This window comes from Eutrema salsugineum, unplaced genomic scaffold (assembly GCF_000478725.1).
Source record: "Eutrema salsugineum unplaced genomic scaffold, Eutsalg1_0 scaffold_2, whole genome shotgun sequence".
In the NCBI taxonomy this organism is placed as follows: domain Eukaryota; kingdom Viridiplantae; phylum Streptophyta; class Magnoliopsida; order Brassicales; family Brassicaceae; genus Eutrema; species Eutrema salsugineum.
In genome coordinates, this window is record NW_006256829.1 from 10,953,117 (window position 1) to 11,024,304 (window position 71,188).

The 71,188-nt window shown below is 36.9% G+C and overlaps 7 protein-coding genes, 2 non-coding genes and 1 pseudogene across 9 annotated transcripts in view; 5 read left to right on the forward strand and 5 right to left on the reverse strand.

Moving 5' to 3' along the window:
- Positions 1 to 21,488: 21,488 nt before the first annotated feature.
- LOC18016815 lies at positions 21,489 to 26,106 on the reverse strand. Its single transcript, XM_006401512.2, is given in 3 exon segments — positions 21,489 to 21,883; positions 21,885 to 22,033; positions 22,435 to 26,106. Coding segments are annotated over 3 exon segments (879 nt in total). The 5' UTR covers positions 22,928 to 26,106; the 3' UTR covers positions 21,489 to 21,646.
- Positions 26,107 to 26,265: 159 nt separating this feature from the next.
- On the reverse strand, positions 26,266 to 28,806 carry LOC18016816 (PAP-specific phosphatase HAL2-like). Its single transcript, XM_024155698.1, has 4 exons — positions 28,509 to 28,806; positions 27,187 to 27,850; positions 26,740 to 27,107; positions 26,266 to 26,550 (listed from the first exon to the last, which is right to left on the reverse strand). Exons 1-3 carry the CDS (start codon positions 28,669 to 28,671, stop codon positions 26,804 to 26,806), a joined length of 1,131 nt encoding a protein of 376 aa, XP_024011466.1. The 5' UTR covers positions 28,672 to 28,806; the 3' UTR covers positions 26,266 to 26,550; positions 26,740 to 26,803.
- A 1,979-nt stretch (positions 28,807 to 30,785) lies between these two features.
- On the forward strand, positions 30,786 to 33,086 carry LOC18016817 (protein arginine N-methyltransferase PRMT10). Its single transcript, XM_006401516.2, has 7 exons — positions 30,786 to 31,079; positions 31,203 to 31,395; positions 31,600 to 31,705; positions 31,907 to 32,096; positions 32,239 to 32,424; positions 32,512 to 32,595; positions 32,833 to 33,086. Exons 1-7 carry the CDS (start codon positions 30,861 to 30,863, stop codon positions 33,007 to 33,009), a joined length of 1,155 nt encoding a protein of 384 aa, XP_006401579.1. The 5' UTR covers positions 30,786 to 30,860; the 3' UTR covers positions 33,010 to 33,086.
- Positions 33,087 to 36,683: 3,597 nt separating this feature from the next.
- On the forward strand, positions 36,684 to 39,906 carry LOC18016818 (receptor-like protein kinase THESEUS 1). Its single transcript, XM_006401517.2, has one exon. The coding sequence runs from the start codon at positions 37,127 to 37,129 to the stop codon at positions 39,692 to 39,694; it is 2,568 nt and encodes an 855-aa protein (XP_006401580.1). The 5' UTR covers positions 36,684 to 37,126; the 3' UTR covers positions 39,695 to 39,906.
- Positions 39,907 to 40,249: 343 nt separating this feature from the next.
- On the reverse strand, positions 40,250 to 40,322 carry TRNAF-GAA. Its single transcript has one exon. It is a non-coding gene; the product is annotated as a tRNA-Phe (tRNA).
- A 495-nt stretch (positions 40,323 to 40,817) lies between these two features.
- Positions 40,818 to 42,031, reverse strand: LOC18016819. The gene is made up of 3 exons (XM_006401518.2): positions 41,809 to 42,031; positions 41,367 to 41,703; positions 40,818 to 41,283 (listed from the first exon to the last, which is right to left on the reverse strand). Exons 1-3 carry the CDS (start codon positions 42,029 to 42,031, stop codon positions 40,830 to 40,832), a joined length of 1,014 nt encoding a protein of 337 aa, XP_006401581.1. The 3' UTR covers positions 40,818 to 40,829.
- Positions 42,032 to 44,569: 2,538 nt separating this feature from the next.
- TRNAF-GAA lies at positions 44,570 to 44,642 on the reverse strand. The gene has a single exon. It is a non-coding gene; the product is annotated as a tRNA-Phe (tRNA).
- A 7,396-nt stretch (positions 44,643 to 52,038) lies between these two features.
- Positions 52,039 to 53,052, forward strand: LOC18016820 (annotated as a pseudogene).
- A 5,948-nt stretch (positions 53,053 to 59,000) lies between these two features.
- Positions 59,001 to 68,848, forward strand: LOC112086480. The gene is made up of 7 exons (XM_024155432.1): positions 59,001 to 59,982; positions 60,061 to 60,374; positions 60,429 to 60,997; positions 61,136 to 63,771; positions 63,993 to 65,389; positions 65,444 to 66,012; positions 66,151 to 68,848. The coding sequence occupies exons 1-7, from the start codon at positions 59,001 to 59,003 to the stop codon at positions 68,846 to 68,848; spliced, it is 9,165 nt and encodes a 3,054-aa protein (XP_024011200.1).
- A 1,807-nt stretch (positions 68,849 to 70,655) lies between these two features.
- LOC18016822 (probable ADP-ribosylation factor GTPase-activating protein AGD5) overlaps positions 70,656 to 71,188 on the forward strand; it is a 4,460-nt gene continuing 3,927 nt past the window's right edge. Inside the window, exon 1 of the mRNA XM_006401522.2 lies at positions 70,656 to 70,899. Coding sequence (XP_006401585.1) covers positions 70,849 to 70,899 — 51 coding nt within the window. The 5' untranslated portion in view covers positions 70,656 to 70,848. The remainder of the gene's footprint in view (positions 70,900 to 71,188) is intronic.

Genomic DNA, 71,188 nt, shown 5'->3' on the forward strand with positions numbered 1-71,188 from the left:
ATTTTAATATTCTATTGTTCTAACAATACTAACAATGAATCATTTATTTAAGGTTTTTTATAATGGTGAAAAGCTTCGAATAGTTGGATAATGGTATTGTGATCTGTATTGTTAATAAATCCATAAATTTCGATAGTTGGATAATGATACTTTTAAAAAAACTCATCACTTTATCAAAATGACCATTATCGTTATGTGCATTAATATTTGCTGATGTATTACATTTCCATTACTGCATATCTTTAAGTTGCAGTTTGTTTCAGTGTGTATTTTTTAAACACCATTATAGTTTTATAATCGATTTCTTTTATGTTTAATAAACGTATCGGTTCTCGACAATCAATAAAACCATTAATAGAAAAAGTGAAAGAGTATCGATTCTGAAGTATAAGTAAACCAAATTGTCATTAAAATAAACCATTTATTTAGTAAATGTCTAAACCAAAACAAATAAAATAAACTATCGTTTCCTTACATTCGGAAAGACGGCTTTGTATACAACGTTCAAAGTTTTGGTTTGTGGCTTACCTATAGGAGCCGTTATTAGAATTTTCAAACCAGCTTTCAAAGTAACATGTGATATAGCCACATAAAGTTGTCCATAGAAAAATACGGATTTTGGTAAATACAGTCCAACCTTTTGCAAAGTCTGTCTTTGGCTTTGATGGATAGTCATTACAAAGGCGATGACTACAGGGAATTGTTTATGCCTCATTCTAAAAGGGAACCTTGTCTCAGTGAAGGGAAACAAACACATGGGATCAAGACCTTTTGACCAATATACTCACCAGTTATGTTGCTAGCTTGAATAACATATTTGGCCAATTGTGTTACCAAGAATCTTGTTCCATTGCATAAACCACCTTTAGGGTCAATATTCTGAAGCAACATAATAGGTGTTCTTATTTTTAATTTCAGTTCATGGTTCAGCAATCCTAAGATCTTAATACTATTAAGATATTTCTGGGTATAGACTTTTTCATCAATATTGCACTAAGCCCTAAACCCCTTGCACGGGCATAGGGGTTTCACAAACGTACAACAGAACTTGATGTTATAAACTGACGATTGAAGATAATTAAAACAAAAATTTAAAACATAGATGATAAAATAAAACAAACTCAAAAATAAACACCATTCAAAATTAAAAACCATAATGCTACTAAATAAGGGTATGAAACTCACTAACCAATTGAACTAAGACAAAAACGAATTCTTCGTCTCTACATAATCGTTTTTCATCTTCTTATTTTTCCCTCTTATTTATATGTTGGTTTTTGTTCTGTATCGTCTTTTTCTTATCTTTCTTTATCGTATTCCACCTTTATCTCTCCTTATTCTGTCACGTCTACTTCTTAGTTTTCTTTTATTTTCTTTTATTTCTTCTTCCTCCTCCTTTTCATTCTATATGTCTTTTTTTACTTCTTATTCTTTAGAATTTTTTTTGTCACGTCTTCTTCTTCTTCGTGTTTTCCACATCTTTTCCTTCTCTTCTTCCTCTTCTACTTCTTTTTCTTCGTCATCGCCTTCATCTTCTTCGTTTTCTCCGACTTCATATTCTTCTTGTTTTCCTTCGTTTTTTAAATTAATCAAATACATGTACCTCAAAACTTTAACTTTCTTTCTCTCTATGCCCCTCCAGGCGTCCCTCCCTATCATTCTTTCTCTCTTCATCTCCCTCTTTCAATATTTCTCTCTCACTATCTCTCTTCCTCTCTTGTCCTAGTTTGTATATATCACATGATTTAGACAACTACATTTAAAGTAAAAACTGTTTCGTATATAAAAAAATAGGAACACAAAAAGATAAAGTAACATATATTTAATAATACGTACCTGGAAGGTTTAACTCTCTCTACTATTTCTCTTTCTCTCTATTTCTCTCACACACACTCTCTCTCTCTCTCTCTCTCCATCTATATGCCCCTGAAAGCATCTACATGTCCCTGAAAGCATCTACATGTCCCTGAAAGCATTAACTCAATTACTCTTTATCCTTCTTTCTCCAAATTCACCAGCCTCTTCCCCTTCTTATTCTTTAACATTTTTGTCTTGTCATAATTTTTCTTATTATGATTTTTTTTTCTTTTTCCGGTCTTCTTCTTCGTCTTTTCCATCTTCTTTATCATTGACTTCAATTGTTATTATTTCTTATCTTTTCTTTTCTCTTCTTCATCGTCTTCCACTTCTATTTCATTTCCCTCTTCGGATTTGTCTTCTTTTTCTTCTTCCTCTTCTGTTTTGTTCTACTTTTCTTCTTACTCTTGATCTTATGGTTTAGTTCTTCCTTGTATTTTTCTTATTCTATAGCTTTTCCCGGTTTTTATTCGTCTTCTTGTCCTTTCTCCAGTTTTATGTCCTTTGTCTTCTTTTTCTGCCCCAAATTCTTCATCTTCTTCTTCCTCATATTTTCTTTCTTATTCTTCATTGTCTTTGACTTGTACTTTTTTTTCTTCTTCCTCTTATATATCTTTCGATTTTATTATTCCTCACCATTTTCTTTCATCTTCATCATCGTCTTTGATTTCTTTTTCATCATCTTTGTATTCTCTCAATTCTTCTTCTTTTTCTCTTTTAATTTGTATTAGCCTTCTTTATTTTCTACTTCTCGCCAAAGTTCATTATCATTTATATGTTGTAGGTTATTTTCTCTCTCATAAGCGTGGGCACGATGGTATCAGTGCATTGGTAAACAACCTCTTTGGTAGCTTTTATCTCTTCTTCTAGCCAGTTCTTACATGTACCTGAAGACTTCAAATTTTGTCAACCATATTAATCAGATATCAAAAACACAGAAGGGACAAATCGCTATATATGTGAGTCTTTATCTAGTATGTATATAGCCGGATGGATACATTAGATTTTTAATTAACACCGCTTTGAGAAGGTTTTCGAAATCGCTGGCTCATAGCAGATCATTCGGACTTATGAGGCCCATTTAAAGCGAATAAATTCATGTCATAAATTTTAACATGTAAGATTAATGATTGACCAATAAAAATTAATTAAAACGACACATATTAATGACACGTAAGACGATCGTTCAGGAGACGACACCTAAGATTTTTGACTTCGAAAATAATAGTATAGATTTGCTTATGTTATAAATATGTACACTCATGTAAAGAAACCAAGTGAAGAAGTCCTAAACAGAAACATTTCTCTTCTCTTATTCTCGTCTCTCTCTCACCGCTCTCACAAAAAAAAAGCAAAGATTTTACTATTATATATATGAATGTATAGTTTATAGGTGCACGTTGTATTGCTTTTGTAACTGAAATTTAACTCAAATTATATAACCCACGATCAAAACGTATTATAAAAGCAAATTCGTATTGTCATTTTTTTAGGAGAAGTATTTCTAAAACATATCTATATTGGATGTTTGACAACAACAACAACAACAACAAAACTATAGTAAAATCAATACAATAAAAAAAAATTAAGTCTTTCCATATGATTGATACATAGGCTTTTTGTACTCTAGCTTAAAAGATGACATTTCATCAAAAATATTAAATTTAAAGCTCTTGTAATAAAATTTTTGGAGAGTTATCAGTTGTCACTAGTCTTGACCACGTTTTGATCATACATTGTAAGACGTGGAACGGACTTCTCTGACATGGTCCGAACCACACCCTTCTTCTTTTTTTGCTAGAAACCACACCCTTCTTTGTCATTTAACGTACATAGTTGTGATAATTAAGCTAGCCCAGGCTGAGTTTAAGCGGTTTGACTTATGAAATTTTTAGGCAATATAATTAAGCTTTTGATTAGGGTTGTCCAATGAGCGACCCGAAGCTTTCTGTTTTACTCGACGAAAAAGAAAACACTATGTAAGCGTTAATATAGCATGCTTTTTTAAAAAATATATATATATATATATCTATATCAAATACGAAATAAAATTTAACTGATGAACTTTTTCTTGCGGTTTTTGGGTGGTTTAACATATTATTGACACATTATATGAAATAGAGCAACATAATTAAGCTTTTGATTAGGGTTGTCCGATGGGCGACCCGAAGCTTTCTGACAAGAATAACATAGAAATATGAATTTTGAATGAAATTTTACCTGGAGCCATGTAACCGTAAGAACCAGCTAATGGAGGCCGGTTACGCGGTTTAGATGGATCTCCATTGGTATTTCCATCACCGGAGACGGTTTTGGCTAAACCGAAATCGGGTAAGTAAGGTTCAACCGGGTAGAGTCGGAGGAAGGCAATCGTGGTGAAGGTAAGCGAGGGCGTGTGCAACGCCTAAGACGACGTCGTATCAAGCTTCCCAATCATCTCCTCCTCTTCCTTTGCCGGCGCCGTGAAGCAGAGAGCGTAAACTTCTGTTGGGGAGATAATCGTAGAACAAGAGTTTCAGATTCTTATTCGAACACCAACCCAAAGAGACGGATTATGTTCCGGTGTTGGAACGATCCGGGAGTGTTGATCTCCGAGTTAAACGCTCTGTTCTCTTCCTTTGACCACATCTTCTTCACAGCTAGAGTTTCTCCGGAGGAGATCGTTACTCTGTAAACTAGTTAACTGGTGTTGAAACATCTGGTGAGCCATTGCGGATTTGGATCGATGTAGGATTCTTTGATGAGTGATTGTCAGGTCATTTTGGTGCTGCATGCAGCACGGTGAACAGATATTGAACGTGAGGCTTATGACGAAAGAGATGGAGGTGGCGGTGGAGGTAAAGAGGGAAGAGAATAGTTGGTTCTCGAGGTGGAGCTTGGGAGATTGCTGTGAAGAGTGTGATATGGAGGAAGGTAGCGAGGTTGGTGAGAAAGTATCATGAGAAGTGGAGATGTGTTTCGAGTGATCTGGATTTGCTGATGGTTATAGAGACAAGTTTCCTCGCTTTGGTTATGGATTGAACCTCGGATGGGTATCGGTGGCTTTGTGTTTCCACTTGAGTACTAAATGCTGAGCAGAAACTACAGAAGCGATACTTTCCTTTCTTGTTGCCGATTTCACAACACGAGAGACTATAAAATAATTTTATGATTGAAACTATACCAGGAGTCGAAAAGGTTTTGTGACACGTCAGGGGGCGACTCAAAGGGCGATCTTAGGGTTTCTAGCTTCTTGCCCACGCTAGGGCACCGGCGGCATGGTGGCGCAGGAGCGGACGGCTCCGCTGCCATCGGCGACAAAAGGAACGGATGTAGGAGAGGCGGCGCAAACTGTTTTGGCGGAGCAGGCAAAGGAGATCGAAGAAGGGGAAATTCAGTTGGATGGAGCGAGCACTGATTTGGTGTATCCTCCTTTGGTGGAGACGGTGACGCATAAGACGATGAGTGGCGATGGTTCTATGGGTAACGTTCAGGAAAAACCGGGAGAAGTGGGTGGTTTAGCCAAGCCGTGGACAGAAGCTGTTCGGAAAACGGAGGTTTTGCAGAGATTTGATCTGGAGGAAGAAGAGATTGACGGGGTTAGAGCTTTTCGGATTCCAGATTCCCTTTTGAACGAGGCTCCGATGTGGAATGACTGCATTGTGGGAAAGTTTCTTAAGACTGCACCACATGTTGGTTCCATCCACATGATTGTTAACAAAATTTGATCATTGGGAGATAAGCAGAGTAAGATTGATGTGTATGTAGTTAACGCTATAACTGTTAAGTTTCGGATCAAGGACCAGAATATGAGGGAAAGAGTTTTGAGACGACGGATGTGGAATATAAAGGACATACCGATGATTGTGTCCCCCTGGAGCCCAGTTGCAGAGGAGACACAACCAGTGATGAAGTCGATACCACTGTGGGTAATTCTGAAGAATGTGCCGCGGAAAATGTATCACTGGAAGGGTCTGAGTTTTCTGGCTAGTCCAATTGGAACTCCAAAACAGCTGCATCCTGACACTGTTTGGGTGAAGAGCTTCGACGTAGCTCGCGTGTTGGTGGAAGTTGACTTAACAAAACCATTACCGAGAGCTAATTGTTTCAACATGGAGGGCACACAGGTGGAGGTTGAGTATGAATTTCCTTGGTTGCCACCGTTCTGTACCTTGTGTGGAGGGTGGGGTCACGTGGGAGAGGAATGCAAATCAAAACATATGCCCAAAAGGATTCTGCAAAGACCAGAAATTTCCACGCATAGAGAAGATGCGAATACTATTTCTGGTACAGCAGCTACCCGATCAGATGCAGTGGACGTAGCAAAGGAGGTTGAGAGTATTAGCGTCGAAATGGCTCTAAATTCTCTTATGTCGTCAGTAACAAAGAAGAAGGAGCATTCTCGAAAGGATATCATTGCTCCTACGGAAACCCTGAGCAACTTACCACTAATAACCAACTCAGAGATTTCTGAGCCAATGGTCCCTGCGAAGGAAAAAGAGTGGAAATCACCTCAGAAGCCTTACCGAAGGCCGAGAGAAAAACCACTCATGATAGAGAGTGTTTCTTCAGGTTCTCGATTTTCAGCTCTTAGGGAAACAAATGGTGATGACTGTGAAGTGGACCTAGGGATTGAAGAAAAAGATAAGAGGGAGATTCCCCCTCCAAAGGATACTGAAATAGACGTTGAAGACCAAAACCCAAATGGAAAGGAACTGGTTGACCAAACCGAGAATCTTGCTGAAGCACATCGAGCGCCTCTCTCGCGAGCGGCTAAATCTGCTCACCGGTTTGTCTCTGCTCCAACTGATCCACGACAAGGTCGCAACTCAGAGGGGAAGAGAGGAAAGAAGGTCAACAAATCAAAATCTCAATAATGAGTGGTTTTTTTTTTGAACGTTCGAGGATTTAATAAACGTTCTAAGCATGAGGTTGTAAGAGATTGGGTTAAAGGGAATGGTTTTTGTTTTGGCTGTATTTTGGAGACTCGTGTGGTGGAAGACAAGAGTCACAAGATAATTAACTCTGTTTTTCCGGGCTGGTCATATGTTTCCAACTACGAACATAGCGACTTAGGCCGGATTTGGTTTGTGTGGAATAAGGATGTGAGGGTGACAGTGATACATAAGAGTATGCAAATGATTAAGGCTCTGGTTACGTTAGTGGATCAGGATGAAGACATGATCTGTAGTGCTGTCTATGCGTCGAATTTTGCTTCGGAGAGAACGACTTTGTGGGCTGAAATGCAGATTTTGCACCATACTGTCTGCAAAGACAAGAGATGGCTGATATGTGGAGATTTCAATGAGGTTTTGAGCAATGAGGATCATTCGCTTGGTGATCTTTCACCGGTTGATACAGTGGGGTCAAGGGAGTTTCAGGATGCGGTGAGGCAATGCAGTCTAACGGATATGGGGTATCATGGTCCTTGGCTTACATGGTGTAACAAGAGAAAAGAAGGGCTAATTCACAAAAAACTGGATCGAGTATTAGTGAATGAGGAATGGCTTCTAAATCATCCTCTGTCGTACTCTGTTTTTGAGGCGGGTGGGGTTTCCGATCATCTTCGAGTGAGGTTTTATCTGTCGCATAAGGAGCAGCGTATCAAAAAACCGTTTAAATTTATTAATGCTCTTGCAAAAATGCCGGAGTTTAGGCCAGTAGTGCAGGAGCACTGGGCGAAATCGACGGCGCTTTTCCATTTGACGTCAGCTATGTTCCGGCTAACGAAGAAACTAAAAGATTTGAAACCAGCTCTTCGGGTTTTATCTAAAAACAGATTTGGTGATCTGTCGAAGCGAACGAAAGAGGCGTTTGAGGACTTGTGCTCAAAACAGGAGGCGAATGCTCTTAATTCCACTCTGGAGGAGTTAGAAGCGGAATCAGTGGCACAATCAAAGTGGGAACAGCTGTATGAGCTTGAGGAAGCTTATCTCAAACAAAAATCCAAGTTACATTGGATGAATGTTGGAGATAAGAGCAACAAAAAAATTTTCAGGGCTGTGTGTATCCGTGAGTCTCAAAACTCGATAAAAGAGATTGTGGACAAAGATGGGAATACCCTAAAGGATCCAACAGATATCAAAGCTGAAGCAGAGAAGCATTTCAGAGATTTTCTCACCCATATTCCAGGGGAGTTTCGGGGTGCGGAAGTTGGGGCTATGGAGGATATTTTGGGTTCTAGATGCAGTGTTACGCAGTGTGAACGACTGATTCGTGAGGTTACGGAGGAAGAGATTAGACATGTGCTTTTCAAAATGCCGAATAATAAGTCTCCGGGTCCTGATGGATTTACCACAGAATTCTTCAAGAACACCTGGGAAATCATTGGGGCTGATGTTGTAGTTGCTGTCCAATCTTTTTTTCGCTTGGGTTTTCTGCCAAAGGGGGTCAATTCTACGATCTTGGCACTAATCCCAAAGAAAAATGATGCAAGAACTATGAAGGATTACCGACCCATTTCGTGCTGCAATGTTTTGTACAAGATTATTTCTAAAATTCTTGCGAATCGGCTTAAGGATATTCTCACGAGTGCTATAGTTCCGAATCAGACTGCTTTTGTAAAGGATCGTCTGCTTGTAGAGAATGTTTTACTTGCTTCTAAGATTGTGCAAGACTATCACAAAAATCTGGGGCCTCCTCGTTGCTCAATGATGATCGATCTCGCCAAGGCGTTTGACTCGGTTCAATGGAGTTTTCTATTGAACACACTTCGCGCAATGGGAATCCCCGAAACTTTTATCAATTGGATAAAGCTCTGCATCTCGACAGCTTCATTCTCGGTAAAAATCAATGGCGAATTGGTTGGGTATTTTCAGAGTAGCAGAGGGTTACGGCAGGGCTGTGCTTTATCCCCTTATTTGTTTGTGATATGTATGAATATACTATCTAAGATGTTAGACCAAGCTGCTGTGGAGCGACATTTTGGGTATCATCGGAATTGCTCTAATTTGAAACTCACGCACCTATGCTTCGCAGATGACATAATGGTATTCTCAGATGGAAAGGAGCGATCAGTAGAAGGGATTGTAGAGGTTTTTGAGAAATTCGCAGCTCTCTCGGGATTGCAGATAAGTCTGGAAAAGTCTACCATTTTTATGTCGGGTGTGTCTGACGCTACCCGTATTTCAATCGTTGATCGTTTTCCGTTCGCATTGGGAGCATTTGCCAGTTAGATATCTTGGTCTTCCTTTGATGACAAAGAAAATGACCAAGGCAGATTACGCGCCTTTGGTTGAGCGAATTCGCAGAACCATTGGAAACCTGGACAGTTCGACATATATTGTTCGCGAGACGTCTTCAATTGTTGGTATCAGTCATTTCGGGTCTCATAAATTTCTGGACAAGTGCTTTCCATCTTCCGAGGACCTGCATCAAAGAAATAGACTCGATATGCAGTGCTTTTCTTTGGTCGGGTCCTGGCTCAATTATCGCAAAGCGAAAGTCTCCTGGCTTGATGTGTGCACGCCTAAGATTGAGGGTGGGCTAGGCATTCGATCAATTCGTGATGTTAATACAGTGTGTTGTCTCAAACTTGTCTGGAGACTACTATCTAATACGTCTTCATTGTGGAAATCTTGGATTAATCAACAGTTGCTCTGTGGTAAATCATTCTGGTCTTCGCGTCTTTCTGCTCAAGGTTCATGGATTTGGAAGCGTCTGCTCAAGACGCGAGATTTAGCTAAGGGTTTTCATCAGATGAAAGTAAATAATGGAGAAAATACTTCTTTTTGGTATGACAATTGGTGCTCTCTGGGTCGGTTAATTGATTTGGTTGGTGCGCAAGGCTTTATTCAATTGGGGGTTCCAGCTCAGTCTTCACTCGCTTATGTTTGGAAGAAACACAGGTTGAAACGGCACAGAACTGATACTCTGAATCATATAGAAGCGGCTATATCCGAAGCAAAAAGGGGCTGTAACACTCAGGAGGACCAGCCTCTATGGCACGGGAAGGGAGGAATTTTCAGGCCGATTTTTGTGTCCAAACATACATGGAACAATATCAGAGCTGTAGGTATTAAAAAGGCATGGAGCTATACGGTTTGGTTTCAGAATGCCACCCCGAAATTCGCTTTTATCACATGGCTCGCCATGTTGAATCGGTTATTTACGGGGGAGTGTATGGCCCAATGGGGGCAGAGCGTCTCTACCTCGTGTGTCTTCTGCTCGGCCCCAATGGAGACAATACCACACCTTTTTTTCGAGTGTCCTTTCTCAAGCCAAGTATGGAGGAAGCTCGTACAGGGTTTGCTTCCGAGATCACTACACTTTCGTATGGGCAGACATTGTGGCTCTACTTGTCTCCAAGACGTTAGACAACACGGAGCTGTTCATTGTGAGATATACCTTCCAAGCAATATTGACCTACATCTGGAAAGAGCGAAATGCAAGGCGTCACGGGGATATACCGACACCCGCTGAAGTATTGATCGTACAATTGGATAAAATGGTCCGAAATAAACTGTGTTCATTGCACGCTGCTGGAGATTTCCGATACAGCGACGGTCTGGAGCTATGGTTCGGCTCAAGAAGATAGGGAAATATCACCGAATCAAGACACCTTTGCTCATACTTTGTTTTCGACCTGTAGACTTATTTCTTTTCAATTTCTCCTTCTTGGTCTGATTTTGTAAAGAAAACAGCATTTTTTTTAAATAAATTTAACATTTTTTCAAAAAAAAATAAAATAATTTTATGATTACTAGTAATAAAATTCATTATCGTATTCCTTTTTGGCATCTTCTTGTTGTTGTTGTTCTACATGCAACTAACTATTTGCAGATCCCAAGTCATCAGTTTATATGTGAAAACAATTTCCGCATGTGACAAAACTGACTAATAATTGTTGCCGTAAAGTCTAAATCTTTTGTCTTGTGGACTTGATGTATAGTGTTAATCACCACAGAAAGCCTTCCAATATTCAATCACAAAGCTAGCAATACAACAATACTCATTTTCAACAAATACGATTTAATTGGTTCATTATTAGGATCTTAATCTGATCGACGTAAGGCTTGTTTTGATTTGTTGCATACAAGTTTTACGATGGGAAAGACATTTGGATGGCTATCATTAAGAAGTTAAAGATGCGGGAAACAAACAAAAAATATATAATAACATAAATTTTTTATTTTGGTAATTATGTGATCCCAACGAATCCGACTAGTCTCCATTTGAGATCAAACAAAAAGTGGATCTAAAACTGTAAATCTTAATGAGTTATATACAAAAAAGGTCTAGTTCAATAAAAAATTTGTCAAGATTGAGAAGTTCGTAAGCTGGAATTCTCTCTTGTATTCACAAGACCAAAAAAGGTCGAACTTATATACACGTACAAAGTGATAAATGCAAATCTAAGAGAATATACAATATACAAACTAAATGGAAATACTTCTATATTGTTAAGATATTGTCTTGATTGCCAAGTATTCCCTAATACCCCTCCTCAAGTTGGAGCATGTAAGTCTCGAATGCCCAACTTGGAAAGGAAATCTGTGAACTCTTTTTGTCCTAAAGCCTTGGTAAGAATGTCCGCAAGTTGCTCTTTGGACGAAACATATGAAGTACGAACAATGTCATCACGAATGAAGTGGCAGTCTGACTCAATGTGTTTCGTGCGTTCATGAAACACAGGATTTGTACTTAGATGAACCGCAGACTCATTGTCACAACGAATAGTCATAGGACCGTCATGCTTAATGTCGAACGCCGTGAGTAAAGATTTGAGCCACTTGAGCTCCCGTAGAACTTCAGTTAATGCCCGATACTCAGCTTCAGTAGAGGATAAAGAGACCACATCTTGTTTCTTCGTCTTCCAAGAAATCGGAGAGGACCCAAGTTGAACAATCCAACCCGTCACAGACCTCCTCGTCAAAGGACAATCTGCTCAATCAGAGTCGCACCAACTCGTTAAATGAAGCGACGACTCAGCTCGCAACAAGATACCTTGTCCAAGAGTACCCTTAAGATATCGCACCACATGTAATGCCGCATCCCAATGATCAGTACGTGGTGCATGCGTGAACTGAGATAGCAAGTGAATGGAAAATGCCAAGTCAGGTCGAGTTGCCGAGAGATAAACCAAACGACCAACTAGATGTCGATACGAGTGAGGATTATCCAGAAGAGGACCCGATGCTAAACCGAGACGTTGTTTCTGTTCGATTGGAAAACCCGCTGGCTTGCACCCCAAGTAACCAACTTCCGTCAAAATATCTAAAGCATACTTTCGTTGACACAAGTAAAACCCCTCCTTGCTCCGAGCCACCTCTATTCCCAAAAAATACTTAAGAAAGCCAAGATCTTTCATATGAAATCGCGTCGATAAATACGTCTTGAATTTGGCAATAAAGGATGGTGAATTTCCCGAGATTATCAGATCGTCGACGTACACAAGGACACGAAGCACTAAACCATTCTGAGAGTAGACAAATAGAGAATAATCCGTGTGCGTGCCAATAAAACCAAAATCACGAAGTGCTGAAGTAAGCTTGTTAAACCAACACTGAGGAGCCTGTTTCAAACCATAGATCGACTTGCGTAGCCGACACACACGAGAACCAGAATCAGATCAAAACCCAGGTGGAAGTTTCATATAGACCTCCTCATCCAGGTCACCATGAAGAAATGCATTATGGACGTCCATCTGATGCACTTCGTAATCCTTTTTCGCTGCAATGTCAAGGAAAATACGAACCGTAGTCATTTTTGCAACGGGTGCAAAAGTCTCATCATAGTCAATACCTTCAACTTGTTTGTTTCCAAGAGCAACCAGCCTTGCCTTGTATCGTTCAATAGTCCCATCATCGCGGTGTTTAATCTTAAACACCCACATACTTCCAATCGCCGTTTTACCAGGCGGCAAATCAACGACATCCCAAGTATAATAAAGTTCCAATGCATTGACCTCACCACGAACAGCTTGTCTCCATCGTTCGTCGGACATAGCTTCATTAAACGAACGAGGTTCCACCGCGACCGACAAGGCCATTAAATATCTGCGATGATTAGTAGAAAAACGATCACAATTGAGGTAAGCAGAGAGAGGGTGAACCGTACCTGAGGACAATGATGGTGAGGGGATCGTGAGAGTCGAGTGAGGGAGAGAGACTGTATTAACCACGAAATCTTTCAGTCGTGTGGATTGTGTCCTAAGTCGAAGTCCTCGTCCCAACAATTCAGTAGAACTAGTCGCAGACTCATGTAAAGTCGTATCAGTCACATCATTCTCAGAATGTTCTTGTCCAGCATCACCTTCAGCAGGTTGAGATACCGGAGGAACAGTGACAGTAACAGCCTCATCGGAATCTTCAGAGAGAACTGTCGGAGGGTCCAGAGGCGTGCTTGGTGCTTCACCACTGGTCGATGAAGATGTCAAAAACGGAAACACATCTTCCTGAAAAACCACATCGCGAGAAGTAAATGTAACCTCTCGTTCAAGATCATAAAGTCGCCACCTTTCTTCCCTGGTGGATAGCCAAGAAAGACACAACGTCGAGTACGAGAAGCAAATTTATCACCCTTAGTATCCAAGTTATGCGCATAACATAAGCAGCCAAAAACACGAAGTTGTTCAAATAACGGAGGACGACCATGCAACATTTCATACGGAGTTTTGTCATGAAGGAGCTTAGAAGGAGTTCTGTTTATCAAATGGCACGCCGTCAAAGCACACTCAGCCCAATATTCGATGGGTAACCCAGCCTGAAAACGTAGTGCTCGCGCCACATTAAGAATGTGACGATGCTTCCGTTCGACACGCCGATTTTGTTGAGGCGTTCCAACGCAAGATGTTTCATGAATGATTCCTTGTTCGTTAAAGAACTTTGATAGACAAGTAAACTCTGTGCCATTGTCACTCCGCAAAACTTTAATGTCTTTGTCGAACTGTCTTTTCACGAGAGAAACAAAATCACGTAAGTGTGTTGAGACATCAAGTTTATTCGGAAGTAAATAGATCCACACTGCTCGAGAATAATCATCAACAATCGTCAAAAAATAACGAGAACCACAAAACGCAGAAACACGGTAAGGGCCCCAAAGGTCGCAATGAATCAGATCAAATGGTTTTATTGCTTTATTAATGCTGTCGGGAAAAGACTGTCTTGTTTGCTTGGAACGTAAACAAACATCACAAAGAGAAGAACATAGTTCAGAATTATTAGAAAAACGAACACCAGGAAGTAAACCCACAACACGAGATGACGGATGACCCAAATGACGATGCCACAACACACTCTCATCGCCAATACTAGTCTGATAAGAAGTCAACGTCTCAAGTCCTCGGAAGTGGTACAGTCCCTCACTCTCACGATCACCCACTCCAATCAGCGTCCTCGTGATGCGGTCCTGCAAAACCACAAGTCGATCAGTTATTTGCCCTACACAATAATTATCGGTAAGCAACTGTCCAAACGAGATTAAATTCGTATGAAAGCCGTCGACAAAGTAAACATTTCGCAGCTCAAGGTGAGATGTCAATCGAATATCGCCTTGTTGACTAGACAAAGCGTTCTCTCCAGCAGGCAAGCGAACGGGAACTGGGGCAACCGGACGTATATTCGAAAGAAGATCCAAGCGTCCCGTCATATGGTGAGTTGCTCCTGTATCCAAAATCCACAGAGGTTCATCAAGCTTACCGCTGAGACGTGAGGTAGACGGAGTCGAGTTAGGCTGGAAAAGCTTCATCAGAGTCTGCCAATGAGCATCGGAGAACCCTGTCAGACCTTGTCGGTCAGCATCTGTGAGCGCAAGGTTCGCTGCGACCTCAGTTTGTCCGGTCATCACCTGAGTTGAATTCGCACGAACAGTGGATCCCTGTCCGCGAGTCGACGAGGTCGTGCTTCCTCCTTGCAAGTTGTTGCGATTTCTGGGACGATCTCCCCACCATTCCGGAAACCCAATAACCCGAAAACAAGTCGAAGCCAGATGCCCTGTTCTCCCACAGCTTGTACAGACGACACCTGTACCTCCATTCAAACCTCCATTCGAGCCTTTCCCCGAGTTCTGGTTGCGCGTCACTCCATTCTCAGCACCAGTGTTGCGTCGTTGATTGGAGAACGAAGCTTGAGCCGCAAATCCCATTACCGGAGTAACATCCTTTCTCGCATTCAACTGCACCGTCTCGTTTTGCACGATGGTTTGGTAGACCGTGTCAAGATCTGGTAGAGGAATTTGTGCGCAAGTTTGAGAACGCACAGCTCCATGAGTCGCATCATCAAGCCCGTAAAGAAAATCATGAACCCGGATTGCATCTCTTTCTTTCTCGTGCACTGTAGCCAAATCACATGTGCACTTATTACAAGTACAAGTTTTTGTCGTTAAACAATCGGTCATGGAATCCCAGATTTTCGTCAACTGTCCAAAGTATTCTTCAACCGAAGAACCCATCTGTCGACAATTTGCCAAAGCTCCTCGAAGTTGCTGATATCGTGCTCCACTCTTAAGCGCAAACCTCTTCTTGATATGATCCCAAAGATCCTTAGCCACTTCGCAATGAGAGATGTTGCTTCGTATTTTCGGTTCGATCGTCAACTTCATCCACGTCACAATCAGATGGTTATTCGCCATCCAATCTTCGAGATCCGGTGAGTCGTCACTCGGTTTCGGAATGCTTCCATCCACAAAAGCAAACTTCTTTCGAGCACTCAGAGCCAAACGAAGGTTCTGAGCCCATTCGTCGTAATTTTGCCTGTTGAGCAAAGGCTGAGAGATGATCGCTCCGGGATTATCTCCGGAGGTCAAGTCATAGGAAGAAATCGTCTTCCTTGTCTTCGTCGTCGATGCCACCGTGAGAGAGTCATCGTCTTTCCCCATCGTAAAACAGAGAACAAAACTCGAACAAGTTTTTGATCGATAAGAAAGTTTCAACTATGAGAGAATCGATTTTTATCTGTTTCGCAGCTCTGATACCATGAGAAGTTCGTAAGCTGGAATTCTCTCTTGTATTCACAAGACCAAAAAAGGTCGAACTTATATACACGTACAAAGTGATAAATGCAAATCTAAGAGAATATACAATATACAAACTAAATGGAAATACTTCTATATTGTTAAGATATTGTCTTGATTGCCAAGTATTCCCTAATAAAGATATTAGGGTTTTGTGCCTCTTCGCCGCTAAGCTTTCACGTACTTTAGTGAAAATATTAATGGAATTGGGTGAGTCTCCAATCGAGTTAAGAAAACTCGTTCTCCACTAGACGGGGAGAGAGAGAGATAAACACAAACTTAATCGATGTCTAGAGAAAGAAAATAAAATAGAAAAGTTAAACAAACTTCCATAATCCAACTAGCTACTATTAACACACAAATGAAGAAATGAACACAAGTTTAACAAGACTTGATTATGGAAGAAACCTCTCAAACGTCCCCATTCTCCGGCATGTTGTCAGGCATGTTTTCCACCGCTTCTTTCGTAAGGAAGGAGGCCTTTTTAGTTGTCTTTGACCGAGCTTGAATGTTCCCTTTTAAATGTCTTGATTCATTCTCGAGATGGTGAGCATTTGGATTTGGCTTTGGCTTGGTAAAAGAGGCCAGAAGTCTTGATTCTTTTGGCTGCTTGAAATCATTGGAAACTCTTTTAAGTGTCACGGTCCAAACTTGTAGACAATAGTCTTTGTTAATCGTCTCTTCTTAGCCTTCTTCTAAATGTTCTTGATCTTCTCTTAGCATTTTTTGGCTGCGGCTTGCAATTATGCTTTGGTTATACTTGTGTTGAAGTATTCTTGCCTTTGCCCTTGTTATTAGTCTTTTATGTAATGTTGGAACTTCAATATTTTGGAGTTGAGACTCGGTTTAGTCCAGTTCAGCTTGAATGTTTTCATCGTATAGGTACCTTGGAACTCACGTACAGGCAAATAAGTGATGGATATTCCCAATATGCCTTCATCTTTTTCTGTTGATGAAACTACTAAGAATCAGTTCCGGATAAGTTGGATGTACGATAGAGTTTCCTAGGAGTCAGGGAACAAGGTTTAAGGTGAAACCCATCCTCAGTGTGAGTGTGAGGGTTGAGCCAGAGTCAAAGGTGGTGCAGCATGATATATAATCGACATGTACATGAAAAGCATGCAAAAGTTTACTGATTCACTGGCTAAGAATCTTACCCTAAGATAAAGCTTCCTCTGGACATTGATAGCCTAACAAAATCAGAGAATTCAAGCTCTGATTCTCAGAAGCTGCCAACATCAAAGAGATCTGTGTGTTCTACGGGAGCAGACCTTTTCTGTTTTACCAAGTTCAGAGGAAGAACGCATGTCATTCTTTTGAACTTATCTCATGAATCAAATTCTTTTATTAGTATTTTTCTTTCTTAAATGTTGCTAAAATTTGTGTCACAATATTAGTATTTTTTCTTTTTTAAATTGTATTTCTTTTTAATTATAACCAATCAAAATATGCCATTTAATACTATATTTAATTAAAATACAAAATTAAAATTTAAGAATTAAAATACTCATTCAAATTTTTTATTATATCCATATATAAATAAATAATATATATTTAAAAAAAATAAAGTTTGGGTTTAGGGATTAGGGATTAGAGTTTACTTTTTATTTTTAATTTCTTTTAAAATTTAAAGATTTGGATTTATGATTTATAGTTTAGGGTTTAGTTTTTATATTTAAAATTTTTCTTTAATTTATATATTATGGTTTAGGGTATAGGGATTAGAGTTCAAAATTTAAGAATTAGAGTTTAGATTTTTGTTTTTTTATTATTAATTAGTTTTATATATATATTTTTTAATTTACCTTAAATATTACATGGCACACTTTAATTAGTTGTAATAGAAAGTGATGAATAAAAAGATTCACTCCTAAGGATAAATCCAAGAATCGTTTTTTTTTTAAGATCGGTAGAAAATAAAATAAAGAAAAACTAAACCCCAAGAGTAACCAAAATTATATATTTCAAGAATAATCTCGAATTACAATTCATTAACCAGGTAGTACACCCACAATGTAGTAATATAGTAACATAATCGCAATCAGACAGTCTTACCATATCGTCAATCTTGTTTAAGTTTCGGAAGCTTCTCCTCGTGTATAACCTTAATAACAACATCTTCTTCCCTCTTCAGTAAAAAACTGAAACTGAGCTCATCAACTTTCATGGACTCCTTCTCAGGGGCCTCGACCTTCTTGTCACCCAAAAAGGGGATAGTAATATTTAAATTATCTTAAAATTTAATAAAAGATACTAGGAATTAACATAACATTTTTTAAATTATCTTAAATTTTAATTCTAATATTTTTGTTAAATTAAATTGGTAGCAAAAATCTTTTTAACAAAAAATATAAATAAATAAAAGTGGTGGCAATTATATAATAATACATATATAAATATCACAAAACTGATATTTACATATATATATATATATCATCGAATAAGACTTTGAGCTAGTTTTGTTATGCAGTTTAATTATTAGTAGATTTTTTAAATGTAAAAGTGTTATGATGTTAATATATATATATATATACTTATATACATACCAACATAGATTAAAATCTATATATATATATATAAAATAAAAATTTAAATGTGAATATTTTACTAGAGGTCAAACTATCATTTTTAGTTAATGAATTATATAATATATATTAATAATAATTATATATAGGATTGTCAAAGTAGACAAATCCGTCTTCTTAATCTATTTCGCAATTGAACTGATTTTCAAAAATGATACTAAGTAATCATGAAAATACAAATGAAAAATATTGTAAAAGTTTAAATAGATTTTTTCATATACATATGGATTGATTATTATTTAAAATAATAAAATTTATTTTAATATTTTAATAAGTAAAGAAACTAAATATATTTTTAATTTATATCCATATATATTCAAAACAAATCTGTAAAATCTATATATAACTGTCTTTTATGGATGAATATTTAATTGAGTTTTCTATATTTGTAAAGTTTGTTTGTGTAATATAAGATTTAGTTATTTATATCTTATAAATAAATTTTTATTTATATAAAATTTTAATATCTTACAAATAAATATTTATTTATGTATAATAATGTAGAGACTGGATTAAAAATTAGCAAACCTGAAGAATAAGTGACATAAGATGGTGATCAATATATGATTGCAGGAAGGATTAGAAGAGAAAACATTTTTTTTTCTTTCTGTGTGTTACAAGACTTACCCTCGTATCATCCATTTAGCACAGTGGCGGAGGCAGAAAAATTATTGACAAGAGACACAATAAAAAAAATTGTAGAACACAAGGTCATCTTCACAAATTTCATTGCAAAAAAACACCTTTTGACGGTTGCGGTCGCAACAGGAAGAATCAAACATAGCTTCAATCTTAAAAGTTTTTTCGCTTTGCTGGATCATATGGTAAATCATCCAATTCAATATTAGATAGTGGAAATTTTCTTTTGAAGAACTGTTTTATTATGTTTGACTTTTGAATTATTTTTGCTGTTCTGGATTTAAATTAGATATGACCTACATGTACACTAAACATCATCGATAGTTGGTGATTTAGTGTCTGTATGTTAAATTGTTTAAAATCAATAGTTTAAGCAATTTAGCCACAGATTTCCAAAAATAAAAAGGAACGTGAATTACTTGAAATTTATATTTTTTAATCGATAAGTAGCTTTTCCTTAAAAAAAAAAACACTAATGTGCAGTTTCCTCTATAAATTATATTAGTTTTTTAGAAATGATCCATAACTTATATATTAATAATTTAAGATGAACTCTTATTTATAGTGTAATTACCCTTTCTAAAATGTTACACTTTGTCGATGTGGAATAAATTATGGTGCTACAATTCATTTTTTTTTTAATTCCACTTGGATCAGCTCACCCACCTCATTATCGACTGCCTCCGCCACTGATCTAGCATATATTTATTTATATACATGTAATGTACGCGCTTGGATGGAAGAGAACCAGCTCGCCCTAAGGTATTTTGTCAAATTTTTCATCTCATTCCTAGTAGATTTGGCACTCTTAAAACACATTTGAATTCTTGAAAATCTTATGTTATAGAAAACATTCCAGAAAGTGAAGTTAAAAAAAAAAAAACATTCCAGAAAGTGAGAGAGTTAACGATATGATAACTGCTCGATTGATGTCACAAGATACAGTAATGGGCCACCTGTATCACGTATCACTCTGCTTCTGGCCAAGTTAATATATATATATATATATATATATATTACATATAATTTAACTATCTAAAAATATTTAAAGATAATAATTTTTACTTATTTTTCTCTTAGTTTTTCCTTGTATTTTGTTGATATTTTACTTGTGTTTTGTTTATATTATGCTTTTGAACTTTAGCAAAAAAATATTTTATCATAATAGATATTACATAAATATTAGAGTTTTGCATACTGGTTTTGAATTTTTAAAAACTAGATGAACTACACTTAGTTGACGATATTAAAATAAAAATATATATTACCAAAAGCTAAGATCAGAAAAATTATTTAATTAATTGTTAATAATATGAGAATGAAAGGGAATATATATTAAAAAATTTCATTAAAATGGATGACTATAATAAAATAAAAAAAATTAGACGTATATATATATCATGGGGAACTTGCAAAAATCCACACTAATTTCAAATATCACTCCAGAGGAAATACAAAGAGCATTTACATTTATAACAAAAGGCAAAGAACTGTAATTCAGCATAGATCAAATCTCACTCTGTCTTTACGACAAAAAGTAAAAACAAAAAACAAGTATGTAACTCGAGTTTTTTTTTTCTTTTGGGAGAGAGAGTTTAAATACAACTGAAAATTTTGTCGTTTAGGTTTCCATGATGAATTAGTAAGAATCAGCGTGTTTACTGTCTTGAATTTCTATAGAGCATACAATCTTTTTCCAAAAGTCTTTGCATGGATACCGTATCCCTAATTTGTTCCAGCTGATACTTTAGTTATATATATACCTTGGTACCTTGGTATTCACGTGAAGTGAATAAGTGATGGCGATTCCTACTATGCCTTCATCTGTTTCTGTTGATGAGACTACTAAGAATCAGTTCCGGATGAGTTGGATGTATGATAGAGTTTCCCATGAGCCAGGGAACGAGGTTTCAGTGAAACCCATCCTCAGTGTGAGGGTTGAGCCAGAGTCAAAGGTGGTGCAGCATGATATATATAGTCGACATGTACTTGAAAAGCATGTATTAACAGTTTACTCGTTACTGATTCACTGGCTAAGAATCTTAGCCTAAGGTGAAGCTTCCTGGACACTGATAGCCCAACAAAATCATAGAATTCAAGCTCGATTCTCAGAAGCTGCCAACTTCAAAGCTCTGGACATTACTTACCTTTTCTGTTTTACCAAGGTCACAGGAAAAACGCAGGTCATTCTTTTGGACTGATCTCATGAAGAAAGAAAAATTAGATTTCACCTACATGGGAAGTTGGGAACCAATAAATTGGTAAAAAAAAAACACAGACACTAACTATCAATTCATCACCAAGCAAACAAAAGGCTTCCACATAATCAACTGCCTAGATTTGGTTTAAGCTAAACAGAATGTTCAGTAGCAGTCTTTCGCCGGTAATCTAACTTTCATAATCCTGAAGAAATAAAAATAATCGATCTTTTTAAAACATGGTTTTTAACCATTTTATATATTAATATATATGATTAGACCGACTTATTATGAAAAAACAAAGGATCTTCATAAATACATAAAAGTATCTAAACTCTCAGCCCCTCGAAGAACATCTCTTATAGTATATAGTTTGGCCGCTTGGATTCGCTAATTTAAAGAGTATGAAATAATATTTTTATTATTACATGACAGTGATCAACATCTCCAATCTAAACGTATTTCTCCAGAGCCCTCAAAATGCTGACTACTAGGCTTCTTAAACGAAACCATATGGCTTTTGACCATAAACGCAGTGACTCGCTTCGAAACCCTAATCTCCTCCATCCTCAGCTCCTGTAACCGCCGCACGTACTCCGGCACGTGCACAAGGTCCCACACCACTCCTACCCCGCCTGGTTTCAGCACCCTCACCACTTCTCCTAGCACTCTCGTCCCTCTCCGCCGCCGCCTCCACCGTCTTCTGTCCGTATTCTTTCCCGGCGGTGTGGAGGAACACGGCGGAGACCACCACGTCGAAGTAGTTGTCACCGAACGGAAGGCGTCTTACGTCTCCTTCACGGCAAGTCACGTACTCTTGCACTCCTACAAAATCATAAATTCTCCACAACAATTGGTTAATCAATTTACGCTGATTAATTCACTGATTAACCCTGTTTTTAATTCACTAGATAATTAATGAATTGAAGTGAAACAATTTTATATAGATAATAATCGAAAATGACAAGAACAACGAAAAAATATGAATTGAAACTATTTTCAATAGCTAATAATTGAAAATAATTAAAATTTTTATTTCTGATTTTAAAATGCTCAACTGTAATAAATTGTAAAAGTTCGTATTTGTAATAATGCATGTTTATGTTATTTACTTGAAACCGTTAATCACGCAACATGTTACTACAAAATAATATGTTGGTCAACGAGAAACAACGACTTTGAAACGAGTCAAAAAGTCAACGAATAACAAAAATACTCAAACGCACCTTCGATGTGAGCGGTACGGAGAGTGGAGAGAGTAGTGGTCATGGATCGGTCTAACCCGACGACCCGACCCGAACTACCGGTTTTCTTCAGCTGCGTCGCCACCGCATTCAGCAGAATCCCTCGGCCGCAGCCGAGATCAAGCGCCGTCTTCACGCTCGACCAATCCACCACCGATCCAACCATCCTCTGCGCCATCTCGTACCGGAGCGGCACGGCGGAGTAGAAAAAATTCCCCGCCGCGAAGAACAAACACACGGCGGAGAGTGCCGTTACGGCACCGAAAAATCCGGCGGAGAATCTAGCCGCGGCGGCGCTGGAGAAGAGGAACGACTCGAGGAAGACGCAGATCGGGTGGAAGTAGATGAAAAACACGGTGGAGAGAACGGAGAAAGCAATGGCGTTGAGGAGGAGGAAGAAGAGAGTGTGTTTCTGCTCGATCCCGTAAATCGCGTAGATCTGACCCCAATCTCTCGTCCCGCTCGTCTTCCCCATTTCTTTATCAAAATTATCTAGATCGAAATTTTCGATTTCCTCAATTTTCCGAGAAATCTAAAATCAACCTTGGAAGAAGAAACAGAGACGGTTACAAAAAAAAGTCTAAACACGAGAAAGAGCAAGAGCGAGAGAGAGAGAGAAAGGAGAGAGAGGAATCCTTCTCTGACAAAATCTAAACCGTCAGATTTTCTTTCACAGAGGAATCATAGTGAAGCTTTCTTCTATCTGAAAATATCTATACATACACATTTAGTATGGTTTTCATTTATATATAACTCTCATGCATAACAGACGTATACTTACATGTTTATGCATGTATGTATACATATTTGTTTTTGTATTCAACAGTCAACAACACACTTAAGGTGAGGTTTAGTAGTTAGTAGTAAAAAGAAATTATATATATGTGTAACCGTCACTAATTTAATTTGTTTTTATCATGAATGGTATTTTATCTAAATTTATTAGGCTGTTTGTTTGGTGAGTGATCACTCTTTCATGTTTTTATTTCTTTCTTTCTACAAATTTTAAATTTGAATTTCACTTGTTTGTTTGGTGAGTTATCACTCTTTGAAGTATTCTCTCTTTTTTTCCATAAGAATTAAAGTTTGAACTGAACTCCCTTAGTTGGCTGTTTTGATTAAAACAAATGACAGTAAACCACAAAAAGTTATCACTCTTTAAAATTTGAAAAATTTGTTGAATTTAAACTCTCTTTTTGTGGCTTTTATAAGAGTCAAACTTGTTTCGTTTCCCTTAACCATGAGTCATGATGATTATCATGTACCCGCTTTAATACGTTTTCTTGTTTTACTGTCATTTGTTTTAAACTTTCAACAATATTTCTACTCTATTTATTTAAAAAATCTTTCAATCTTTACCTGTTTTAACCTTATTCTCTATAAATCATTTTACTCATATCATATGATACACTTATCACTGCTCGGTTACTCTCCATTCCGGCAATCCCTTATAGTACTTGTATATTCAAATTCTATTTTAGACAACAAATTATTACAATATACGCAAATCAAGTTTTACTGTTATTTTGTTATCAATTACAAATTATGAAATAAATCTAAGTCATGTTGACATAAACAAACCATGAATATAAAAATTGCGGACTTGGTACCTTCTATTAAAATTTGGTAGATCTGAAGACTGAGTTCTTTTGTTCTTTCTATTTTCTAGGAAAAAACTCTTTGGATATTATGGCTTCTGGTTTTTTTAATTGAACAAGGGACAATATTACATGAATCTAGGTAGGTGCAACACGTATATAATTTTATAATGGAGAGTTTTCACCTAAATATCACTATAGAACCTTGAATAGTCACACAAGTTTATCACTTTACTAACTTTGATAAACTATTAGAAAGTAGAAAACCACTATCTTTACTACTACTACTACAAAGGAAAAGAAAAAAAATATGAGAGTTGAATTTGTGGTGGCAAACGGAGTAGGCACATGCTAAGGTCTTTCAAATTATGTCCGAATCTGACTCTGACCCTTGCTTAGGCACATGGAATTTATTATCATTTTGTTTTCTACTTTCATATATAGAAAATTGACTTCAAATATTTATATATACATTTTGGACAAAAACAATTATTTGTAGTTATAATTCTCCATTCATCTTGTAACTGTACATATGTAAATATTGCAAAGAGATTGGATGTCGGAAATTCGTTTGTCGTCAATCTATGATCTATCCCTCCTTTTAGTATTCCAATTAATGAGATCAGTGATATAAACATGGAAGAAAATCGAAGTTATAGATGAAAAGTTCGTTTGATAAGTGAAGTATGGTTAATATAATTAGAAAATAATAATAAAATGCTGATTATATATTATGCTTTCATTTGAGATGAAGGCTTATACATGTGCTATCAGTTGGATGTTCTAAAACTTGGGAAGACGTACATGTCATAAATTATATATTACCGATTGAACATGTAACTGGCGAGATACGTCCAATGTTTTAAAATAATTATATTATATATGTATATGTATAAGTATAGTAATATATCGCGATTAGAATGTACTATCATGATTTCCTCGGTAAGCAAATAACGTTTTAAAGTCGAAAGTATCCAAAATCATCATAGATTGATACCAATTTGTGGTTCTTTTTTTACAAACATTTTCTTTGTATTTTCCGGGATGTGGCTAATAACTTTAATACTATGGATATGTTTACCTTCAAAGGCGAAAGAAAATAATTCGGCAGACAAATGTTCATATAATAAGATTACTATTCAAAAGTAAACATTATAGGTAAACTCTATATCAGACTAGAGTTCTGTACGACATTTGCTTCGCCGTGATATATTCTTACCAATTGTTACTGTAGCTAATCTTTTACAACATTATATAACTGTTAGCTACGGATTATTGGGATATTATTATTCAACATGCAAATTGAAAGTTTAGATTTATGATAAATAAATAAATGAAGAATTGAATTCATCAGAAAGAGATGTTTATCAACTAACCATTCATGCATCATTACTGACACTTTGGCCCTCCTCTATTAGTTATAGAATTGAATTATTATGTACTTCCAAAGATGAAGACACAATTGTGACTAATAATGATAAGTTTCTTCAATAAATGTGTGAGAAAAAAACTTATCAAAGGTTGTATTTTGATAGATTTAAAGAGGTGAAAATCTTTCAAATTAGCATCAAATCCAAGCAATTGTCGGCAGAATCCAACTTTACTTTTGATCTTTAGACTACACTACTTACAATTAGCAACTAAAAGCCAGTTCTCTTAGGTTAGGGTACAAAACATGTCGGCTAAACCTTCTTCGAAGCATTTTAGTTCGCTCTGATTTACGTTTTACTTATCATACCAATAAAAATGAAGAAAATAGAGAAAAAGTTCCCTCGAAAAAACAGACGAATAATTTAAATATTTTCGGGAAAAAACAGACGAATAATAAAATATATAACGACAAAAAATAAACAATATAAAAAGAAATGGCTTGAAAAGTACTACTATTCAAAAATCTGATCGGTCTATCCCAAAAACCGATTGGGTCGGCCCAATAAACACAGTTTTTTAACCCAAAAACAGATCATTACCATATTAACATGGATTTTGCAGGGGTTGATCCTATTTAAACACCCCCAATTCATTTTGAATCGTGGTATAGTTATAAAATTTAGAGACAAACGTTGGTCGTTAATTTGACGAAATGAAATCCATTACTCATCCGCCATTCAAAATATCATGATGTTATTTTAGTGAAGAGACCTGCTAAATTATCTCATTCCATTTTCATTAATAGCGGTTTCTTAAAGAAAACCATCATATAGCCTTTTGAGTATTTTTTTTTAAATCATTTTTCTATTAAAAACAGATATGCATCAATTATCAGCGTTTTGAAGGGTAAAAATATTACAGGACAAAGCTAAACTTAAATTTTTATGTCATCCATTATTAAGGGCATAAAAGAGGTACGTGAATGCATCAGCTTTATTACTACAAAATAGATGGATAGAGATTCTTACTTTTTTTACCACTGCTTCCTTTACTATTTACTTCTCCGAGATTCACATTCATCCCCATTGTATATCGTCGTCGTTTACCGAGTGGTCCTTATTCCCCTGACCTAAATCCGAAACAAAATAAACCGATTAAAACCGGAAATTCTTTGAATCATCTTTTTCCTCTATTTTATGCAAATCATCTACAAATTACAAAACTAAAACCAATGGAACAAACCAGAAAAGCTAATCAAAAGGGAATATGATTAGAATCTTGAAGAGGTTATAATAATCGGCAATGCATTCTCTGTTACCTTTGCTTTTAAAAACGTTGGCTCGATGGACCAAAATGAGGAATGTGTGGCTTAAAGCTTTTATTCAGAGACTTGAAGACTCCCAACTAGCATAAACAGCACCTATAATCTTCTCATGCAAAACTTGACCAGAACACGCAATGATTCCTCTGTCAAGACCTTCCAAGTAAACTCCTTTCGAGAAGTCTAAGTTCCTCCCTCCCGCATCAGTCACCACACCACCAGCTTCTTCCACAATCACCACACCAGCTGCGTGATCCCATATCTTCTCCTTGTAACTCGACTGTGCAAACTTCATAAACACTTCAGCGTCTCCACGAGCAATCGCTGCATATTTCACCATGCTATACACTCGCATTGGCTGTTTCCTGCATAAAGAAAGCAAGAAGAGAGATTAGTTTAGGAATCGTAGTTAGAGACATAAGAAACAAAACAACATTGAGTTACCTAACTCCCATGCTATTAGCAAGTCCTGCGGTGAACAAGTGGTTCGAGTTTGCTCTCTCTACTGGCTCACAAACCGTAGCTAAAGCCGGATCATCCACTGATGAAACCTTGAGTAGTGTTGCAGATTCAGGGATCCCTCCAGCGATTAACGGTTGCATCCACGCTTGACCACTTCCTCTCTTTGCATACATGACACATCCTTTCAACACCGAACCAGCTGCAGATTTAGTCGTCACGGTTTGGTTGCAGCCGTTACTTAAACATTCTTTCTTGACAGGATAGTTAGGACATCCAAGAACTCCCAAAAGCACTTTACCGTTCTCTATCAAGGCCAAAGCAACAGCGTACTGATCTCCACGAACGAATCCTAAGGTTCCATCGACGGGATCAAGAACCCAGTGCCTTCCTTTAGGACCTCCAACAGAGCTGCATCGACCTATAGCCTTGAGGATTTCAGTGGATCCCAAGGGTTTATCTGGCTTTGGAAGATTGTATCTAGGAGCTTCAGATAAAGCTTCATTGACAGCGTTAGAGACAGCTCCCAATAGACCCAATGACTCAGCCTTGGAGAGGGACTCAGTGTCCTCTTCAGCGACGATCGAGAGGTTTTCACCACCAAAAACTTCAGCTAAAACCCAGCTCACAATCGCTTGAACACCCCAATCTGTTAAACCAACAATGTCAAGAATCAGTTTAGTTCATATATAACCAATCACAGTGATCTCATCAGTGTAGACTTCTCACAGAACATGATTACATCTATGAAATTTATCACAAACAATCTGGTATTTTGTCAGGTAACACACACTTTTACTATTGCAATGTTGAAAGTAAAGGAGAGAAACTTGGCAATGTCGGTAACAGGAAACGAGATTAAGCAGCAATGGACACTTCGATGCACACAGAGAGAGTCAATAAAAATACAAAAATATATTGTCATTATTAAACTACTAATACAGACAAATCATTTGTTCAATCTGATTACTACATTACATGCTCTTAAAAGCCAATATAACTGTATAAAGTAAAATAATTTAGCATTAAACAACATGAATTCAACATGACCTGTGGATTTTGTGTTCAAAGGACACAAACAACTATGATTTTCGTTTCAGCTCAATGATAAACAAATCAAATTTCTTTCGCAAACATTGACACAACCCAATACCACAAATTCGTTCAAATTCAATAACCCATTAATCAAACAGATCTTGAATTGCAGTAAACCACGGCTCGAATCCTAGGAATGGAGAAAAACCAAACCCAAAATCGAACGTATGATCCAAAAAACAAAAATCAGAAGAAATCGGCGAGGGAAAAACCTGCGACGGTGACAGGGGAATCATCATCCTTGGACTTAACGTGACCGCCGTTAGTGGAGGAAGGAAGACGAAGCTTCTCCTGAACTTTAACACAGAGAGAAGAAGCGAGGTGCACCACACGCACCGCCGTGTCCATCTCCGTCGCTAATGATTCCACCGCCATCGCCGGCGAAATCTCTCGACGGATAAACTAAAGAACAGAGGAGGAGATATAATAAAAAGGTTCACTTTTTTCACATTCTTCTTCTCTCCACTGCCTCTTCTTCTCCTCTCCTTTGCTTTTCGACCTTTTTTCACAAAATGATAATTTATTATTTCGTTTCACTTTTATACCAACCTTTTTTGTGGCTTTTAATAAAATATGAAATAATTAATCGTTACCTAGTTTTCCCGGATTAAAAATACTTACTAGTTAATACACTTTTTTTCCCAAATCCCAACATAAATATATTTTCATAAGTTTGTTGTGATATTATCACCAAATTATTCTTCTAAAAATAAAAATAAAATTCTCATTTAGTTTGTATTTTATTTAATTTTTTGGCAACGTCCTAAAACTTTGTATTGCTAGTTTAAGACATATGGTGCACTATCATACCAAATTGCATTTTGAGTTTTGACGCTTTCTAATAAACCGATAATTGTATTCGAAAAGAATCTTAGTGGATATCTTTTGGCATCTTAATGAGCATTTTCGAAGGGTTTCCAAAAATCAAATTAATTACTTCTACTCTTCAAAATACAAAAATAAATAAATCATATGGTATACCCATTTATTCAAAGCAACATTTATTTCAAAATAAAAAAACTCATATGGTACACCTTAATTCAAAACAACCTAACAAGACATTATAACTATTAGAAAATTTTCATGTATGATAAATGCCAAAGAAAATAAATGACATAAGTTTACCAAAAAAAAAATGACATAATTCTTTTAAATATAAAATGGATTCTTATGGTTATGGTTACAACAAAATCTCAACGTGTGATGGTGGGTGGGGCTTGAACTTGATAGACTTGTAGTTGTAGTTAGGTGAATAAGGAACACGTGGGAATAAAAGTGCGAATTTATATTTTTCAAAACTTATACTCTCTTCTTTCAGCTAATACAAACGCATACTTCTTATAAATATACTTTTCGAAATTCGTCTATTAAGAGAAAAAAACTTAATAATACAAAGTATAACTTTTTTTTTTTTGAAAAGTTACAAAGTACAAAGTACAACTTATAACGTGATAATAAAAGTTGGAGTCAGAAAACGCATGGACGGCCTTTTTCTTTTTCTTCATCTTCAGTTTGGCTTAATAATTCAGGAAAAAACAACGAAATTATAATCGAAGAGGTCAAAATGTATTTAGACCGTAAAGGTGGAACTGTGCATGATCATGCATGCGGACAGGAAGCTCATGTGGTGCTGTATAATTAGTTGAAAAACCCATTTAACTAATCAGCATGTGATTAAATTATGTTAGTATTAAATAGGTAAATTAATTAACATGCGAATAATATTAAAAGCTTGTCAAACGAATGGTTCATAAATCATAAATAAGCTTCTTCTTTTTTTCTCCATTTCTATCACTCGTTAAAAAATGGTGAACTACCACAATCATCTACTTTTAGGGGGTAATCAAAATCGCAATTGTTTATTTTGATAGCTTTTAAAATAGTGGACAATATTTGATATACAAACGGACTTACCCACCGACCTCACCAAAAAGTATTTGCCGATATAGCTTACATCATACATTTATACCACCCATGTCAATTTCAGTGAGGCCAATATCATACATTTTCTTGGGCCGTTAGATAATCGAACTACCCTTTGAAGCCCATTATGAAACCCCCAAAAAATACTCATAGATTTAGGAAAATGGACAAGATGTTTAGGAATCACTCGAGTTCCAAAGAGGTGAAACTTCTAATTATACAAGGAAGGAAACAATCACCAATCAAACGCATGATGAAATGATAAAACATACCTCATTGGAGCAACTCAATTTTCCTAAAACTCCTTTCTCTCTCGATCATCGTTTTCATCGACTGAGACTGGACTCATTTCTGGATTAATTAAGAATTTTGCATACGAAAATTTGTGGGTAATTTGTGGGTCTTGTCTTAATTTAGTCCTAATCCCAATCGGTAAAAGAAAGAAAGAAAAAAAGAAAAATTGATAATTCAACGGTGACGTGTTTTTTTGGATAAAGAAAAAAAAAGACAAAGGTGACATGGCAAGTGGTAACCAAAACCCTCCTCCTAAAGACCAAACCCTGGCGACTAAAAAGAAAATCAGTTTGCCCTAATTCAAACAAACAAAACCCCAAATCGCTTCTTCTCTAACTCAAGCAGCAATGAGGAGCTCCTACAACGGCGGCGCAATGGGCGGACGTGCTGCCGGAACCGATGGTGGCGGAAGAGCATCAGCTCCGGTAGACAAAGAAGTTGATTACGCTCAATACTTCTGCACCTACTCCTTCCTCTACCACCAGAAAGACATGCTCTCCGACCGTGTCCGTATGGACGCCTACTTCAACGCCGTCTTCGAGAACAAACATCACTTTTCCGGCAAGGTATAAAAAAAAACCGAATCTTGGATCTCTTATATGTCATCATTCATTGGTCTCTGTTTGTTTTTTTTTTTTTTATGTGTGAAGACTTTGGCTAATTTGGTTTATTGGTAATGTTATGTAAAGACGGTCTTGGATGTGGGAACTGGAAGTGGGATTCTTGCGATATGGTCAGCTCAAGCTGGTGCGAGGAAGGTTTATGCTGTGGAAGCTACTTCAATGGCTGATCATGCTCGTGCTCTTGTCAAAGCCAATAACCTTGAACATATTGTTGAAGTCATACAAGGATCTGTCGAAGATATTTCATTGCCAGAGAAAGGTATTATGATTCAAGTTTCCTCTTTTTCCGATAATTAGGTGATTTGGGTATTTAAAAGTACTGATTTTTTTTTTTTCCAAGAAATCAGAGTCTAAGTTGAGACATAGCAATTTTTGGTTTCGAGTGTTAGAACATGTTTCTTATGATATGACTCTGCTCAGAGATTAAGCTAATAATATCTACATATTCAATTTTAATGTGCAGTTGATGTAATTATCTCGGAGTGGATGGGATACTTCCTTCTGCGTGAGTCCATGTTTGATTCTGTGATATGTGCTCGTGACCGATGGTTAAAGCCGACTGGTGTCATGTAAGTGGATCTCTGTTATTTGAAAAGATGCATACCTATATTTTCCACCAATGCGAGTTATAGAATCTTCTTTGAAAATGGTATATCGAATCTCATGCCTAGAGTTGTGAGGTCAATGTTGCTAACATTGAAAACAAAGTGAGCAAAAGATTTGGATTGATGTTGGTACTCTGTGTAGCTAATAAGTTTTGAATCCAATAGGTACCCTAGTCATGCTCGCATGTGGCTTGCACCTATCAAATCGAATATGGCAGATCGGAAGAAGAATGATTTCGATGGAGCAATGGCTGATTGGCATAACTTTTCAGATGAGATCAAAAGCTACTACGGGGTTGATATGGACGTTTTAACAAAACCTTTTGCTGAAGAACAAGAAAAGTATTACATACAGGTGAATTCTCTTTTTTGCTGCAAATTGATTTATCTCTTAAATGCAAATGAGAATTGTTTAAAAGACTTGAGATAAAGGTCCCTAGGTGAATGATGAACAATTAACATTTTTTTGGTCATTGATAAACATTACTTTTGTGCAGACGGCTATGTGGAATGACTTGAATCCACAACAAATCATAGGCACCCCTACAATTGTCAAAGAGATGGATTGTTTGACAGCCACTGTTAGTGAGATCGAGGAAGTCAGATCAAACGTATCGTCAGTCATCAATGTGGAGAACACAAGGCTATGTGGTTTTGGTGGATGGTTTGATGTTCAGTTTTTGGTAAGTTCATAGAGATTCTTTGTGTTGCATCATGTTGTGTGTATGTCGAAGAAACTCTTATACTTAGTTGGTATTTTTTGTAACTAGGGGAGAAAAGAAGACCCTGCGCAGCAAGAAATTGAATTGACCACAGCTCCAAGTGAACAGCACTGCACGCATTGGGGACAACAGGTACGTATGATGATGCTTAAGGCTTCAAATAGTTTCATTTGCTTATACAATATCTTGTCAAAAATATGTAAAAGGCAAACACCAAAGCAGAGTTATCCGTTTATATTTGCTTTTGGCATTTTACGTTTATAACCACAAAAGAATTTTGGTTAAGATCCTATAAGCTCATTTGATTTTTTTTTTTTTTTTTTTGTAAAATGTTGAACTGAAAGACATGTTATGATCGGAATGTGGCAGGTTTTCATATTGTCGAGTCCTATAAATGTTGGGGAAGGTGACAATCTGAATCTTGGTTTGGTAATGAGCCGGTCCAAGGAAAATCATCGACTAATGGAGGTCGAGCTTAATTGTGAGATAAAAGAGGTTTCTGGCAAGCCTAGGGAATCTTTCAAGAAGACTTATTTCATAGAATGATACAGAAACTGGTTGTAATGGAATTATCGGTCTTTTTTTTCTTTCTTAAACTTCATCCACATTATTATTGTTTAAGATGTATCTTTGTTACTGTGTTTTTTTTTTTTACCTAAATTTTGCAATTTAATCATTTGTATTAGTATTAGTGTTTGCGTTGTGTTATGATCATTAAGTGTTTGCATGCTTTTTTAAGTGTATGTAAGAGTATCTCCGATGTATAACTCCTTTTTTTTACCCAAAATGGATTTAATTCCTAAATGGATTTGAATTCTACTGTAACACTAGAGTAATTGCAAAATGGATATGAATTCTACTGTAACACTAGAGTAATGAGTAAAAAATGGAGTAGTAAATGTACTCTATATTGGGGAGTAATCCTATTTTTTTATTTAATTATAAATTTGAAAATGAAATAGGATTGGAAAATATTTTACTCCAAAATAGAGTTTGAGGTAAAAAAAAAAATATATAGTAAGATTGAAAATGCTCTAAATTATAAGCCGATTTTTTTTTTTTTTGGTCCACCGATCTTTTGCGGATCTAAATTATGTGCGGAAAGATGAAATTGGGTAACTTGAGCGAATGTTCAAAAATATTGACATTTAGAACAAAAATTAGATGAGGATAATGATTTTTTGGAAGTGGATCCAACATTTTCTAATCTTAGGTGAGGAGGCCAATTCCTTTTAACTAAACAAATTGAAATATTATGTATAATGTCTTTTCCACGAAAATGACACATATTATCATTTTTGTCCCTAGTGCTTAATAGAAGCTAAAAACCACATAAACGAGATAGAGCAAATCATGGAAAACTTTATTTTAGTTGTTAAAAACTTTAAGTGTCTAGATACAAAATAATATCTCCGACTTACTCTTTTTTTTTTTTTTGACAACTATCTCCGACTTACTGTAAAAGAGAGATATGTCACATCGATGAAAATTTCCAATCAATTTATCCTACTGGAAGACGTTGTACTATTTGTCTAATTGTCGAGTTCAACATAATTAATAAGTCTTATAAAAGGTATAGATATCCCGATATTTTTATAATCAGACCCTATAAATCATTTCAACGCGTTCATTTGAATATGATATGAACCTTTTTGTGCCTTTAAGGTCCCATAAATTATAAAATAAACGAATCTAAAAAGTCTTATAAGTTAGTACGTAGTCGTCTTCTAGTTCCAACATTCGAACAATAATAAGTTTAAAAAAACAACACAAAAGATTAAGTAAATAAAGAAGATTCATCTGTAGGAATCATGTGGTTTGATATTGGAACGCATGTGCAAGCACATGGTGTGACCTAACGACTTCATCCTCCCCACTATCATATTCTTTTTTTTTTTCTCTCTCAGGATATTGCATTGATAGTTGTTTTTTTTCCGCTAAATTTTGATAGATATTGCATTTATAATTATTTTTATTTTGCTATAATAATTTTATGTTTTTGTATATGAGAACGAAATTTTCACGTCGTGTTATGATTGACAAATTCCCCAAATACATATCTAGACAGTGTTTACTCCAACATATAATGAGAATAAAAAGTAACACGTTAAACACCAAAGTCTTTTTTCATGTTTGAAATATGAGGTTTTAATAAAGTACGTAACCAAACAAGCTAACCTTGTAATTCAAGAACATAATTTTGAACTAGTCAAACATAAACACATATTTTCTGTTTAATGTACAATTTAGATCTAAAATACGTACACAGAATTTCGACTAATCAAATACACAGAATTTCGACTAATCACATTTTCTGTATAATGTACAATTGAAATCTAAAATACACAGAATTTCGACTAATGTGCGTGGTTGTTACGTTATATGTTCGTTCTGTGTGTAGGTTATTCCGTTAAGACACAACGTCACAGTTTCGGTTTCGGGTTGTTTTGTTAGCCGAAATGCAAACGGAGAAGAGCACCGTCGGTTACGGCGCCGTCATTATTGTCCACTCCCTACTTCCAAAAGCCGCGTTTGAGGGCTCCACTCAATTTTCGAGTTTATTCGAGTTCGAGTATTGGGCAATATCCATTTTGATTTATGTTTTAAAGTTTTCATATCCAAATTTATTATCTAGGTACCACCTGCGAAAGTGTCAGCATATAAATTAATATAGTTTCATAGATTATCATAATTTTAGAGCATCTACTATGCAATTGAATAGAGGTTTAATATCTTCTAAATCACTCGCCGAATAAATAACGTTAGGAGTTAACCTGTTTCAAACTTCGAGACTTCGTCATATAATTTTTTTCTTAAAAAAATAGTTGATATTTTATAATTTTTTTTGTTTATATGATGTCTTGAACATTCATATTATATTTTATGATCAATTATGTTGTTACAGTTTTTATTTTTTATTTGTTGAACTGTATTTAAATAGATAATAAATTATGTCTTACCTCAAAAATTATATTTTATAAAAAAATATGTATGAAAAACCTTTGAACATCAATTATCTTGAAACGGATGAAATTTTAGATTGAAAATATGTGTAGTATTAGTTTACGTACAAAATAACTCATCTAATTTTTCAAAGCCAATACTAATGTAGCTTAATTGGTTTAGAATTAGAATTTGAAACCATAAATAGATGAGTTGAATTAAGTCATTCATTCATTGATTAGTTGGAAACTTGGCTGGTATGACCCATTTTCAACAGTTATAACTTGTAGGTTATATACCTCTACCTTTACCTCTGCTACCAGTTTATTTAAAGCTCTGTCTATTGTTTTATTATATACTACTATAGTCTTAGTCTATATATATGCAAACAAATGCTATTCAAATTAGTAGTTGAAACATATTTCAGATAACTTATTTTCATCATTAATGCAAAACGATCTCAATATAGTTAGTTTTCTACCGGCTTAACTACCTTTTCAGAAAAAGACAGTGAAATCATATTTTGGTATACGAAATCTAATTTACTGAAATTCTCTAGTGGATATCAATATGGTTAGTTTTCTACCGGTTTAACTACTTATATTGACAAAAAAGACATTGAAGTCGTATTTTGGTATACGAAATCTAACTTACTGAAATTCCCTAGTGGATATCGAATTAGACTTTGATACTAACAAGTGTCTATAGAGATGGACTCGAACAAACCAATCTATATAAAATTTAATGTAGTTGGATTATTACAAAAACGGGAAAGCCAAAAAAATTAAAGCGAAGTATCAGCAATTTTAAACCTTTTACAATAAATCTTGATAACCTATTCGCAGAGATAAGAAATTATCAACAATTTAACAAGATATGATGGAGAGAGTTCCACAGAAAAAAAAATGAAATAAATTTAAGGATCGAAACAAGAGGTGATGATAAATAGTGACCCACACAATACAACAACAATAGCCAAAACCAAAAGACATACTTATACGTTTTCTTATTTCTTCCTATCTTTTAGAAAAGGACCTTACAAAAATGATCACATTAATAGTTATCACAACTAAAGAAATCACATTAACAGCTAATACCCGCCACGATTTGATGCAACCTCATCAGTATACAACAGACAAAAAGAAATTTAACTAATAATCATTAATAAAACTTATAAAGTAAAAGACTAATCTTATAATTATTCTTTAATCCTATTCTATTTAATTAGTCTCTCTCTCTCTCTATATCTCTCAACTCTCTTTGTGTAGGCCCTTGTGAATGGTTTTCCTTTGAGTTGCTTCTCCTCTGTAAGATGACAGCCTAAACAACCAGCCTGGAAAGAGCTATAGAGAGAAGAAATTTGCAGAAAGTACCACTCCAAAAGTCTCTGCCTTTTCTCTTTTTTTTTTTCTTTCTTTCTTTGATCTCTCTCTAGGGTTTGATTGATTCCTGTTCGTCCCAAAACAGACATTCTTGAAATTGGGTTTCTCGCCATGTGAATCCAAACCTCAAAGCTTCAACATTTTTTTTTTCTTATCTCTCAATCAAATCCCCATTCTCGTCTGTATCTCCAGCTTCTTCAAGGGCAATCTCCAAAACAGCTCTTCTTCCCTTCCAATTTTCAAACCAAAACACAAAAACTTTGATTCTTTGGTTCTGGGTTTTCTTCGTATATCGATTTGGGTTATTGGGTTCTTACTAAAAATCCAAGATTTACAAAATGGTGTTCACAAATTGGTGTTCACTTCTTCTTCTTCTTCTGTTCCTCTCTTGTTACACTTCATCTGCCTTGTTCAATCCGCCAGATAATTACTTGGTTGCTTGTGGCTCATCACAAAACATAACTTTCCAAGGCAGAACCTTTGTTCCAGATTCTCTCCACTCTTCTCTCGTACTCAAAATCGGAAACTCATCCGTAGCAACCAGCTCCAATTCGAGCACTCCCTCGATCTACCAAACCGCTCGTGTTTTCTCCGGTTTAGCTTCATACAGATTCAAAATCACCGCATTGGGTCGACATTGGATCCGTCTCCATTTCTCTCCGGTGAAAAACTCGACCTGGAACTTGAACTCTGCATCAATCACAGTCGCCACAGACGACTTCGTGCTCTTGAACAGCTTCTCCTTCAAGAACCACAACGGGTCTTACCTCTTCAAGGAGTACACAGTCAATGTCACTTCAGATTTCTTAACCATAACTTTCATCCCTTCAAACAACTCGGTGGTGTTTGTCAACGCGATTGAAGTTATCTCTGTCCCTGATAACCTTATCCCCGATCAAGCTCTGGCTCTAAACCCTTCGTCTCCATTCACTGGTCTCTCTCAGCTCGCGTTTGAAACCGTCTACAGATTGAACATGGGAGGACCACTGTTGACTTCTGAGAACGACACTCTAGGGAGAAGATGGGACAACGATGCAGAGTATCTCCATGTGAATAGCTCTGTTCTTGTCGTAACAGCGAATCCTTCCTCGATCAAGTACTCTGCTTCCGTGACGCAAGATACAGCTCCTAACATGGTTTACGCAACCGCTGATACAATGGGTGAAGCGAATGTAGCGAGCCCGAGTTTTAACGTCACTTGGGTTCTTCCTGTAGATCCAGATTTCAGGTACTTTGTTCGTGTTCATTTCTGCGATGTCTTGAGCCAAGCTTTGAACACGCTTGTCTTCAATCTCTATGTGAATGATGATCTTGCTCTAGGAAGTCTTGATCTCTCCACGTTGACTAATGGTCTTAAAGTCCCTTACTTTAAGGATTTCATCTCCAATGGCTCCGTTGAATCTTCCGGTGTGTTAACCGTTAGCGTCGGGCCAGATTCGCAAGCTGATATCACGAACGCGACTATGAATGGGTTAGAGGTTTTAAAGATTAGTAACGAAGCTAAGAGCTTAAGCGGTGTTTCTTCGGTTAAGTCTCTTGTCCCTGGAGGATCAGACTCCGAGAGGAAGAAGAAGAAAGCGGTTATCATCGGTTCTGCGGTTGGTTCGGTTACCTTGGTTCTGCTAATCGCGGTTTGTTGCTATTGCTGTTTAGCTGCTTCGAGGAAGAAGAAGAGATCGACGAGTCCTCAAGAAGGAGGTAATGGAGGACATCCATGGCTGCCTTTGCCTTTGTATGGACTCTCTCAGACTCTTACCAAATCAACCGCTTCTCACAAGAGCAACACGGCTAGTTGCATCTCTTTAGCCTCCACGCATCTTGGTCGTTGCTTTATGTTCCAAGAAATCATGGACGCTACAAACAAATTCGACGAGAGCTCGTTGCTCGGTGTAGGCGGATTCGGTCGTGTTTACAAAGGGACTTTAGAAGATGGAACCAATGTCGCGGTCAAGAGAGGAAACCCGAGATCAGAACAAGGTATGGCTGAGTTCAGAACAGAGATCGAAATGCTGTCAAAACTCAGACATAGACATCTCGTCTCGCTGATCGGTTACTGCGACGAGAGGTCGGAGATGATTCTTGTTTACGAGTACATGGCGAATGGACCGTTGAGGAGTCATCTCTACGGAGCTGATCTTCCACCATTGTCGTGGAAACAAAGACTCGAGATTTGCATCGGAGCAGCGAGAGGGTTACATTACCTACACACCGGCGCGTCGCAGAGCATCATACACAGAGACGTGAAAACCACGAACATCTTGTTAGACGAGAATCTTGTAGCGAAAGTCGCCGACTTTGGACTGTCCAAAACCGGACCTTCTCTCGACCAAACCCATGTGAGCACGGCGGTTAAAGGAAGCTTCGGTTATCTCGACCCGGAGTACTTCAGGAGACAGCAGCTAACGGAGAAATCCGATGTTTACTCCTTCGGTGTTGTTCTAATGGAAGTGCTCTGTTGTAGACCGGCTTTAAACCCGGTTTTGCCTAGAGAGCAAGTGAACATAGCGGAGTGGGCAATGGCTTGGCAGAAAAAGGGCTTGCTTGATCAGATCATGGACAGTAACTTAACCGGGAAAGTGAATCCGGCGTCGTTGAAGAAGTTCGGTGAAACGGCGGAGAAATGTTTGGCGGAGTACGGCGTTGATCGGCCGTCGATGGGAGATGTGTTGTGGAACTTGGAGTATGCTTTGCAGCTTGAGGAAACTTCGTCGGCTTTGTTGGAGCCTGATGATAATAGCACGAACCATATCCCTGGGATTCCAATGGCGCCAATGGAGCCGTTTGATAACAGTATGAGTATAATTGATAGAGGAGGAGGAAACTCCGGGACTGGGACTGATGATGATGCGGAGGATGCGACTACGAGTGCTGTGTTTTCGCAGCTTGTTCATCCTCGTGGAAGGTAGAAGAAGAAGAAGAAGAAGATGCAGAGACAGACATTGTTTGTTTTGAAATTTTACAGAGAGAAGAGATATGTAAAGACTGTTTTTGGGTTGGATCCAAAATTATTCATTCAGATGATTTATTTCGAATTATTTAAACCGGTGTATTTGTTTTGTAATATAGTGAGTTCTTAAAGCAAATCAAGAATCAGAATGTGATGATATATTTTAACAGACTCGACATTCTATGGTCAGATTTAATCATCTTGAATCAATTTTTGTTTCTCCTATTAAAAGTTGTTTTTCCCCTGCATTTTTCATCAACTTCTTGATTTGGATTGGCAGATTAAACCATGTTTATAATTATAGATATTTATATATCATTAACATTGATTAAGTACTTCATACAAATTAGACCACATGAAATCAAGAATTCAGAATGTGATTATATATTTTAACCCTTTTTCAAGTTCTTTGGATTCATTTTCTTTTTCTTTTTCTGGATAAAAGTACATAGTTTAATCTGGGACGACGTCGTTTCCATTTGAAGGAGAGACTAAAAATTAAAACTGACAAAAATGCGGTGAGCGTGGATCGAACACGCGACCTTCAGATCTTCAGTCTGACGCTCTCCCAACTGAGCTATCCCCGCTTTGATGTCTTATAAGAAACACCTTATTTAATGAAGCAGATTTTAAAATGAGAAACAGAACTTTCAGTTTCAGATCATAGTTTCATCAATGGATCCATAATCAGTTTCGAGTGATGGAGATTCTCGTTAATCTGAAGAAATCAAAAGTTACTGTGATTTGTGAGTCTCAGATTCGACATTCTATGGTCAGATTTAATATTCTTGAATCAAAGTTTTTTTTCTCCTAGTAAAAGTTGTTTTTCCTCTGCATTCTTCATGAACTTCATGATTTGGATTGGTAGATTAAGCCATGTTTATAGATATTTATATATCATTAACATTGATTAAGTTAATACAAATACAAATTAGAACACATGGTTGTTGATGATACAATGCAAGTAACAAAAAGTAAGCAAATACAATATGTTTTCCTTCACGTAATTTAAATATACTTTGAAAATTCTCCAGGAGAAGCTACTGTGCTCTCTGGCATTATTCTTCCTTTAAGCCATGTTCATATGATTATCTTTACTTCCTGCAGACGATTCCATATCCAGAAGATGCTCCACGGGTACAATCCAAAGCTGCGTATTCAATCTCTGACTTAACGGAATCAATCTCTGCCTGTGATTCAGAGAAGATGCAAGTCTTGCAGTCATTGGAGAGAAGAGAAGATGTCTTGAAGCTGTCTTCACCACCAACCACGGGCATAGCGACTCCAGGCTTAGCCGGATTCTGGAAATCCGGTTTGTAGGTTCGTCCCAAGATTCCGTCGACGTTTGGTGAAAGGTTGAAGAATTTGAACTGAACCTCGAGATGTGCAAAACAGTCATCTGATGGTACTTTGTAGCTGTGGATCCTGTCGTCTTCTTTAGTCACTGGAACCACATTGACCATGATCTCGGCTTTGTCTTTGATTGTCACGATCACGCTGTTTCTCTTAGTCACTCTCTCGATCTTGATGTCCTTGTTTGGTGAGTACCTGGTTTTCAAGAAAACATATATCTGTTTCAAGATTCTTGAAAAACACATATCTTATAACTTAGTTTTGGTTCGAGTACTAACCAGGTGGAGAGAGTTTCTTCCGAGACAGATAGTTCTTGGCCACCGAATGTGAATTTGAGATGGTCAATCTCCTCGTTCCAGGTAGCGGATTTCGCGGCTTCAAGGGAGAATTTATGAGAGTTGAAGAGGAAGCCTAGAGCTTGGATCCATGTGAAGTCTCTGGCGCGACCAGCGGGTCTGTGGCCAATGAACCTACCATTGATCTGGAGGTCAGAGTCAGAGACGAGGCTGAATTCTTGGTTGCTCTTTCCATGGAAATAGAACACAATGCCGTCTCCTCCAATGAACCTCGGGTCATAACAAGCTGAACCAGGTCTGTTGCAGTTCGGTTTCCTCACTATACACAAACATATGATTCATTACTAAGAAAAATGCAATAGAAAGAGATTGCACAAAAAAAATATGTGAAAAACTTGTAAGACAAGGAATCGAAAAGCCGTACTGCGGCATTGGGATTTGCAAGTGGGTCTATCACAATCGGCGTAGCAAACTTTGTTTTTGGAGTTCATGTCGGTTGTGCTTGGACATTCCTCTGGACATTGAATGTACTGGCGGTAACATCGAGTGTAAGGGTTGCTACAGTAAACTCCAGCTGCCTTAGCTTGCAAGAAATAAGTTGCAGCAACAAGAGAAAGGACTAGCAAAAGGGCTTTTGAGATCTCCATCTTTGTATTCTTTTTTGTGTTTTTTATTAGAGAAGGAGAGAGTTGATTGATTGTGTTGGTGATGATGTGGGTTGAATTGTTGTTTATGAATTTATAGAGATTAATGGTCAAATGCTTGCTTAATAAAGGGCTATCATATAAATTAATTATTGACTTCCATGTTGGGGAATTGTGTGCTTTTCGACGAACTTCGCGGTGACACCATCAACAATTGCACTTAACGTTTTTTACTTCGTTTCAAAGTAAAAGTATGGCTATTTCTCCAATTTAAGCATCGTTTAAGATTAATTCTGTAATGAAGACAAACTATTTAACATAACCGAATATCTTTTAATGTACCAAACGAAGTTATTGACAAAATTTCTTTAACAAGAGAAATCATATGTATGATTTTAGGTGAACTCTCTTCATCCTGCTGTCACATCAGCATCTGAATGGAGGACACCTGTCATTTTATCTAATTAATAAATTTTAAATTTAAAAAAAAAAAATAAAAACTAATTAATACCACTACTTCTAACTTAACTATTCTATTTAATATTTATTTTATATGTATTTATGTTCATAACTATTAAGTTACATTAATATTAATGCTTCTCACATTCCTAACAAAAAAATAAATAAACAACATTTTTAATCTTTTACATTTTTAACTTTTTGGTATTCGTCTAAAACTTTTTAATATTTTTTTATACTAACTTAATACTTTTCTTCCTGCTTATCCTTATCATAAACACTTTTTTCGAAGCTTGTTGTATGAAAAATTGTAAAGATGTAGCGTTATCTTCATTCAAAGATTTAGCGGTTTTTATGGGTCAAATATAATATTATTATAGCTGCATTTTATAATATTATTGTGAAACATAAAATATGAGGTGGTTCTTGTAGAATCAAAGCAATTGTACATATCATAAATTTGAGAACATTAAAAATCAGAGGTAATTATATGTTTTCAAGCAATTCAACCAGAAAATATGACTTTTATCTATGTCTTTTTTACTCATATCATGTTTATGTTTTTAGAAAGTAAAATAATTTTCCTAATTACCATACTTCCAATCCTTAAAGAAAAATTATTTGTTTTACAAAGAATTTATTTTAAAAAAACATAATACTAAACAATCAAACAAATTACTATATTCTTATAATTAATATATATATATATATATCAACACAAACATATTTTTAAAAATATTATATGAAACAAAATCTGCGCGTATGCACGGATACACGTCTAGTACTAATAATTAACTGTTAATGAAGATAGCTAAGTGATCCACATTTCTCGGTCTTCATAAATAGGACAATTGCATTTTGTTGGGCATGTGTAGTATATACATGTGACCTGTTAGAATCTTTTGATGCTCGTTCACGGTGGTATATGATGTCTATGAACCATTCTTTCAGAAAAAAAAAAAGAAAAAGAAAAATCACGACTTGACCCAAAATCTATAAAAAACAAAAACAAAAACAAAAACAAAATGTTCCTTTATGGAATAATATTTTTGGTTAACAGTGGAATTTACGTCTTCAGTGGTTAGGTCAACTATTCTTCCTAGGTTTTTTTTATTAGAAATCTTAGGTTAAGGTAAAACAGGTGCCTAATTAACCGTTCATAGATTAAACAGATCTATCAAATCGTGGGTTTATTATCTGATAATTCGAAGTAAAATAACCTTGCAGTTTGAGAGATACATTAGTGTAAATCAAAGTAAAGTTCTATCTTTTGTTTTTTTTATTATCTGATGAACACATGGTTGCGATCTTGTGAGTATTCTATCTTTTGTTTGTTTCTATTTTTGAATTTGAATTTTTGAATTTGATATATATATATATATATAATATTATAACTTGACAAGACGAGAACTACTTTGAGTAACAAGAATTTGATTGAGAATTTGGTTTTTAACCGGCCATATATATATATTACGTTGCTATAACTACATATATCCTGTGAACGTGTTATTCAATAAAGAGAAAAATTATAAAATTATCTGTACTATTCTACTATCAAAGTGACTTAGGATGAACTTACTCAAAACTAGTGATCAATTATAAATTATAAAATAAAAATATTTTGTTCGTCTGGGTTTTTAGTTATTATTGAGTTCTTAATATTTTGAGCTTAGTCACTAAAGTTGGCTGATGTAATTGGTGAGCACTTTTGCTCCTTTAAAATGTTCAAAAATAAATTTTGTCAAAAAGAAAATGTTCAAAAAGAAAAAGAAAAACAAGTCAGACTTGTTATAGCTTCATTCATGTATCTAAAATCAAGTAAATTTTTTTTATCGATGAATGATTACGAGAGTTTTAGAGATAGAGAGTAAGAACCTGTTGGCCGATGTAGACATGTAGTTGAGGAGAGAATCGTTCGGCCATGAAAATCTAGCTTGCAAGTAGAAGAAGAACCACAGATGCAATGCAATCATGCAAAAAGGAAGATCATTATGAAACTTGTAATAATAATCCGAACCAATGCATAGTTTAGCGAGCAGACGACGTCGTTGAAGGGGAGAGTAAAAATTAAAACTTGTAAAATGCGGTGAGCGTGGATCGAACACGCGACCATCAGATCTTCAGTCTGACGCTCTCCCAACTGAGCTATCCCTGCGATGTCTAAGAAACCCAAACAGTACATTATACACCAAAAAGACCAAAACACAACAATATAGATGAACAAAACCGCAAAGCCTGATGCAGGGAGAGACACGATTTACGTACCTTTTGTGAAAATAGTAATACTAACCAAATACATTATCAGCATAGATATGCACATCGCACACGATATGATGAGCTGTTTTGAAACAACTTGTTATAGAATCTCATTAGTACTGGTTTGAGTAGATTGAATTACAAATTTGAAACTTGAAAAGTAGTTAAACGAAAATTTGAGTTCATTACTTTGTTTTTCCTTCATATTGTTATGAGATTCTGCAACCATAGATCCAAATCTTCATGAACTCAAACCAATATACAAATGATAGGCTATGAAAAAAAAGAACGTTTTATTGTCAATAGTAGAGAGAGTTGTAAATTTGGTAATTACCTAGGAACTCTCATTACTTAATTTGTTTTTGGATTGAAATAATCTTATTGCCCTTTATCAGACAAGTTTCGGCTCAAACAAAGGCTTGATATGGCTCTTCATAAACTCCTGCCTAATTGACAAAAATTTATTTGTTTCGTTCAGTATGGACTCTAGAGTCAAACTAAGTGATCGAGTCAACTTTTTCGTCTTGTAGTATGATTCTGGAGCTTTATTTGGCGACGCCGCAACGGAATGACATTTTTAAATGTCTGAGATATTTCGTCTAAACATTCTTCAGATAGATTGAAATTGGTCTTCCAATTCATTATTTTTGATGCAATGTACAATGGAGAAATGCCTTTAGGACATCCTTCGTAAAGAGGTTGATTTGCCATTTCAGATGTTTGAAAAACGTTATCATGACAATTTGCACTACAAAAAATAAGGTAGTTAATATTCCTTATTTTTAATGTTTATCTAAAAAATAATTTCTAACAATCATAATTCAAAATTATGACAATAAATTTTTAATTACCAATTTATACAGTATTTTCTTAAGCCCTTTTCAATTAGGTTTAGTTTAACTTCAAAGACATTTTTATTAAGTTTAAATATTAATATATACAAAATATGTCTATATTTATAAAAGCATATCATTATTTTTAAGACTTGATAATTTACGTTGAATACCTTATTTCTTGTTGTGTCTCATGGCGAATTTCGGAATCATCGGGCATGTGTACATCTTCTTTTGCATTATAATTTTGATCGACGGGCATTTGAACATTTGGACTATGAATCCAAGTTTCTTGTTCACCCCCGCAATGACTTGTAGATGCTCCACCATCGTTGTAGCAAATTTCTCCATGATGTGTCCAAAAATAGTAATTCAGCGTAAATCCCTTCAAATACAGATGTTTTTCAACGGTATCTGCATCACGACGTTTTTGGTTTTTACACTTCAAACACGGACACAATAAATTTCCCCGGTCCTTATAAGATGGTTGATTACGAATGAAAGACAAAAATGTTTGTATTCCTTCAACAAATTTATCTGACACCTTTCGTTGATCTATGTCTAAACGAGAATACATCCATTCTCTCGAATAATAAAACTCAGACATTTGTGTTTCTCTAAAATAATAAAACTCATGAGAGAAACATGTCCATAATGAAAATGAAAATACCAAATGTGACGAACATGTCTTTTATAATCTCTTTTGCCACAAATTGCCACAAATAGTTTTGTAGCATCAAAGAATATATTATCTGCTATCTGAAATGAAACGACGTAACACCTTTTTGCAGAGCACAGACCATTGCCACAAATAATTTTGTGGCAAATTAGAGGCAAACTTTGGTAATTCGTGGCAAACTGATAAAATATCTTTGCAAGTACATAATTTTATTGGACATATCAGTCGAAATTTTGATACAAATTTGTAGTGAAATAATTTTGTGGCAATTGTGTTAAATTCTAACGGTATTCGTGTTATGGCAAATTTGACAGAACATCTTTTCTAATAATATGTGGAAAATATTGACACAAAATTATTGTATGATAATATGTGGTAATTTTTGTAACAAAATGCCACGACATGTGTTACTTGCCATAAAATTCAACAAAATTTGTAAAAAAAAATTTTTGTGGTAATTTTGTTATAAATCTGTGGTAAAATACATTTACCACGAAATGATTGTGGTAAAATTCTTGCAATATACAATTTTTCTTGTAGTGTCTCATTTATGAAAAGAATCCAATTGATCAAATCTGAAATTCTCAGTACTATCAACTTCCAGACCAAATCAAAACAAGTTCTGTTGGAAAACTTAACCACAAGATGAAATGAACTGATTATGTTGGCATGCTCGCTTCATAATTTGCGTTTATTAGAGATTACCATACTCACTCTTCCGAAAATGTCATAATATTTTTCAAAAATAGATGATAGGTTTAGACGTTTAGTTGCCATATTTTACACTGATAAATGAACTTATTCATCTTGAAAAATGTAACCGTTAAGAATTAGGTCAAATCGAATTAGAAAAAGTCGAAAATAAGAAAAAATACAAATTACGACAAATATTCGTTTTAGGATTTATTTATTATTGTGTGAATAAAAATTACAAGCCCTAATAAAAAAAATTCGATTATTGATCTCAGTTAGTAAAGAAAAATAGAAAACCATACCATTTTTATACATTCCCTTGCTTGCTCAAGAAGGCCTCATAGCATATTCAATCATATATTTTGTCACCTTAGAAACAACATGATTTTCGTTACCTACACTTTTCAAAGTATTTTAAACCTTTTTACCCTAAATAATACTCATTTTTCATCATCTCTGCTTTATCATAATTTAGTGAGATATCCGGCAAACCAAATCAGGCGTAGTTTGGTTTGCAAACTTAACTTCAAATCGTGAATTTAACTAGCGTATTAGTTAGGGTAAAAAGGTTTAAAATACTTTGATCCGAGCACTGGCTATAATCCATGGATAATGAACTTATCACGTTGATCTGAGCGCTACATAACTACCGTTTATTCGATACTACCACAATCAATCTTTCATAAGATACGTCATTGTAAATTTTCTTAGATGCATTTTACGCAAAAAATATCAACTCGAGTTTATCGAAACATAAGCTCTAGAAGAGACATGAGCTCTTTAAGACGTGACAAAAGACCCAAATGATCCTAACAGTCCATTGTAGAACACTTTACAGAATTATTAAAAAGTCCATTGTAAATACAAATGTTCTGTTACCTACACAACTTTCCAAAGTATTTTAACCTTCTATATCCTAAGTTACTAAATTAATAAGATTCATTTTCCATCGTTTTATATTATCTATTTTAAGCTTTAATTCATTTGATGCATATGCTAGCTGTAAAATTTGTTTTCATTTGACACATAGTCTTTTCCATTAAATTGTTTTTATCTTCTATATATGGTGCATGCCATGTAAATGGTGAATTGTGAGTGAGATACAACTGTTTTTTTATTTCCACATTATGAATTTATAGACTAAATTAATCAAAAAAATATAACTATTCTTATTTTCGCCAATAATCCTGAAAGATGCTGACACGTGTAAAACATATTGGGGAGATTATCACTGAGACATGAGCAGGTTACTAGGTTACATCACTACTCAGTGATGAGAGACCCTAATATTTCTCTTTTTTTTTTTTGGTCAATTTTCCAATGCAAACGAAAAAAAATTTACCTGCATAATTTTGATGCTTTTCAACAAAAGAATTCAAACAAAACGCAGAACCAGAACCTGTTTAACCTTTGAAATATGAAATTCACCTTTGAAATATTATCGCTTTTGACTGTTGCTGAGTTTTTTTTTTTTTGCTAAACTGTAAATATCATATAAATATGAAAGAGAGTTTTTAAAAGCATAACCCAGATTGCTTGTTATACAACGGCAAAAATTAGATAAAAACATTGTAACAAAAGATTTGTGAGAAAGAGCCAACACCTAGCTGAGCCACAAGCTCATGAGCTCACCAAAAATGCTTTCAATGCCTCTGAGCTGTGATAAGATTTTTCACCTGTCTATCAACATCTTTAAAGACCTGATCGGGAGGAATCTCCTGGTTATTGAAAATCAGGTTGTTGCATTTGGACGCAGTGTTGCTGAGTTTTTAGAACAATTACGAGATATATAAGCATTAAAAAAAAAGAAGAAACAGATGCATGAATTAATCAAAACGCAAAATATAACATTGCAAAGATAACAAGGAAAAAGAAAAGAGAAAAGAGAAAGACAATTTCATTGAAACAGAATAAGGTGAAGAAAGGCCTCAAATAGTTATGTGATACCTCGAAAATGAAAACCAAATACGAAACAATGCATAAAAAAACTGAAAAACTCAAAGGGAAATGGAACATTCACGACCCCAAATCTTCAATTGCTTCCGGCTGAATCCTCATGATGATCTTCACGCTCTCCGGCTTTGTTTTTTCCCTCTGCAGCTGAGTTGTGCTCCATCGAGTCACTAGAGCCCGAAACATTGGTGGATGGAGGAAGAGGAAGAGGCTGTGCTTCAGGAACGTTTCTTGTGATTGAATCAAGCGGGTTACAGCTCTCGTACTGGTATCGAGACACATGAGGACGCACGGGCATGTTCAGGTCCTCGGTTCTTCCTCCAGTAACTCATGTGAACTTACATTCACCAGGAGGGAGCTCAGGTGATGATGAAACATGATAGCTACTGTCGTTGTTGCTGTAGCTTCCTACGGGATCAGATGGTAATGGCTCTCTTGATAAACCATGTGACCTATACCTGTTAGATGGTAATGGCTCTCTTGATAAAGAAGCATGGCTAGGGTTCACGTTGAAACAATGGTTTGGACCCGTAGGATGAGCCATGGGGATTCCACCATTGAACAACGATGGGTAGTCACAGCTGCTACCACCTCCTCCATACTTAAAAAGGACCAAGAGAGAGGCCACAACGAGTAGCATCTGATGAGCTATGGTAGTTATAGCTAGTGTCCCCACCATTGAACAACGATGGATAGTCACGGCTGCTACCACCTCCTCCATACTTAAAAGGACCAAGAGAGAGGCCACAACGAGTACCATCTGATGATAAGTAGTTATAGCTAGTGATTGTCCCTTCAGGCACAACCTCAGTGATTGTCCCTTCAGGCACAACCTTTGGGACTGGGAGAGGGTACTCTTGCTTTTCCTCCACAGCCACAACGACAGTTTTGAGTTCCTGGTCAGGTTTGGAGGAGGAGGAGGAGTTTGAAGAAGCAACGATAGTTTTGAGTTCCTGGTCAGGTTTGGAGGATGAGGAGGAGGAGGAGGAGGAGGAGGAGGAGTTTGAAGAAGACATAGCTTGGCTAACAATTTGATTTGTAAGAATTTGGTGGGAGTTAGAGTGATGTGATCTTATCTCTTTTGTGTTGGATTCTTAGAAAAGGAGACACTGTTTATTGAGAGGATTCATTATCATTAGTTAAACTCTTAAGGTAGAAAATCTCCGAGGGTAAATTTATACTATATATTCTACTTTGCTTTCCACATTTAGTGCTTGTATCCAAACATTCATAAAGTTTTTTTTATAATATTTATTTTATTTTTATATTTAATTTCTGAAAATTAGTTATTAATTTATATATTTTTAGATTTTCTAAAATCTCGGTCATCTTTAATTTAAATTTCAAATTATTAGAAATTTAATTAAATTTAGTTACAAAAATTTGTATTCAATTTAATTTAAATTCAAAAAATTCAAAAAAAAATTATAATTAAATTTTATTACGAAAATTTAGATAATAATTTTAATACTTTAAAATTTCTTAAATACAAGAGAGATTTAATTTAAAATTTAAAATTTCAATAATATTTTTATAAAAATGCATAGTAAATAAATATTTTATCATATTTTATCATAATCAATTGGTCTAAAATATCAAATATTTGAGATTAATAAATATTTATATTATACAATAATATGATCGAGCTGATTAGAGTTATATATATATATATAAATATATTTAAGGTCCATGAGTTAATTTATTAAAACATGTAAGATATTAAGATGATTTGAGACAATTAAACTAACAGGTTAGCGAGTTTATATATATATATATATATTAATAGCGCAAATAATAAATAAATATCTTATTATATTTTTTCATAATCAGTTGGTCCAAATATTTCATATTAGTAAATATTTATAGAGTTATACAATTATAATTATAATCTTATACGGGTTAGTTTGTCAAAACATGTAAGATATTAAAAATGGTTTAAGACAACTAAACGGATGGATTAGCAAATTCATAGATATATAGATTTTTATGTGTAAATCTAAATTCACATAATAACAAAGTTTATAATTAACATTAGATCAATGTATACTTAATTAACGCATACTCTTATTCTACTAATATACAAATTTTACTGTTTAAAATTAAAATATGATAATAATTTTTTGATTTTAAAAAAATAACTAACAAAAAAATTATATATAAACAAAAAGATAAATGCAACTTATATTAGAAATAAAAAATAAAACATTCTCGTGCGGACGCACAGGGTTAAAATCTAGTTTTCTTTTAAAAGATATCGTTTGTTATCTAATTATCTTTAGTTTACTAACATGATGATATTTCATATTATTTGTAATTATGAGTCTATGATGAATAATCTATATTTTTAAAAATTAGAGTTATTTCTCTAACTATTTTAGATTTACTTTTATTTTCTTCAAAATAGTGTTTTGTGTGAATTATTATCTGTAATTATGAGTCTATGATGTATGATCTGAAATTTATTTACACATTCAATAATAAATTATTTATGAATGCTACATTGTACTTGATTACAAAATAATTTTGAATTAATCATAAAAAATTATTTATCTTAAATAAAAAATAAAAAGAAAAACACATATTTGAATCTAAATAAAATAATATATCTATAAAAAATAACAACTGTGTATTTTCCTTAATTATTTTTCCTGTTTGTGTTTTCATTTTCTTACTTTCTATGTTATTATTAGGAAAAAATCCTGACAGTAAAGACAATACTAATTACTAGATATGGTGCATGAACTTCAAAGAATAGCAGTTTTATTCCTAAATTATATTTCTATGTGGCGAATGTAATAAATCTTTTAAGTAGAAAATCTCCCAGGGTGAATTTACACCATATATTTTACTTTGCTTTCCTAATTTTTCTATAAAACATTTCGTTTGAAATCTAATTATGTTTACTCTTTTTGTATTCTAAGCCTACAAACTGAGATGATTGATGGTGTCACCGCGAAGTTCGTTCAAAAGCACACAATTCCCCAACATGGGAGTCAATAATTAATTTATATGATAGCCCTTTATTAAGCAAGCATTTGACTTTTCATCTCTATAAATTCATAATCAATTCAACCCTCACCATCACCAACACAATCAATCATCTCTCTCCTTCTCTGGTTAAAAAAAAGAATACAAAGATGGAGATCTCAAAAAACCTTTTGCTAGTCATTTCTCTTGTGGCTTCAACTTGTTTCTTGCAAGCCAAGGCAGCTGGAATTTACTGTAGCAACCCTTACACTCGATGTTACCGCCAGTACATTCAATGAGAGGAATGTCCAAGCACAACCGACATGAACTCCAAAACCAAAGTTTGCTACGCCGATTGCGATAGACCCACTTGCAAATCCCAATGCTGCAGTACGACTTTTCAATTCCTTGTCTTACAAGTTTTTCACACATTTTTTTGTTATTCTTTTTCTATTGCATTTTTCAAGTAATGAATCATATGTTTGTGTATAGTGAGGAAACCGAACTGCAACAGACCTGGATCAGCTTGTTATGACCCGAGGTTCATTGGAGGAGACGGCATTGTGTTCTACTTCCATGGAAAGAGCAACCAAGAATTCAGCCTCGTCTCTGACTCTGACCTCCAGATCAATGGTAGGTTCATTGGTCACAGACCCGCTGGTGGCGCCAGAGACTTCACATGGATCCAAGCTCTTGGATTCCTCTTCAACTCTCATAAATTCTCCCTTGAAGCCGCGAAATCCGCGACCTGGGACAACGAAATCGACCATCTCGAATTCACATTCGTTGGCCAAGATCTATCTGTCCAGGAAGAAACTCTCGCCACCCGGTTAGTACTCGAACCAAAACTCACTTATAAAGTATGTGTTTTTCAAGAATCTTGAAACAGATATATGTTTTCTTGAAAACCAAGGTACTCACCAAACAAGGACATCAAGGTCGAGAGAGTGACTAAGAGAAACAGCGTGATCGTGACAATCAAAGACAAAGCCGAGATCATGGTCAATGTGGTTCCAGTGACTAAAGAAGACGACAGGATCCACAGCTACAAAGTACCATCAGATGACTGTTTCGCACATCTCGAGGTTCCGTTCAAATTCTTCAACCTTTCACCAAACGTTGACGGAATCTTGGGACGAACCTACAAACCAGATTTCCAGAATCCGGCTAAGCCTACAAATTGAGTATGCATGGACTCTCATTTATGAAAAGATCCAATTGATCCAATCTGAAATTTTTCAGTACTATCAACTTCCAGACCAAATCAAAACAAGTTCTGTTTGAAAACTTAACCACAAGATGAAATGAACTGATTATGTTGGCCTGCTCGCTTTATAATTTGCGTTTATTCGATATTACCATACTCACTCTTCCCAAAAACGTCATTATATTTTTTAAAAATAGATGATAGGTTTAATTGTCATATTTAACATTGATAAATGAACTTATTCATTTCAGAAAATGTAATCGTTAAGAATTAGGTCAAATTGAGTTAGAAAAAGTCGAAAATAAGAAAGAAAAATGAATCGAGAAAAATATCAGTTTTAGAATTTATTTATTATTGTGTGAATAAAAATTACAAACCCTAAGTAGAAAATCCGATTATTGATCTCAATTAGTAAAGAAAAATAGAAAACCATACCATTTTTTTTACATTCTCTTGCTTGCTCAAGGAGGGCTCATAGCATATTCAATCATATTTTGTCACCTTAGAAACAACAGAATTTTCGTTACCTACACTTTTCAAAGTATTTTAAAACTTTTTACCCTAAATAATACTCATTTTCATCATCTCTGCTTCATCATAATTTAGTGAGATATCCGGCAAACCAAATCAGGAGTAGTTTGGTTTGCAAACTTAACTTCAAATCGTGAGTTTAAGAGCATTGGTTATCAGGGGCGGATCCAGAACAGAATTCTATGTGGGGCAAAATTAAACATAATTTCATAATATTAAATTTGCATAGCTAAATTCCATGAATATATTAACCAATATAAGTTTTTTGAACAATGATATATTTTAATTTTTGAAATCCAGAAAATCATAACATTTGTGAAAATGCTATTTCTAATGATTTTTAATCAGACTCATACACAAGAAGATATAATGTTTTAATACTTTAATATTTTGATAATTAGTTAACTTTATAGTTTCTTAAGAAGACATTTTTTGGCTTCGAAAGAGGAAAAAGGGTAAAAAGATGATAATTATGAATGAGCAAAGTGTGCAAAAGAAAACATATGTAAAAAAATGAAAACACTGTGCCATAAGGTGAAAAATACACAGAAGAATCAAAGAAAGATAGGACAAGTTGGCCATCGAACTCTTCACCTTGAGTTTTGATTAAGATATATGCACCAAATAATACGATAGAACAGCATATAAAAATGTCAAACAAATAACTTTACTAATCAGTATGGGGCACGTGCCACACTTGTTACAATGTGGATCCGCCCCTCCTTGTTATAATCCATGGATAATGAATTTATCACGTTGATCCGACCGCTACATAACTAGCGTTATTCGATACAACCACACTCAATCTTTCATAAGATACGTCATTGTAAATTTTCTTACATGCATTTTACGCAAAAAAATCAACTCGAGTATATCGAAACATAAGCTCTAGAAGAGATAGGAGCTCTGTAAGACGTGACAAAAGACTCAAAATGGGCCTAAGAGTCCATTGTAGAACACTTTACAGAATTATAAACCAGTCCATTGTAAATACAAATGTTTTGTTACCTACAAACCTTTCCAAAGTATTTTAACCTTTTATATCATAAGTTACTAAGTTAATAAGATTCATTTTCCATCTTTTTATGTTCTCTATTTCAGCTTTGCATATGCTAGCTGTAAAATTTGTTTTCATTTGACACATAGTCTTTTTTCATTAAATTTTTTTTATCTTCTATATATGGTGCATGCCATGTAAATGGTGAATTGTGAGTGAGATACAACTGTTTTTTTAATTCCACATTATAAAATTATGGACTATATTAATATAAAAAAATATAACTATTCATATTTTCGCCATTAATCCTGAAAGATGCTGACACGTGTAAAACATATTGGGGGAGGTTATCACTGAGACATGAGCAAATTACTAGGTTACATCACTATTCAGTGATGAGAGACCCTAATATTTCGTTTACTTTTTTTTTGGTCAATTTTCCAATGTAAACGATTAAAATTCTACCTGCATAGATTTGATGCTTTTCAACAAAGGCATTCAACCAAAACGCAGAACCTGTTTAACCTTTGAAACATGAAATTCACCTTTAAATATTTATGGCTGTTGAGTGTTGCTGAGTTTTTTTTTTTTTTTTTGCTAAACTGTAAATATCATATAAATATGAAAGGGAGTTTTACAAAAGCATAACCCAGATTGCTTGTTACACAACGACAAAAATTAGATAGAAAAATATTGTAACAAGTAACAAAAGATTTGTGAGGAAGAGCCAACACCTAGCTGAGCCACAAGCTCATGAGCTCACCAAAATGCTTTCGTTGCCTCCGAGCTGTGATAAGATTTTTCACATGTCTATCAACATATTTAAAGACTTGATCGAGAGGAATCTCCTGGTTATTGAAAATCATGTTGCATTTGGACGCAGTGTTGCTGAGTTTTTAGAACAATTACGAGATATATAAGCATTAAAAAAGAAGAAGAAACGGATGCATGAATTAATCAAAACGCAAAATATAACATTTCAATGACAACAAGGAAAAAGAAAAGAGAAAAGAGAAAGACAATTTCAATGAGACAGAATAAGATGAAGAAATGCCTCAAATAGTTATGAGATACCTCGAAGATGAAAACCAAATACGAAACAATGCATAAAAAAACTGAAAAACTCAAAGGGAAATGGAACATTCACGACCCCAAATCTTCAATTGCTTCCGGCTGAATCTTCATGATGATCTTCACACTCTCCAACTTTGTTTTTTCCCTCTGCAGCTGAGCTGTGCTCCATCGGGTCACTAGAGCCCGAAACATTCTCATCCATAGAAAGATTGGTGGATGGAGGAAGAGGAAGAGGATGTGCTTCAGGAACGTTTCTTGTGATTGAATCAAGCGGGTTACAGCTCTTGTACTGGTATCGAGACACATGAGGACGCACAGGCATGTTCAGGTCCTCGGTTCTTCCTCCAGTGACTCCTGCGAACTTACATTCACCAGGAGGGAGCTCAAGTGATAATGAACCATGATAGCTACTGTTGTTGTTGCTGTAGCTTCCTTCTTGATCAGATGGTCGACCAAGAGTGAGACTAAGTGATAAACCATGTGGCCTATACCTGTTAGATGGTAACGGCTCTCTTGATAAAGAAGCATGGCTAGGGTCCACGTTGAAACAATGGTTTGGACCCGTAGGATGAGCCATGGGGATTCCACCATTGAACAACGATGGGTAGTCACGGCTGCTACCACCTCCTCCATATTTAAAAGGGCCAAGAGAGATGCCACAACGAGTAGCATCTGATGAGCTATGGTAGTTATAGCTAGTGTCCCCACCATTGAACAACGATGAGTAGTCACGGCTGCTACCACCTCCTCCATACTTACAAGGACCAAGAGAGAGGCCACAACGAGTAGCATCTGATGATAAGTAGTTATAGCTAGTGTCCCGGGTGCAGGAACGGTAAGGAGTCACAGGATAGCCCATGAACATGCCCATATCGATGATACCTCCCGTGTATCTTCCATTGGACGACGGGAAAGTGGTTGTTATGACGCTGCTGCGGGCGCCTCCTACGGACTCAAGAGGAATACCATAAGGGATGTTATCATTTGATAAAGGAGCACCTTGTGAAGGCCCACCAAAGACCAAGCCAGACGTGCCTTGGGAATATGGCGTCTTCCAAACGCCTTGTCCATCTATCTTCTCCAACTCTTGGCCAACCTTGTGGCTTATTTGGTGACTAAATAGGGCATTAGCGCTTGGGAACCTTTTGTTGCATATGTTGCACAAAGGGAGAGTATTTTCCATCGGTAGTGGATCTGCTCGGGCATCACCCAATCCGAAGCTAGGCCTCTCAGTGTTCTTCCTTTCAGAGACAACCTCAGTGATTGTCCCTTCAGGCACAACCTCAGCAATTGTCCCTTCCGGCACAACCTCAGTGATTTTCCCTTCAAGCACAACCTCTGGGACTGGGAGAGGGTACTCTTGCTTTTCCTCCACGGCCACAATGACAGTTTTGAGTTCCTGGTCAGATTTGGAGGAGGAGGAGGAGTTTGAAGAAGCAACGACAGTTTGGAGTTTCTGGTCAGGTTTGGAGGAGGAAGAGGAGTTTGAAGAAGCAACAATAGTTTTGAGTTCCTGGTCAGGTTTGGAGGAGGAGGAGGAGTTTGAAGAAGACATAGCTTGGCTAACAATTTGATTTATAAGAATTTGGTGGGAGTTAGAGTGATATGATCTTATCTCTTCTGTGTTGGATTCTTAGAAAAGGAAGACACTATTTATTGAGAGGATTCATTATCGTTAGTTAATCTCTTAAGGTAGAAAATCTCTGAGGGTAAATTTACACCATATATTCTACTTTGCTTTCCTAATTTTCTTTTAAAAGATATCGTTTGTTATCTTATTATCTTTAGTTTACTAATATGATGATATTTCATATTTGAATCTAAATAAAATAATATATCTATAAAAAAAATAACAACTGTGTATTTTTCTTAATTATTTTTTCTGTTTGTGTTTTCAGTTTCTTACTTTCTATGTTATTATTAGGAAAAAATCAGGACAGTAAAGACAATACTAATTACGAGATATGGTGCATGAACTTCAAAGAATAGCAGTTTTATTCCTAAATTATATTTCCATGTGGCGAATATAGTAAAGGGAGAAGGGGTGCATGTGCACCTAGTGTTTTAAAAAGAAATTAATGTAATTTTTAAGCTAATTATATTTGTGTATCCACTTAATTTGGACTTGTGTCCATTCTTTTGATTAATTCTATACACTCACATAAAAATTAAATAAAAGAAAAATAAGAAAAACCCATTTAACAAAAATAATAAAATTATATTAAATATGAAATTCATTATATTCTTTAAGTTATTGCATTTAAAATCTCTTAAATTTAATTTTTAGTATTTATTTAAAAGATAGTATGTTATAATAATTTTAATATTTTCTTCAATATTCATTAATCTAATATTTGTGTCCCCATTAAAAAATGTTTAGATTCACCCTTGATTTCGAGATATAAAAGATTAGAATATAATATATGAATACCATTAACGCTAGATTTTTCTTTAATAACTCAATGAAACTAATGGCTAAAACTTCCAACATACATAATTGAACCATGATAGAGATTAACAAGCACATCCATTTCCGCAGAATTTTTTTCACCTTAGACATCTATGATATTTTGATATTTTGGCTATATTTTTTTCCTAGCCAAATTCATTATATACAGATTTTTCTTTTGTCATTTTGAAACTTCGATTTAAGTCATCTTTTAGGATTAGAAGTCTCTTATGTTTTTAGAATTTTATAAGAAATACTTTTTAATTAAACTATTTTTTTAATTAAAAAGATGCAGCTAAACCTTACCTACAATCTAGTGATTTATACACTTTAGTAAAATGTAAAAAATGACAAAAAAAACTGGTACAACAATAGGCATGATCAATATATTTTTCTTGTTTCTAATCTTTTGAATCTTAAAATTAGTCGACCTGAAGTTTATCAATACAACAAAACCTCCAGCTCACTCAGAAGTATCACAATGCGACGTCGAATCAAAACCGGCAAAGGAGTTGGGCCCAAACAATACTAAGCCCACCAATAAGCCCAACAACTCCCAACGGTCATCTCTCCAGCTTCACGACAAAACCAGAGTCTCTGCAGAGATGAGAAAGACGACGATGAGCTGCAGTAGTACGGAGGAGGCAATCCCGACGAGCAACAGCTTTGGCGTTTTGTCAATCATTGACTGACCTCTAGTTAAGCGACACTTGGCATTTGGGTTGAGGAGAGCATCCTGTAGCTTCGTGTATAAATACACAACTCCTCTGTAATCGTTCTCTCAAGTTGAATAAAAAGAAGAACAAAACTTTATCTTCATTACATTTCCTGTTTTGCTTTTATGGTATCAGAGCCTCCGGTCGTTTATGGACCCATGGCGAGCTCAGCTTTTTCCACACCAACCTCTGCACCGGGCACGTCAAACGTTGCGCCACCAACAAATGTTGCGCCTCCGGAGACTACTCCTCGACCTCCACAGAGCACGATTCGAACTCAGGCGAATGGAGATCCAGTTCCACCTGCGACGCCAGCGTCAGCTCCACCACTTACTCGTCCTCCGACGTTCTATTCATCATCACCAGCGCCTGCTCTCAGCGTTGTCTCGTCACCACTAAATCTCTCTCATTGTGTGACTCTTCGTTTGAACGCCTCCAACTATCTCCTGTGGAAGACTCAGTTCGAACACTGGCTATCTAGCCAGAAGCTTGTTGGTCATGTTAATGGTAGTTCTCCCCGTCCTCCGGCCTCACTCGTTCTTCGGATTGGAGACAACATCACAGAAGCACCTAATCCTGAACTGTTGGTTTGGCTTCAAAACGACCAGACAGTTCTTGCTTGGCTCTTTGGTTCTATGTCTGAAGAGGCTCTGCGCTCGGTCTACGGTCTTCACACCGCCGCTGAGGTTTGGCTGGCCTTAGCAAGGAAATACAATCGCATCTCAGCCTCCCGTAGATTTGACCTTCAACGCAGGCTTCAAACCGTCTTTAAAGATGGTAAATCTATGCCTGATTACATTAATGAAGTCAAAACTATCTGTGATCAGCTATATTCCATCGGTTGTGCTGTTGATGATAATGAAAAGATCTATGGTTTCATCCATGGGTTGGGCCAAGAATATCAGGCTATTACTGCAGTCATTGAAAACGCTATGGATACCTACCCTTATCCAAGCTTTGAAGATATTGTGGTAAAAGTTTCAAACTTTGAAGACAAGCTTCAGTCTTACGCCTCCAGCTCCACTGTTGTTCCTCACCTTGCCTTTTCCACTCAGAAGACAGGAGCGCTTTCCTTCAACAACAACAACAACAGGGGAAGAAATAACTCTGGTGGTCGGTTCAATTCCAACAGAGGAAGGGGCTCATTCTCAACACGAGGAAGAGGATTTCCTCAGCAGATCTCCAGCTCAAACTCCTCCTCTGATGGTACGATCAAAGTGTCTTGTCAGATCTGTGGAAAGTTGGGCCATCCTGCGTTGAAATGCTGGCACCGATTTGATAATGCTTATCAGTATGAAGACGGTCCCTCAGCTATGGCTGCAATGCGAATAACAGATGTCACAGAGTCTTCTGGCCTTGAATGGTACCCTGATACTGGTGCTTCAGCTTATGTCACAAGTTCTCCACAACACCTGCAGCAGTCTCAGTCCTATGCCGGCTCCGACTCAGTAATGGTAGGAAATGGAGAGTTCCTCCCCATCACTCACACCGGATCAACTACATTAGCTTCGACTTCAGGTACGCTCCCTCTAGTTGATGTTCTGGTTTGTCCGAATATAGCAAAGCCTCTCTTATCTGTATCTAAGATTACTGCGGATTATCCCTGTTCGTTTGAATTTGATTGTCATGGGGTAACTGTTAAGGACAAGACCACAAAGAGAGTGCTCCTATCGGGAAGCAGCGCTAATGGACTCTATCGTTTGAAGAACCAACCGGCTCAAGCTTACTTCTCCTCTAGGCAACATTGCGTCAGTAATGATGTTTGGCATAAGAGACTTGGCCACCCAAATAAGCAAGTTCTGCATCTTCTTTCTTCTAATCAAGCCATCAAAATAAGCACCAGTATCAATCGGATGTGCGAGTCATGTCAGCTTGGAAAGAGCAGTAGATTACCCTTTTATCAGTCTTCTTTTTCTGCATCTAGGCCTCTTGAACGTGTACACTCTGACCTCTGGGGTCCAGCACCTGTTGTTTCGGGTCAGGGGTTCAGATTTTATGTCGTTTTCATAGATCATTGGTCTAGATTCTGTTGGTTTTACCCACTGAAATATAAATCAGACTTTTATGCTACATTCTGTGTATTTCAACACATGGTGGAAAATCAGTTTAACTGTAAGATCGGTACATTTCAGTGTGACGGTGGTGGGGAATTCACAAGCAAGAAATTCTTAACTCACCTACAACATTCTGGTATACAACAACACATTTCTTGCCCCTATACACCCCAGCAAAATGGATTAGCTGAACGTAAACACCGTCACCTTACTGAGTTGGGATTATCAATGATGTTTGAAAGCAAGATGCCTCTGAAGTTTTGGGTTGAATCGTTTTTCACTGCAAACTTCTTAAGCAATCTTCTTCCTACATCTGCTCTTGAATCGTCTGTAAGTCCCTTTGAAAAACTATTTGGGAAGAAACCTGACTACACATCTCTCAGAGTCTTCGGTTGTGCATGTTATCCAACACTCCGAGACTACTCAAAGAACAAGTTTGATCCAAGGTCTTTGAGGTGCATCTTCCTTGGCTACAACGACAAGTATAAGGGGTATCGGTGCTACCTTCCCACCACTGGAAGAGTTTTCATAAGTCGCCATGTCATCTTTGATGAACATGTGTATCCCTTTGCTACCTTATACCTGGATGCTCACTCAGAAGTATCAACACCTCTTCTTCAGGCATGGCAGAAAAGCTTTCTTCCAGCTACTGTAAGTTCTTCAGAACAGATTCCTTCGACCGGATCAACATCGTCAGCTTACTTCCCCTCTGCAGAGTCCACAGACTCAACATCAATCTTTGTAAACTCTGACTTTCCACCTCTGCAACGTCCGGTGTCAGTGCTCAAGCCTTCTTATCAGACAATCAGAGCTGATCAGTCTACTAGAAGTGAAAGCAGGAATTCTGGGTGTACGGCAGGCACAGATCCTGTTCCTATAGGCAACAGTTCTTTGCTTTCACCTTCTGGGACAGATTCCTCAGTATCTCGCTGTTCATCTACACCGGTAACTCCAGCTTCACTCTCTGTTGCATCATCTCCTTTGTCCACTGACAGTTCTAGCGCCTTGAGTCATAACTCTACCGCACGACAAACCACTCCCTCCCTTCCCGGTCACAAGATGATTACAAGGGCCAAGGAAGGTATTTTTAAACCCAATCCTCGTTACGCTTTACTTACACATAAGGCTGCATATCCAGAGCCTCGTTCAGTTGCCTCGGCGTTGAAGCATCCAGGATGGCACAATGCAATGTCTGAGGAAATGTCCAACTGCTCTGAAACGAACACATGGAGTTTAGTTCCCCGAGCTCCTGGCATGAACATACTAGGTAGCAAATGGGTTTTTAGAACAAAACTTCATGCGGATGGATCATTAGATAAACTCAAAGCTAGGTTGGTTGCAAAAGGATATAATCAGCAAGAGGGAGTAGACTTCTTGGAAACGTATAGTCCTGTTGTCAGAACGGCTACAGTTCGATCAGTTCTACATCTTGCAACCATTATGGATTGGGATGTGAAACAAATGGATGTTAAGAATGCCTTTTTACATGGGGATCTCTCTGAAACGGTTTACATGACTCAACCAACTGGTTTTGAAGACAAAGCACATCCTGACTACGTTTGTCGACTGAATAAGTCCCTATACGGTCTCAAACAGTCCCCTCGGGCATGGTTTGATAAATTCAGCTCATTTCTTCTGGACTTCGGATTTGTCTGTAGCAACAAGGACCCCTCGCTCTTCATCTACTCGAAGCAAAAAGACATTATTCTTCTCCTTCTTTATGTTGATGACATGGTCATCACAGGCAGTGGCTCCTGTATTCTGCAGTCCCTTCTATCCGAGTTGAATAAGCACTTTCGCATGAAAGATATGGGGCAGCTGCACTATTTTCTTGGGATTCAAGCACGTTTTCATTCAGAGGGGCTCTTCCTCTCTCAACAAAAATATGCAGAGGATTTACTGGCTATTGCAGGGATGACTGATTGTTCACCTATGCCAACTCCACTTCCGATTCAGCTTGATCGAGTTCCTCATCAAAATGAACTCTTCTCCAATCCCACATACTTCCGGAGTTTAGCAGGCAAGCTTCAGTATCTAACGCTGACAAGACCGGATATTCAATTTGCAGTCAACTATGTGTGTCAAAAGATGCACTCCCCCACTATATCTGACTTCATGCTTCTCAAACGGATCTTACGTTACATAAAAGGGACAGTAACAATGGGCATTAACTTCAACAAGGGAACAGACTGTGTAATGCGTGTGTACAGCGATAGTGATTGGGCGGGCTGCAAAGAGACCAGACGCTCTACTGGTGGTTTTTGTACCTTCTTAGGCAATAATATCATCTCGTGGTCCTCAAAGAAACAGCCTACAGTCTCTAAGAGCTCAACGGAAGCCGAGTACAGAACAATGTCTGAGGCTGCGTCTGAAGTCACTTGGCTTAGTTCCCTTCTCAAAGAGATAGGCGTATCCATCCCTGCCACTCCCGAACTTTTCTGTGATAATCTCTCTGCAGTTCGACTCACTGCGAATCCCACTTTCCATGGCAGAACAAAGCACTTTGAGTTAGACCACCATTACGTTCGTGAAAGAGTTGCTTTGGGGTCTCTCATCGTTAATCACATCCCTTCTCCGCAGCAATTGGCTGAAGTCTTTACCAAGTCCTTGCCCTGTGAAGCGTTCTGTTCTTTGAGGTACAAACTTGGTGTAGACTACCCACCAACACCAAGTTTGAGAGGGGCTATCAATACAACAAAACCTCCAGCTCACTCAGAAGTATCACAATGCGACGTCGAATCAAAACCGGCAAAGGAGTTGGGCCCAAACAATACTAAGCCCACCAATAAGCCCAACAACTCCCAACGGTCATCTCTCCAGCTTCACGACAAAACCAGAGTCTCTGCAGAGATGAGAAAGACGACGATGAGCTGCAGTAGTACGGAGGAGGCAATCCCGACGAGCAACAGCTTTGGCGTTTTGTCAATCATTGACTGACCTCTAGTTAAGCGACACTTGGCATTTGGGTTGAGGAGAGCATCCTGTAGCTTCGTGTATAAATACACAACTCCTCTGTAATCGTTCTCTCAAGTTGAATAAAAAGAAGAACAAAACTTTATCTTCATTACATTTCCTGTTTTGCTTTTATGGTATCAGAGCCTCCGGTCGTTTATGGACCCATGGCGAGCTCAGCTTTTTCCACACCAACCTCTGCACCGGGCACGTCAAACGTTGCGCCACCAACAAATGTTGCGCCTCCGGAGACTACTCCTCGACCTCCACAGAGCACGATTCGAACTCAGGCGAATGGAGATCCAGTTCCACCTGCGACGCCAGCGTCAGCTCCACCACTTACTCGTCCTCCGACGTTCTATTCATCATCACCAGCGCCTGCTCTCAGCGTTGTCTCGTCACCACTAAATCTCTCTTATTGTGTGACTCTTCGTTTGAACGCCTCCAACTATCTCCTGTGGAAGACTCAGTTCGAACACTGGCTATCTAGCCAGAAGCTTGTTGGTCATGTTAATGGTAGTTCTCCCCGTCCTCCGGCCTCACTCGTTCTTCGGATTGGAGACAACATCACAGAAGCACCTAATCCTGAACTGTTGGTTTGGCTTCAAAACGACCAGACAGTTCTTGCTTGGCTCTTTGGTTCTATGTCTGAAGAGGCTCTGCGCTCGGTCTACGGTCTTCACACCGCCGCTGAGGTTTGGCTGGCCTTAGCAAGGAAATACAATCGCATCTCAGCCTCCCGTAGATTTGACCTTCAACGCAGGCTTCAAACCGTCTTTAAAGATGGTAAATCTATGCCTGATTACATTAATGAAGTCAAAACTATCTGTGATCAGCTATATTCCATCGGTTGTGCTGTTGATGATAATGAAAAGATCTATGGTTTCATCCATGGGTTGGGCCAAGAATATCAGGCTATTACTGCAGTCATTGAAAACGCTATGGATACCTACCCTTATCCAAGCTTTGAAGATATTGTGGTAAAAGTTTCAAACTTTGAAGACAAGCTTCAGTCTTACGCCTCCAGCTCCACTGTTGTTCCTCACCTTGCCTTTTCCACTCAGAAGACAGGAGCGCTTTCCTTCAACAACAACAACAACAGGAGAAGAAATAACTCTGGTGGTCGGTTCAATTCCAACAGAGGAAGGGGCTCATTCTCAACACGAGGAAGAGGATTTCCTCAGCAGATCTCCAGCTCAAACTCCTCCTCTGATGGTACGATCAAAGTGTCTTGTCAGATCTGTGGAAAGTTGGGCCATCCTGCGTTGAAATGCTGGCACCGATTTGATAATGCTTATCAGTATGAAGACGGTCCCTCAGCTATGGCTGCAATGCGAATAACAGATGTCACAGAGTCTTCTGGCCTTGAATGGTACCCTGATACTGGTGCTTCAGCTCATGTCACAAGTTCTCCACAACACCTGCAGCAGTCTCAGTCCTATGCCGGCTCCGACTCAGTAATGGTAGGAAATGGAGAGTTCCTCCCCATCACTCACACCGGATCAACTACATTAGCTTCGACTTCAGGTACGCTCCCTCTAGTTGATGTTCTGGTTTGTCCGAATATAGCAAAGCCTCTCTTATCTGTATCTAAGATTACTGCGGATTATCCCTGTTCGTTTGAATTTGATTGTCATGGGGTAACTGTTAAGGACAAGACCACAAAGAGAGTGCTCCTATCGGGAAGCAGCACTAATGGACTCTATCGTTTGAAGAACCAACCGGCTCAAGCTTACTTCTCCTCTAGGCAACATTGCGTCAGTAATGATGTTTGGCATAGGAGACTTGGCCACCCAAATAAGCAAGTTCTGCATCTTCTTTCTTCTAATCAAGCCATCAAAATAAGCACCAGTATCAATCGGATGTGCGAGTCATGTCAGCTTGGAAAGAGCAGTAGATTACCCTTTTATCAGTCTTCTTTTTCTGCATCTAGGCCTCTTGAACGTGTACACTCTGACCTCTGGGGTCCAGCACCTGTTGTTTCGGGTCAGGGGTTCAGATTTTATGTCGTTTTCATAGATCATTGGTCTAGATTCTGTTGGTTTTACCCACTGAAATATAAATCAGACTTTTATGCTACATTCTGTGTATTTCAACACATGGTGGAAAATCAGTTTAACTGTAAGATCGGTACATTTCAGTGTGACGGTGGTGGGGAATTCACAAGCAAGAAATTCTTAACTCACCTACAACATTCTGGTATACAACAACACATTTCTTGCCCCTATACACCCCAGCAAAATGGATTAGCTGAACGTAAACACCGTCACCTTACTGAGTTGGGATTATCAATGATGTTTGAAAGCAAGATGCCTCTGAAGTTTTGGGTTGAATCGTTTTTCACTGCAAACTTCTTAAGCAATCTTCTTCCTACATCTGCTCTTGAATCGTCTATAAGTCCCTTTGAAAAACTATTTGGGAAGAAACCTGACTACACATCTCTCAGAGTCTTCGGTTGTGCATGTTATCCAACACTCCGAGACTACTCAAAGAACAAGTTTGATCCAAGGTCTTTGAGGTGCATCTTCCTTGGCTACAACGACAAGTATAAGGGGTATCGGTGCTACCTTCCCACCACTGGAAGAGTTTTCATAAGTCGCCATGTCATCTTTGATGAACATGTGTATCCCTTTGCTACCTTATACCTGGATGCTCACTCAGAAGTATCAACACCTCTTCTTCAGGCATGGCAGAAAAGCTTTCTTCCAGCTACTGTAAGTTCTTCAGAACAGATTCCTTCGACCGGATCAACATCGTCAGCTTACTTCCCCTCTGCAGAGTCCACAGACTCAACATCAATCTTTGTAAACTCTGACTTTCCACCTCTGCAACGTCCGGTGTCAGTGCTCAAGCCTTCTTATCAGACAATCAGAGCTGATCAGTCTACTAGAAGTGAAAGCAGGAATTCTGGGTGTACGGCAGGCACAGATCCTGTTCCTATAGGCAACAGTTCTTTGCTTTCACCTTCTGGGACAGATTCCTCAGTATCTCGCTGTTCATCTACACCGGTAACTCCAGCTTCACTCTCTGTTGCATCATCTCCTTTGTCCACTGACAGTTCTAGCGCCTTGAGTCATAACTCTACCGCACGACAAACCACTCCCTCCCTTCCCGGTCACAAGATGATTACAAGGGCCAAGGAAGGTATTTTTAAACCCAATCCTCGTTACGCTTTACTTACACATAAGGCTGCATATCCAGAGCCTCGTTCAGTTGCCTCGGCGTTGAAGCATCCAGGATGGCACAATGCAATGTCTGAGGAAATGTCCAACTGCTCTGAAACGAACACATGGAGTTTAGTTCCCCGAGCTCCTGGCATGAACATACTAGGTAGCAAATGGGTTTTTAGAACAAAACTTCATGCGGATGGATCATTAGATAAACTCAAAGCTAGGTTGGTTGCAAAAGGATATAATCAGCAAGAGGGAGTAGACTTCTTGGAAACGTATAGTCCTGTTGTCAGAACGGCTACAGTTCGATCAGTTCTACATCTTGCAACCATTATGGATTGGGATGTGAAACAAATGGATGTTAAGAATGCCTTTTTACATGGGGATCTCTCTGAAACGGTTTACATGACTCAACCAACTGGTTTTGAAGACAAAGCACATCCTGACTACGTTTGTCGACTGAATAAGTCCCTATACGGTCTCAAACAGTCCCCTCGGGCATGGTTTGATAAATTCAGCTCATTTCTTCTGGACTTCGGATTTGTCTGTAGCAACAAGGACCCCTCGCTCTTCATCTACTCGAAGCAAAAAGACATTATTCTTCTCCTTCTTTATGTTGATGACATGGTCATCACAGGCAGTGGCTCCTGTATTCTGCAGTCCCTTCTATCCGAGTTGAATAAGCACTTTCGCATGAAAGATATGGGGCAGCTGCACTATTTTCTTGGGATTCAAGCACGTTTTCATTCAGAGGGGCTCTTCCTCTCTCAACAAAAATATGCAGAGGATTTACTGGCTATTGCAGGGATGACTGATTGTTCACCTATGCCAACTCCACTTCCGATTCAGCTTGATCGAGTTCCTCATCAAAATGAACTCTTCTCCAATCCCACATACTTTCGGAGTTTAGCAGGCAAGCTTCAGTATCTAACGCTGACAAGACCGGATATTCAATTTGCAGTCAACTATGTGTGTCAAAAGATGCACTCCCCCACTATATCTGACTTCATGCTTCTCAAACGGATCTTACGTTACATAAAAGGGACAGTAACAATGGGCATTAACTTCAACAAGGGAACAGACTGTGTAATGCGTGTGTACAGCGATAGTGATTGGGCGGGCTGCAAAGAGACCAGACGCTCTACTGGTGGTTTTTGTACCTTCTTAGGCAATAATATCATCTCGTGGTCCTCAAAGAAACAGCCTACAGTCTCTAAGAGCTCAACGGAATCCGAGTACAGAACAATGTCCGAGGCTGCGTCTGAAGTCACTTGGCTTAGTTCCCTTCTCAAAGAGATAGGCGTATCCATCCCTGCCACTCCCGAACTTTTCTGTGATAATCTCTCTGCAGTTCGACTCACTGCGAATCCCACTTTCCATGGCAGAACAAAGCACTTTGAGTTAGACCACCATTACGTTCGTGAAAGAGTTGCTTTGGGGTCTCTCATCGTTAATCACATCCCTTCTCCGCAGCAATTGGCTGATGTCTTTACCAAGTCCTTGCCCTGTGAAGCGTTCTGTTCTTTGAGGTACAAACTTGGTGTAGACTACCCACCAACACCAAGTTTGAGAGGGGCTATCAATACAACAAAACCTCCAGCTCACTCAGAAGTATCACAATGCGACGTCGAATCAAAACCGGCAAAGGAGTTGGGCCCAAACAATACTAAGCCCACCAATAAGCCCAACAACTCCCAACGGTCATCTCTCCAGCTTCACGACAAAACCAGAGTCTCTGCAGAGATGAGAAAGACGACGATGAGCTGCAGTAGTACGGAGGAGGCAATCCCGACGAGCAACAGCTTTGGCGTTTTGTCAATCATTGACTGACCTCTAGTTAAGCGACACTTGGCATTAGGGTTGAGGAGAGCATCCTGTAGCTTTGTGTATAAATACACAACTCCTCTGTAATCGTTCTTTATCTTCATTACATTTCCTGTTTTGCTTTTAAAGTTTACAACCAAAAAGAGGAGATATCGACTCTTTTTGCTTTGTTTATTTGGATTATGCATGTTAATTAATTTGTGATTAAACATTTGGTTTTCACCATGGTGTGACTTTCCTATTAAATTTATTAAAATGAAAAAGTTTTTTTTTCTATCAATATTTATCATATAGACTGAACCAAAAGTCCTAACATTAAGATCTCTCTTATTTTGCTTTGCAATTTGAATTTCTTGTCAAATCCCAAGTTTGAAGCATAACTCTTGGAGGATAAATATAGTATATGTTTGTTCTTATAACCATAATGTGTGTTTGTTCTTATAATTTAGAAGCACATGATTATTAAATCTTGATGAACATAATCAAATTAGGCTGTGTTAATACTTTGTATTTGTAAATGGCTAATCAAACTATAATTGATGTTTAATGTTATTTATATCTATTTATGGTTCTCACTACAAGCGATAACTAAAATCATATAGTATGTTAGGAATCCTTGAGATATTATAATTGTTTAAATGTGAATTGTGTCTTGGATGCAGTCTCTAACTAGGTTATGGAACAAGTTTTGAAGTATTTTTAGAGACAGTTGTGTTAATACTTTGTAATCATAATTAGCCAATTAAACTATAATTGATGTTTAATGTTACTTAGATCTATTTTACAATACACATTACAAGCGATACCAAAGTATATAGTAATTTAGGAATATTTAAGATATTCTAATTTTGTTTTGAATGGAAACACTACACCTCTTGAGATATTATAATTGTTTAAATTTGAACTGTGTCCTGGTCCTGGATGCATCTTCTAATTAGGTTAATTGAAATAAATTTTGGAGTATTTTTAGAGACAGAGACGTCCTGAGCAAGTTACTTCTATAAGTAAGGTTGCTTTGAAGGCACTAACAGATGTTGAGGTTAAGAGGAACCCGGCTGGACATCATTTTGGCATAGGATGTTTCCTGCACTTTTGCCGATTCAACTTATTGCTGAACGTCAAGAACATGAAGATTGAACAGCTGTTGGTCGAGAAAAAGAAGACTTCAAGTGAGCCAACAGTACCAAATGAAGTTTTACAAAAATAAAATATGTCCAAAGCATCACAAAGTAATTGGAACCAATACAACAACTCCAAACTTCAAAGTGGAAACAAACATAACAGATTAGGTGGCCATGTGATTATTTTCCACCTTCTAATCTCAATCTTATTTTTAACGAAGAGTAAAACCACTTAACCGGAAAGAAAACAAAACAAAAAAAGTTAAATAAACCCACCTATGCCTTTTGATAAGTCAAAATCAACTACAAAGGTTTGCAATGGTAATTATTAAATAAATTCTGAAACATTTAGTAAGAAATTAATCACCTATATTATTCAAGGTAGATATTATTCCAATTTTACATAACGGATTTTAGAACTTTCATGTGTAAGGTTTTAAAAAGTTTCCACGGTGCAATTACGAGTGAACCGAAACATGTATTTAGAAACCCAAACCGACACTAAACCGAAAACAATTTTAATTTTGAAATTGAAAAAAAAAAGTCAAAACGAAACCGAATGTAAACCAGTCCCATAATCTGAACGGTCCAAAAGTATTGACCCATTTTCTCTCTCTCTCTCTCTCTCTCTCTCTCTCTCTCTCTCTCTCTCTCTCTCTCTCTCTCTCTCTCTCTCTCTCTCTCTCTCTCTCTCTCTGGGTCGCTCAATCTGAAAGGGCAAGAAAAGGATTGTTTTTTTTTTTTTTGAGGAAGAGGAGAGAGATTGAGAGAGCGCTGAAGGCGGAAAAGACCGTTTTGACCTTGTCGTCTCCCGCAGATTTTTTCTTCAGCTCTTCCTCTTTGCCGGATTCATCTCCGATACTCTCCATCTTCGATTTATCCACCATGAACGAGAAAGCCAACGTCTCTAAGGAGCTTAATGCCCGGCATAGAAAGGTCTCTGAATCTCTCAGATTCTTTTTCGTTTTCCCTTTTTTCCGAGCTTTGCGGATTTGTTGTCATGTATCTGAATTTGGTTGCCAACGATCGATGATCAATCATGAAAGCATTCTGGAAGATCTTAATTCGATTGGATCTGTGTTTTTAGCAGCTACTGTTCTTCGTTTTCGTCGATTTCCTGTGGTTAGGTGCGATTTTAATGTTTTTTTTGTTCGTCAATCCTCCGTCTTCCGATCGTTTCAGCTGGGATGTTCTTCATCAGATTATCCATTTCGATTTGGTTTTA

What these genes read in the sequence shown, in the direction of transcription:
- LOC18016816 (XM_024155698.1), bottom strand. Translation starts at nt 28,671, where the DNA reads ATGGCGGTGGAATCATTAGCGACGGAGATGGACACGGCGGTGCGTGTG. An exon ending in TTCCCCTGTCACCGTCGCAG is followed by an intron (nt 27,851 to 28,508) that starts GTTTTTCCCTCG and finishes TTGGTTTAACAG; the next exon opens with ATTGGGGTGTTCAAGCGATT. An exon ending in GCTAATAGCATGGGAGTTAG is followed by an intron (nt 27,108 to 27,186) that starts GTAACTCAATGT and finishes TTCTTTATGCAG; the next exon opens with GAAACAGCCAATGCGAGTGT.
- LOC18016817 (XM_006401516.2), top strand. Translation starts at nt 30,861, where the DNA reads ATGAGGAGCTCCTACAACGGCGGCGCAATGGGCGGACGTGCTGCCGGA. An exon ending in AAGAAAAGTATTACATACAG is followed by an intron (nt 32,097 to 32,238) that starts GTGAATTCTCTT and finishes ACTTTTGTGCAG; the next exon opens with ACGGCTATGTGGAATGACTT. An exon ending in GGTTTGATGTTCAGTTTTTG is followed by an intron (nt 32,425 to 32,511) that starts GTAAGTTCATAG and finishes TTTTGTAACTAG; the next exon opens with GGGAGAAAAGAAGACCCTGC.
- LOC18016818 (XM_006401517.2), top strand. Translation starts at nt 37,127, where the DNA reads ATGGTGTTCACAAATTGGTGTTCACTTCTTCTTCTTCTTCTGTTCCTC.
- LOC18016819 (XM_006401518.2), bottom strand. Translation starts at nt 42,031, where the DNA reads ATGGAGATCTCAAAAGCCCTTTTGCTAGTCCTTTCTCTTGTTGCTGCA. An exon ending in TTGCAAATCCCAATGCCGCA is followed by an intron (nt 41,704 to 41,808) that starts GTACGGCTTTTC and finishes GTTTGTGTATAG; the next exon opens with TGAGGAAACCGAACTGCAAC. An exon ending in GAAGAAACTCTCTCCACCTG is followed by an intron (nt 41,284 to 41,366) that starts GTTAGTACTCGA and finishes CTTGAAAACCAG; the next exon opens with GTACTCACCAAACAAGGACA.
- LOC112086480 (XM_024155432.1), top strand. Translation starts at nt 59,001, where the DNA reads ATGGCGAGCTCAGCTTTTTCCACACCAACCTCTGCACCGGGCACGTCA. An exon ending in CAATTCCAACAGAGGAAGGG is followed by an intron (nt 59,983 to 60,060) that starts GCTCATTCTCAA and finishes GTACGATCAAAG; the next exon opens with TGTCTTGTCAGATCTGTGGA. An exon ending in CTTCAGGTACGCTCCCTCTA is followed by an intron (nt 65,390 to 65,443) that starts GTTGATGTTCTG and finishes TCTGTATCTAAG; the next exon opens with ATTACTGCGGATTATCCCTG.